This window comes from Elaeis guineensis, chromosome 1 (assembly GCF_000442705.2).
Source record: "Elaeis guineensis isolate ETL-2024a chromosome 1, EG11, whole genome shotgun sequence".
NCBI classification, from domain to species: domain Eukaryota; kingdom Viridiplantae; phylum Streptophyta; class Magnoliopsida; order Arecales; family Arecaceae; genus Elaeis; species Elaeis guineensis.
The window spans coordinates 95,942,269-95,997,116 of record NC_025993.2 but is presented as its reverse complement, the minus strand read 5'-3'; the positions used below and the strand labels follow the sequence as shown (position 1 = coordinate 95,997,116).

The window sequence follows — 54,848 nt, the reverse complement described above, 5'->3', positions numbered from 1 at the left end:
CTTTAATGATGTGATCAAATAGTTTGATTTCATCAAAAATGAAGAGGAACAGTGTGTGTATGAAAATGTTAGTGAGAGCACTATCACATTCTTCATACTGTACGTGGATGATATCCTCCTGATTGGGAATGACATTCTCATGCTGACATCGATCAAGGTATGTTTGTCAAAAGAATTTCCATGAAAGATCTTGAGAAAGCATCCTATATTATTAGAATAAAGGTCTATAGAGATAGATCTAAAAGAATATTAGGCCTCTCATAAAATATATGTAGAAAAGGTACTGAAAGAGGTTCAGCATGAAAAACTTCAAGAGGAGACTTTTACCCTTAGGCATGAGATTTATCTCTCTAAGAAGATGTGCTTTGATACACCTGAGAAGATCCAACACATGAGCAAGATCCCTTATACTTTGACTATAGGGAGCCTCATATATGCCATGCTATGTACTCAATCCGATATAGCCCTTGCTGTGAGTGTCATACATAAATATCAGTCGAATCTAGATGAAGAGCACTGGATAGCTGTGAAGAACATTCTTAAGTACTTTAGAAAGATTAAAGATTTACTCTTGAACTTTGGAGGAGGATCGGAGTTGAAAGTGAAAGGATACACTGATTCAGACTTCATATTTAATGTCGATGATAGAAGATCTACATCGGGTGTGTATTCCTATATAATGGAGGTTTGGTCAGTTAGAAGAGTTTCAAGTAACCGATCATCGCAGATTCAAACATGGAAGCCGAGTACCTCGCCACTTTTGAAGATGCTAAGGAAGCATTCTGGTTCAAAAAATTTATTATGGAGCTGGATGTCATGCCATCGGATACCATTACATTGTACTATGATAACAATAGTGTTATAGCCCTCGCTAAAGAGCCAAGATCTCATCAAAAATTCAAACATATAGAGCGGCGATTCCACATCATATGCGAATATCTGGAGAAGAAGTTCATCGAGGTGCAGAGAGTTGACTCCACATGGAATGTGGTGAACTCGATGATGAAGCCTCTTAGCCAATAGAAGATCGAAGCTCACCTTGAGAAGATGGGATTTAAGATTATGGCTAGTTGGCTTTAGTGCATGTGGGAGTTTGTTAGATGTGTGCCTTAGAAGCTAATTATTGGCAGACACATATTATAATTTCATGACATAAATTTATACTTATAAATTTTATTTGTTAATAAAATAGATAATTTTTATCTTAATAATATTTTTGCATCCATAATTCGTCGAAAGAATTAAAATATGATTATACATATTTTTAAAATATTGAGAATTTAGGATATGAATTATTGATGGTTAATTCCTAAAAATTTCTTATCTAGAGATCATCATGAAGGATGGTGATCGATTCAGTTAGATTGGTGCATGGATTGCTTTTCTTTCGGACAAATAAGTCTCGAGTTTAAAGTATGGAGACACTGAGGCAAGAGTGCAGGTGATTGTTAGAGAATAACTTGCACTGAGTGTGACCAATATGTGAAACCACTTGGATGTCTACTCACTCAATAGTAGTTTGCTCGATGCTGTAGTGGTATGAATGATCTTTTGATCCATGGTGCCTCGACTATTTGTAGTGAGGCTACTATAGTTTGATTGCACATACACTTAATCTTCTAGCTATTCAGATCCTTGCACTGTATATTGGCTACAGTAGGTTCATATTCACTATTAGGAGTAGGATGTATCTAGACATTAATCTATCGATTCTTGGTATAAAAGAGTAGTTCTATGCAATTCGTAAGATTGAGTTCAAGAAGTCTTCAGCTGAAGTAAATGTGAATACTGAAAAAGAGTTTCTACAAAATTAATGAATGAACTTGAGTTGAGCCAATCTTGTATATGACCGACGTTGGAGTTTGATGAATTTTTTATGACCTCGATCAAGTCGAAACTCATGATAGAATAATTGAATCATACGGTAACTGCACCCAGAAATTTAATACTTTCATTCTACTAGGTTGTCACTACATACTGCTAGGTATCACTGATGAATTGTGAGACTCATCGAGCATTATCTTGATAATCGATGATCTTTGATGGACATAATTGAAAATATTCTAATCTATCAAAAGAAGTTTTGATAATACTGTAATAGAGATCATGGAATATCTTACTCTCAGACAGAATAGAATCTATAAGATCACACACAATAAAGATACTTGACTGATCAGATGGTTGAGTAGTGATTATGAATCACTGTTGGATCTAATCATCAATATAATTGATAATTGATCCAATATAAAAATTGCAATAAAGTAATTCACTAAGAGTTAGTGAGTTGTAGGAAGGTTAATTATTATTGGATTGCTAATTGGCTGAATCTGATTGAGCAATGAGGTTTAGATTAAGTCTAATTAAATTGGATTTAATTTGACTTGGTTTGGGTTCGATTAGATCAAGCCTAATTGAGTTATGAGATAACCAATTATAAGGGAGATTAATTTCTGATTTGATCAAGATTTGAGTTTAACTAACTTCCTAATGAGATTAGGTTCTTGTTAGGGAGATTGGATTCCTAATTGGATTAGATTTTCTCCACTCCTTGGGTGTCCAAATCAGATTTGGTTGGGATTTTAATGAAGCACCTTGAGAGTCCCATTGGACTGGGACTCTCTCTCCCTAGCACCCGCACCATAAGCCATGCCACAAACTACTTCATGCTAATTTTTCTCATGGTGTTTTTGTAGGAGAGAAGCCACACAAATCCCTTTTTGATGCCCCCTTTCTCAATGCCCAAAAGGATTAGATAAGGTCTCATTTAAATTTGAATCCTTATCTAAATTAGGTATGACCTAATCCCTATTGCATGAAAATAAAAAGGGATTTCTTTTGGGCATGGGTTAGAGAAAAAATTATTTTTTATCATGAGAAAAGAAGAGAGGAAGGGGTTGGGAGTGAGGCATCTTAGGCGTGAATCCTTTCTTGGCATGGGGTTTTGGGAAGAGAGAAAAAGAAACGTGAGAAGGGTTTCTCCCATCTTCATCTTTCTTTTCCTCTTCCTCCAAATCTTTTTTCTGAGAGGGTCTGAGAGAAGTGAAGAAGATCTCCAATCAACAATCAGAAAGTGATTTTTGCAAGGGAGCTAGTACTCCAATGAGATTAAGGAGCCTCTAATTAGATCAAGATCTCATGTGGATACTTGTAAAAGTTGGACACGTGTACGACTCAGAAAACCAAGACATCCACGATCATCGACTATGGTGTAGATTGACCCATGCAAAGATATAGAGATCGGATCTTCTCTTGATAGATTAAATGTTAGATCAGATTTCAGATGCACAGTTATATTTATATTGTAGGTCCATTTTAGATAGTTTGTAGATAAGATCTAATGCATGTTTAGATTAAAATATTTAATCTAAATTTACTTCCACTATTTAATTAAAAGATAATTTAAAATTACATGCATGAAACCACCTAATCCAACAAAAGGAGCATCCCATATTTGGTAATCCTGCCATTTGAATTCAAATTCAAATGGGATTACACATGGCATGTTTTAGATTTACCTAAAATAGGAAAGGATGCATAAACACCGATCGAATGGCATGCGCACGGGGTGAAGGAGTCACATTTTCTTGGAAGAATCCTTCTATTTGAAGGCTCTCTTTCTCTGATATGCAACAACTCATGGGGTGTGAGGAAGAGTCATGACTCTTCCCCACACACCCCTTTCTCACCTATAAAAGGCCCTGGGCATTCAGATCATTCTAAATTCCATCCAAATTACTCTCCCTTCCCTCCTACAGCCCTTCTAGTTTTAGGACAAGACTTTTGTATTTAACACAAAGCCTAATTCTAGTCTAGACAAGGATAAAAGAAGGTTCTGAAGGAGAGGTTTGAAAAGTCCAGTAGAGTCTTCGAAAGGGTGAAGTGAAGTTCTTGAAGAAACTTGACCAATGTGAGGCTATTCAAGTTTTAGGGGATAGAACTCTTGAAGGATCAAGAAGGAGCATTATCCTTGATACAGTTTCTGCGTGGATCACCATTGAAGGGCATATACTTATGTGTCTGTGGAAATCATTAGTGAATATAGGTATTTTTCATATCCTAATTATTTATTTATGCTTTGATTGCTATAGTCAAATGATTCTGGGTATTAGGGTTTCGGTGTACTTGGGTGTTTGAATGAAAAATTTTAAACACTAGTCCTTCACTGCACCATCCGAAACCCTACAAGAAAGTGATGGAGTTATTAGATGTAAATGGGAAGATAGGAAGGGGCAATCTTGACCTTTAACGTAAAGTAAATGGTTTTATTAATGCTGTTAGTTTAGCTAGGGGTAAATGTAGGTTTTTCAAACTATTGGATGTACATATAATAAACATAAACTTTAAGAGATTTTTGTAATTTACTCATATAAATAAATTAAATATGTGATAGTGTAATGATATATATAAAGTTTCTTATATCAAAGGATAACTCAAGTTAGAATAGTTATAAAATTCATGTTAAGTCAAAGAACAGCAAGGTTCTTTATCAAATCCTTCAGCATAGTTTGTACCCAATTTGGTCAACCTACATCTTATCCATATTCATGCAATGAAATTGATAGATGGGTATCATTAAGATCAGAATCTTAAGCCAAAATGACTGCAAAGTCTTAAGGCAATATAGCAATTGGTCCTTAGCCAATAATGTGAAAGAATAATGCTCTACAAGCCAATCGCATATGGGATGCGATGGAATATTTTTTCATAATTTATCTTTCAAACTCATCTATTTGATATTGTTAATAAATAAAATAAACTTTTTGATTCATTATATGCTGTATCTTATTATTATTTTAAGATTATAATAAACTCTATAGGTCTGGACAATGATTTTAGGGTCGTGATGAGATCACATCAGTGAGATCTAAATCTTTGATAGTCCTAATTTAAAATATTCTCAGTTATTGGTTCATTGAGTTAGAGATCAATGATACCAATAAGACTGGCACATCCTATGTATGCTCAGTGGTGAGGATGGTTGATCTTACAACTACTTGTGTGGCGACATTAATACAAGAATGTGGATGCTCATTAGAGAATGAGTTTACTGAATAGACCTATGAAATAATATCTGATGAAGTCTTATTTATATGTCAGTTGATTGTTCTCTAGTAGGAGTTGTGCAAGTGATCCTTTGACCTAAGATCATCATGGTACCTTATGTACATGAATCCATATTTTGATTCACTTTCTAACTTGATTCTCTGATCCTTATGTGGGGTATTCTGAATATAGTGAAGTATGCATGAAGATTGTGAGTAGTCAATAAAAGATCAATCACTCATAATAAGGGGAGCAAACGTCCTATGTGATCTCATAGATTGATGATTCTGGAAGTCTTTGGCCAAAATAGGATGATAATTAGAAAGAAGTTTTTAATATATCATCAACTGAATTATCACCTTCTGATCGAGATACATTTAGATAAATAATTGAGTTTGATATAATTTCATGTCCACAGCTCATTTGGGATGTTGTTTGACTGAAGGATTGAATTACACGGTAACTTACCACTGAAGGATATTTTGATAATTTTATCAAATTTTATCTCTTATAGATAGTCATGACATGTTGCTAGATATTAATCTTGACTTGTGGACTTATTAGATTTAAAAAAATTTAATTTAAAAATTAATTAGAAAGAGTCCTAATTAATTGGGACTCTTGAGCTGACCTAATATGATCGGATTAGGATTAGATCAAGAGTCTGTGTCCACTGCTCATTAGATTTAAAACCCAATAGGTCACACACTTTGAAATTTGATTTTGATCTGATTTAATTAGGATTTAATATAAATCTTAAAGATTAATTTGATTTGCTAACATATTGTGTTAACTCAAGTTTCTAATTAGGTTAAGTTCAAAGTGTTTGAGCTAAACTGAACCTATTGTCTTTGACATGATTGGATTAGGTCTATTTTAATTAGACTCTTACCCAACTTGGAAGAGTTTCAAGTGTGGAAGGACTCCTCTACGCTACTCTTGTTTCATACCAAAAATAAATGCCGCCATCCTCTTTTGTGCATTGAGAAGAAGAAGAGTCATTATTCCTTAAGACTCTTAACTATCTCATCGGTTTCCACTGTTTCCTTAATTATCACATGCCAGAAATAAATAAGAAAATTATGGGGCACAGAAGAGAAAGAGTCTTTCTATGTGAAGCCTCTTCTGTGCCACTTAATTCATCAGAGAATTAATTCTCTACATGAGGAAATGGAGCATCAAGAGTTGGCACTTCTTGGGTCTCCTTGCCATCCCTTCTTCACCTATTCAAATGGGGTGCCTCTTATGGGATAAGAGCTGGATTTTGATGAAAAATTAGAGACCTAGGTGTGTGATAAGAGAAAAAAAATCTAAAAAAATCAGAGGAAAAGACAAGAAAAAATAGAGTGAAAAAAATAGAAAAAAAGGGAGGTGAGAAAAATAGCAAGTAAGATGTGCTTGTCCTAAAGCATGATTTTTCCATGTGTTGGAGTACAAAATCAGATCCTTAGTTGTGAGGCTTCTAGAGAGAATTCTCTTGGCATGATCTTAGTGAAGAAATCAAAGGCAATAGAGCATTGGTGCGATCGTTCTTCGAGTATGAAGCTGACAGTGTTCTTGTGAAGAAAAGATTGCAGCAGTACACTGGTTGGGAAAGACCTTGACCATCTTTCATGTGGATCACCATTGGAAGACTTCTACTTTGAAGTCTCATAAAGATCACCTTCTTACCATACTACTCATTTGAGGAAGTATAAGTTTCTATTTCTTTGCATGCTTGGATTTTGTTTTGTTCGATATCTACAAGGTAATTCTAGGGTTTGAATTTTGGTTCGACAGTTTTAATTATTAAAGCTTTCAATTTATATATTAAAAATTTTTAAAATTTATATTTTACTGCATGACTAAAACCCAACAGTGGTGTCAGAGCCATCCTTATTAGATTTGATCAAACAAGTGCTAAAGTTGTAATATAGATTTGATCTAATTCATATTTTGCCAAAATGTTGCATCAATTTCTAGCATCAGTCTTAAAATTACAAATTATTTTTGACTTTATTTGAACAATGAATTTAAATTTTAGTTATTAAATTTTAAATTTGTGATAATATGAAATTTAATGGTTCATGGATGTTTGGTGCTTAAATCGATTTGATTAACGGTGTATTGTCTTGCATGCCTAATTTGATTAGGATTTATTTTATATTGACTGAACTTGTTATATGTCAAGTCATTTGCACACCCTTATATGATTATTGTAATCATTTTTGGCATGATAATATAAATGATATTATGACTTGAAAAGCATGTTGAATAGCATAATTTGTATGTTACATTTTATGTAGTAGTTAGGATATGCCGAGACCAGTTCAAGACCCTCTATAAAAATCATATTAAGTTGTAGTGTTGGGATTCACTTACAAATCAAATATCGAATTTATTTGATCAATTAGTGTTTAGGTAAGTGTTAAAGATAGTTTTCTAATTAGGTCCATATGTTGGCCTGGCCAATTTTGTTGGTGTCTAAGAAAAGCTACCAAAAGCCTCCCACCTACTGACCTGACTAATTTGATCTTATTGAGTTTTGAACTTAGATTGATTAGTAATGTAGTCACTGCAAAAGACTTTCCTTCATGCTTAGTCAATAGAGTATGTGAAGACCTTAGTGAGCTTGTTGTGCTATCCATAAGGCTTACTATAGAAATTGATATGACGTTGACTAAGTGCATACTGATGCTTATAGCATATTTGAATAGTATTGCCTTGTTGTGCTATCCATAAGGACAACATTGTTTAAGTATGACCATGTGAAAATGAAGGGTTAACTTAACTAAAATACTATAGTTTGTTGTGCTATCCATAAGACTATGACTAATTTAGAGGTAAGAAAAAAATATTGAGAATTGTATGAAGTACAATTGGTAAAGAGTTATCTACTCTTAAACTCATGAATGCTTGTTGTGCTATCCATAAGTGTTTGTGAGGAATAAGGGTCTCAACCCCACTTAGAAACATAATGATGTTTCTTATTTTTCATACTTGAGGACTATGAAATTCATCAAAATAGTGAAAAAATACAATTAGACAAAAGTTCTAATCTAGTTGTGTATGTCATCATGAGTTGTCCGCTTATACTGTATTCTTATTATTGTAGATTAACTACATAAATGGCATCCTCACTGTCACTTCGAGGCATACTAGATGCAAATAAATTGATCGGACTAAATTATATGGATTGGTTGAGAAATTTAAAAATAATTCTCACACAAGAGAAAGTCTCCTATATATTGGATTCACCTACACTCGATACGATTGGAGAAGATGCATCTGAGGAGGAAAGGATCACATATAAAATATGAAAGGATGACAGTATGACTGTCAAGTGTATCATACTTTTCTCAATGAACAATGAGCTTCAAAGACAGCATGAAGACATAGATATTCCTTCTATGCTCCTTAATCTAAAAGAGTTATATGGAGAACAAAGCCAAACTACTAGATATGAGATATCTAAGCAGTTGTTTCATACCTGGATGACTGACGGCACGTCTGTGCAAACTCATGTCCTTAAGATGATTGATTTGATCACTCATCTGGGTAACTGAAATTTGCTATGGATGGTGAGCTTAGTCAGAATCTGATCCCACAATCATTTTCTAATTTCTTCTTTCAATTTGTCATTAACTGCCACATGAACGAACTGAATATTAGCCTATCTGAACTGTTGAATATGCTTAAAATAGTAGAGAGCTATTTTAAAGGTGAAAAGGCTCCAATTCTTCTTGTAGATAAGATCAACAAGAAGAAAGACAAGAAAGGTTTTAAGAAAAAATTGAACCTTAAGACTAGCATCTCCAAAAAGAAGACAAAGAAGGTCTCCACCAAAAGTACTTGCTATCACTGCGGCAAGGACGGATACTAGAAGAGAAATTATAAGGAATACTTAGCAACTGTGAAATATAAAAAAATAAATATTGCTAAAGGTTTGTATATGATACAAACAAACTTATCATTAAGTACTTTAATTTTAGATTCTTGGGTATTGAATACCACCTGTGGCTCTCATCTTTGCAAATCATTGCAGGATCTGCAGAAAATAAAGAGTCTAAGTAAAAGTGACTTCGTGCTGTTCGACGCTAGTGGAGAATCCATCTAAGTTGAAACCGTAAGAACCAAGATATTAAAGTTGCCTTCGGGCAAAGTTTTAAAATTGAAGACCTGTTATTATATTTTAAAAATTGTTAGAAATATTATTTTTGTACCCTTATTATTAGAACAAGATTTTGAAATAAAAACTAAGAACAATGGTTGTTATATTTATTTTTTTAATAAATTTTATGAAAATATTTTTATTGATAATAATTTTTTATTTCTATCACTTAGTGATAATGTACTTCATATTGGTAATATGAAGAAAAAAAAGAGAGAGGATGTGAATGTCATATGTCTCTGGTACTGCCGACTTGATCATATAAATGAGTCAAGAATTAACAAGCTATACAAAGATAAATTTTTTGATCTTATAATTTTGAATCATATGAAACTTGTGAATCTTATTTTATGAGTAAAATAATCAAGACTCTATTTATCAAACATGGAGAAAAGACAAGTGACATTTTAGACTTTGTACATACTGATGTTTGTGATCCAATGTTGACTCAAGTTAGAGATAGATACTCCTACTTCATCACATTTATTGATGATAAATCTAGATTTGGATATGTGTATTTAATGAAATATAAATCTGAATCCTTTGATAAGTTTAAAAAGTATCAAATAATGGTTGAAAAATAAATTGATAAAAGTATTAAAGCTCTTCGATCTGATCGAGGAGGAGAATACTTAACTAGTGAGTTTCTTGATCATTTAAAATAAAATAGTACTCTCTCTCAGTGGACACCTCCTTACACTCTATTGCTCCTTGAATTGATTTTGATGATTATAAAGCATTTGAGGGGGTTACTAATGATTTTGGCTTGAAAAAAGATTGATTGTATTTCAGGGACAAAATCATAATTTTATCAAGTTCTAATTTGGAACCTCAAGAGCAAGAACACAAGATTTATAATCTATTGGAGGCAATTTTAATATTTTTGAATATGTATTTTGAAAGAAAATCATGTTTATATAGAGTTGACCCCATGAGTCAACTCATGGCAAAAGGGGCTGAACGACATGCTGAATTTTTTGGCGGGCACACTCTGTGAGTCGACCCCTGAGCATGAGTCGATCTTTGAGTTGACCTCTGTTGCTGTATAGACCAAAATTACAGACAGTCATTTTCTGTTCTGTGCCACAGAAGTCGACCCCATGAGTCGACTCATGAGCATGAGTCGACCCTATGAGTCGACCCCTGTGACAGAAAAATTCTACAACAGCTAGTGTTCAGCTCGTTTTGGCTGCATTTAATGTCTATTTAATATGCTCCAACGACTTTATTTCAGCCCAGATTACTCTCCATCATTATTTGAAGTTATAAAAGGTACTTAAAGGAGGGAATCAATAAAGTTTTAAAAATATTCTTCAAGCATTTATTTCAACCCTAAGCAAGAGCCCTCTTAAAAGTTCAAGAAGCTTTTATTTCAAGTTCACCAACCCCTCAAGAGCTCATTCAAGTCTTCAACCACCTTGAGAAAAATCAGAAGAGCTTCATTCTTATTGTGTAAAGTATATTTAAAGCTTTATTTGCTCATTAAAGGAGCTACATCTATATTTCTGTGTGATTAACTGCTATACTCTATTTTGAGTTGATATTTTATTTTGAAAGGATTTCAAAATATAGAAAGGTTGATCCGAACCTTGAATCAGATTGTATTGGGTTGGCTTGTATCCAAAAAATAAGTGTTCTAGCTTGGAATAGCTAGAGTCGGAGGTTTCGATGTTGTATTCAGGTTGAATATGGTTTAGTGGATTTGAATTCCCAAGTAGGACCTTGGGGAGTGGACGTAGGTGTAAGGTTGGCACCGAACCACTATAAATCTTCTTGTTTATATTGTGCTTACTTGCTCTTCTTTTAAATTTTCTTATCTTCTTGTATTCTTGCATTCAGCTTCTACACCTTGCATAAATTTCACTCTTCATATTTATCCTGCTTATTGTTATAAAAACTTCATAGTTGTAAATTAACTTTAAATTTTTAGAAACCCAATTCACCCCCCTCTTGGGTTGCATAGCTGGGCAATAAGTAGTATCAAAGCTCGGTGCTCTAGCCCTACTTTGATTTAACCATCAAAAAGCTAAAGATCGATGGCAACTCAAGTTGGCACTTTACTAGTCAAGGGGCAGTCCACAAATTGACCTTTACTTTTCAATAGGTCAAATTATACCTATTGAAAAGCTCAGATGAAAATATTTATTCAAGTACTTAACTATGATATATGGAGTATCATAGTAAATAGACCATACACATCCACTAAAATAATTGATGGTGTGGAATCAACCAAACTTGAAAAAGAATGGGATGAGGTTGATAAGAAAATGGCTCAACTAAATGCTAAAGCCATGAATGTTTTGTATTGTGTTTTAGATGCTAATAAATTTAATCATATTTTAACATGCATATCAGCTAAAGAAATATGGGATAGATTAGAAGTAACTCATGAAGGAACTAATCAAGTGAAGGAATCAAAAATCAACATGCTTGTGCATAAATATGAACTTTTTAAAATGGAGCATGATGAATCAATAACTGAGATATTTACTCATTTTACTGATATTATTAATGGTCTAAAAAGTCTTGATAAGTCTTATTCTAACAGTGTTCTCGTAAGAAAGATTCTTAGGTCTTTACCAAGGACTTGAGAGGCCAAATTGACCACAATCCAAGAAGCCAAAGATTTGAATATCTTACCCTTGGAGGAGATTCTAGGATCACTGATGACTTACGAGCTAAGCATGAAACAACACCAAGAAGAAGATGTCAAAAAGAAGAAGATAATCACCCTCAAATCCACTGCTCAACCTGATGAAGAATCCGATGATACAAAAAATGAAGAGCATGATGAAGAAATGACCCTCATTACTAGAAAGTTTAAGAAGTTTTTGAAAAAAAGAAGATAAGGAATGAGAAAGAGGCCACCTACAAAAGAAGAACATAGCAAATAGAAGGATAAGGAGCAATCTTTTATTTATTATGAATGCAAAAAATCGGAACACTTTAAGTCTGAATGCCCACAACTGAAGAAGAGTCCCAAGAAGTACAAGAAGAAGGCCATGATGGCTACATGAAGTGGAAGTAATGAGTCAAGTTTTGAAGAAGAAGACTCAAATGAACAAGCCAACTTGTGCCTTATGGTATATGAAAATGAGGTAAATACTGAAACTCCTATTGACTTTACCTTTGAAGAACTTTATGAAGCTTTTTATGACCTAATTGATGAACTAAAGAAGCTAGGGATAAAGAACAAAGAATTAAAATCAAAGAATCAATCTTTACTAAAAGAAAATGAGAGTATTTCAAATGAAAAATCAATCCTATCTCAAGAAAATCTAAACTTAAAAAATGAGATTGTCAAGTTAAAATCAATGGTTGAAAAGTTCACTTTAAGTTCAAATAAACTTCACATGATACTTGACAATCAAAAGATCATTTATGATAAAGCCGGTCTTGGATATAACCCTTTAAAGAAATAAAAATTTTTAAAAAATATCTTTGTAAACTCATCATACAACAAATTTTCAAATATAACTTGCTTTAAATATGGTAGAATATGATACAAATCCTATTCATATTTTTCTAACAAATATGAAAATTTCAATGTAAAAAAAATATGGATTCCAAAAGGAACCATTATGACTAACCAAAAAGGACTCAAAAAAATTTGGGTACCTAAAGTCAAAACTTGATTCTTGTGTATAGGTATGTCTTGCATCCCAAGGAGCAAATCAGAGATGGTATCTTAATAGCGGGTGCTCAAGACACGTGACTGATGATGAATCCCAATTCATTACACTTGATGCTAAAAATGGAGGTTGGTCACCTTTGGAGACAATGGCAAAGGAAAGATCATCGGTATAGGTAACATTGGTATCACTCCCTCCAAATATATTGAAAATATTTTATTAGTAGATAGTTTAAAATATAATTTATTTAGCATCAGTTAATTTTGTGATAAAGGATACAAAGTCATTTTTGAATCTTCAGTTTGCATTGTAACTAGTCCTATTAATGAAGGCATTAAATTTGTTGGGCATAGACATGGTAATGTTTATATAGTAGATTTGAATGATCTTTTCAAAATAAACATGCAATGCCTAGTAACCTTGAATGTCAAGATTAATGAAACTAGTTGGCTTTGGCATCGTAGGCTTGCATATATTAGCATGCATTCACTCTCAAAACTTATTAAAAAAAAATTGATTATCGGCTTACCCAAATTGAATTTGAAAAGGATAAAATTTGTGATGCATGCCAAATGGATAAACAAACACAAGTCTCATTCAAATCTAAAAATATTGTTTCAACTTTTAGGCCATTAGAACTATTGCACATGGATTTATTTGGACCTACTAGAACTACTAGTCTAGGTGGAAAACGATATGATTTTATGATTATTGATGATTTCTCTCGTTTTACGTGGATCTTCTTCTTAACACATAAGGATAAAATTTTTCATATTTTCTGAAAATTTTATCGAAAAGTCACAAATGAAAAAGATTTTTCAATTCAAAATATTCGAAGTGATCATAGAACCGAATTTAAAAATCAAGATTTTGAAATATTTTATGATGAAAAAGATATTGACCACAACTTTTCAGCACCTAGGACACCCCAATAAGATGGGATAGTAGAAAGAAAAAATAGAACTCTTGAAAAAATGGCTCGTACCATATTATGTGAAAGCTACCTTCCAAGATATTTTTGGGTGGAAGCAATTAACACAGCATGTTATATATTAAACTGTGCTGTAATTACATCAATTTTAAAGAAAACTCCTTATGAGCTTTGGAAAGAAAGAAAACCAAACACTGCATATTTTTATGTTTTTGGTTGTCGATGTTTTATTTTGAACAATGGTAAAGAAAGACTAAGAAAATTTGATGCAAAATCCGATGAAGTGATTTTTCTTGTTTACTCATCTTCTAGCAAAGCTTTTAGAGTTTTCAACAAAAGAACTTTAATAGTAGAGGAGTCAATACATGTTATTTTTGATGAAACTAACGATCTTCCTTCAAGGAAGAATGAAGGTATTGATGATGCAGATCTTCTTATAGAAGGGATGAAGGAGATTACTTTAAAAGACTCAACCATTCAAGATGATGAAGAACATGAAGACAAACAGGATGAGGAAGGTGAAGAACAACAAGAATAATCTTTAGGTACAAATGATCTACCCAAAGAATGGAGGTATGATCACAATCATCCCAAAAAACTAATCATTGGTGATCCTACATATGGTGTAAGAACTCGCTCTTCACTTAGAGATGCATTCAATCATTTTACTTTTGTCTCTCATCTTGAACTTAAAATCATAGATGAAGCTGAAAAAGATTATAATTGGATAAATACAATGCAAGAAGAACTTAATCAATTTGAAAGAAATAATGTGTGGACTTTAGTTTCAAGACCTAAAAAATATTCAATAATTGGCACAAAATGGGTATATAGGAATAAATTAAATGAACATGAAAATGTGATAAGAACTAAAGTGAGATTAGTTGTAAAAGGTTATAATCAAGAAGAAGGAATTGATTTTGATGAGATATTTGCACCTGTTGCTAGATTAGAAGCAATTAGACTTTTACTTGCATATGCTTGCTTTATGAATTTTAAGTTATTCCAAATGGATGTTAAAAATACTTTTCTAAATGGATATATTGTTGAAGAAGCTTATGTAGAACAACCATCAAATTTTAAAAATCATACTTTTTCTAATCATATTTTTAAATTAAATAAAATATTATATGGTTTGAAACAAGCACCTAGGGCTTGGTATGAAAGGCTAAGCAAATTTTTGCTTAATAATGATTTTTTAAGAGAAAATATAGACACAACCCTTTTCATTAAAAGAAATCAAAATGATATATTAGTTATACAAATATATGTTGATGACATTATTTTTGGATCTACTAATGAAACTCTTTGTCAAGATTTTGCTTAGATCATGCAGGGGGAGTTCGAGATGAGCATGATGGGAGAACTTACATTCTTCCTCGGACTCCAAATTAAACAAACAAAGGAAGAAATCTTCATCATCCAAAGCAAGTATACAAGAGAACTACTCAAAAGATTTGGAATGGAGAACTCCAAAGCAATTGGTACACCCATGAGCCCATCATGTAAGCTTGACAAGGATGAAGGAGGTAAAAATATAGACTTAAAATTTTATAGAGGCATGATTGATTCTCTATTGTATTTAACTACTAGTAGACCAGATATTATATTTAGTGTTTATCTTTGTGCTCGCTTTTAATCAAATCCAAAAGAATCTCACTTGAATGCAGTTAAAAGAATCCTTAGATATTTAAATGGTACACAAACTCTAGGACTATGATATTCTAAGGACTCATCAATTGACTTGATAGGATATTCAGATGCCGATTTTGCTGGATGTAGATTAGATAGAAAAAGTACTAGTGGAACTTGTCAATTTCTTAGAGTTAACTTAATCTCTTGATTTAGTAAGAAGCAAAACTCGGTAGCACTGTCTACGGCCGAGGTCGAATACATTGCAGTCAGAAGTTGTTGTGCTCAAATCTTATGGATTAAGCAACAACTTGAAGACTTTGGCATCAAACTCAATGAAACTCCCATAAGATATGATAACACCAGTGCTATAAATCTAACTAAAAGTCCAATTCAGCATTCTAGATCAAAACATATTAAAATTAGGCATCATTTCATAAGAGAACATGTCAAAAATAAAGATATAATTCTTGATTATGTTTGTACTGAAAAATAATTGGCTGACATCTTTACTAAGGCCTTAAGTGAAGATAGATTTTGTAAAATTAAGAGAGAACTAGGAATCCTTGATCCATCGGCTTAAGTATCTCTCTGATTCCAAATTCTTAATGCCAAAAATTCATTGAACCAAATCTATTGAGCTCAATTCTCATTTTTCTTAAGAGCTCAAAAGCTCAAAACTATCATTCACATGATCAATATTTGGGTAAATAACTTTTTCTCAGAGTTTCAATTTTTTTTGAAATTATCCCATCATTTTTTTGAATTTTTCTGTGCCATGAGTCGACTCCCAGGGTCGATCCTAGGGTAATCTTGTAATTTTATCAAAATTCTTCGGGCACTCTCTTCTTATTGAGAATTTTTCCTTGAGCCGACTCAGCCCTTCGTCTTCTTCCTCCCACTGAACCAAAAGCTCTCTATCTCTTCTCCCTCAAGTCAAAGATTTCTCTCAAATATCTCCTCCCATCGATTTTCACTCTTCAAATCATCCGTTAAGGAACCAACTTCCTCTTCTCTCCCTTTTTCATTTGGGGTGGTTCGAGCTTGCCCTAGAATCATCCCCTCTTCTCCAAATCAGTGATTTAACTCCTCAAATCCTTGCCTTTTTCCTTCCAAAATCCTTTCTCCTCTGCCTCACACTTAGTCTCCTAAGCTCCTTTTAAGTCTCTCTTGACCTAATGGCTCCCAAAACGAAGCTACCGTAAAGAAGAAAATCCGTTCACGGGTTGGAAGACAGTGTGCGCAGAAAGAGATTAGCAACCGAGCCCTCTCCTACTTCAATCCCTGCTTCAGGTCCTGCTTCAGCTTCCACTCAGTCTCCAATCAGCCCAAGCAAGGTACCTCTCTCTGACCGAAAAGTGGAACCCAGAAAAAATATTGATTTCAAGTTTTTTGAAAAAGAAGGGTTCACTATTGGATCGAAGATTAAGTATCAAGGATGAGAATTTTACTACTCTTTAAAGGAAAATACTTGTGTCAATCTAGTTGGAAAATTTTACTTAAATTTGAGCTATAGCAATGGAACAGTGAAATCTACAGTAAAAGGTATTGATGTTATTCTTGATCCAGTATATTTGGGACAGATACTGCATTTGCCTTGTGAAGGCTATACCAATATGGAGCTCCCTATTAAAGAAGAAGGAATTAATGTTATCTTAGGGAGAACCTATATTGGAAGTCTAAATAAATTGGAAGCAAAAATTCTTTCTGTTGAGATGAGACTGTTATATTACATGGTAACCAAACTGTTTATCCTTAGGAGTGGTAGACACGACCTTCTATCTGGTAGGGATATTGGCATTATGTACCATGTGATCACCCAAACCCCCTTGAACCTTCCAGCATTGATGTTTGAGGCCATGAGGGAAACCCTGAACAGGTCCAAGGCTCACTTGTCTTTTGGTATGGCACTCACCTTAGTTTTTAGGAGGTTCGGAGTCAGTTTTGAAGGAAAGGCAGTTGCTAGACTATCCCATTCCGACACCATCAACTGCCACACACTGCATCGCATGGGTTTCTCTAAGACTGATGGTGGTTGGACCAAGGGTGTTGAGAAGAGAGTGGAGGATAGAGCAGAGGAGGAGGGACCATCTTCACCTCTTCGTGATTACAGAGCATCCCCAAATATTCAGTTCATATCTGATCACGAGGCTGGTCCTTCAGAGTCTGTGAGAAGGCATGCTTCAGTTCCACAGTCAGAGAGCAGGGCACATCCTTCAGAGTTCAGGCTAGCAGATGATCAGATTGAGATGATGTCCCAGCGTGTTGCCTCCATTCTATCTCAGCAGTTTGCCACTTCAGTCTTTGCTCAAAGATCGACATCCCAAGATGACTCAAATCAGACTCTAATCCCTCACATTTCTTCTATTTTTCAGATGCTTACTGATCAGTCGGTATGCATTGAGCAGCTTGAGGGATGTATTTTGAGATTGACAGGCAGAGTATTAGACTTACAGGGGCAAGTATTAGCTTTAACCCATCCCTAGCCGCATGAGGATATCACAGAGGTCTCAGACCTAACTGCAGAGGCGGCTAGACTTCGAAGAGTCTTAGAGAGTGGTTTTGACTTCTTGAAGAGAGAGATCAAGGGCTCCAGTGAGAATGCTTCTACTCAGTTCAGTGTCCTGATGCAGTCTGTATCGAGAGCCTTAGATCTTTTGGACACCATCAGATTTTCTCTTATAGCACAATCTGTAGCTTCTCAGGCTCTAGGATCTTCTCACCCCTCTACTTGTGCTGGTACCTCTACCCGTGGCCGAGGCAGACACGGTCGAGGTCGTGTCCGTGGACTTGATCCTACATCTCCTCATCCTATCTCTGATTCTTCAAATTTTGATCCCTCTAGCCATAACATCTATTAGATCTAGATTAGTTTCTCCTATGTCTAGGATCTATCTTATGGGCCTTGTATTTGTTGGCTAATTAACTCTTGGATAGTTTCTATCCATGACTTTTGTATTTTTAGTTGACTCATGTGTATTGGGATACCTTTTGTATTTAGTCACTTTTGAATATATATATATATATATATATATATATATATATATATATATATGTGCTTTGAATTTCAATGAATGTCTATGAATGTGATCAAATTGAATTATTTTAATTATGAGATATGAAAAATAACTCATATTAGTACTGAAAAATACTATGAATTGTAATATCTTCTAGATGAGCAAGTTGATACATCCTTTATGTTTGCTATGTTGAGGGGGAGTAGAGAAATAAGCAATCAAAGAAGGGAGCTAAAGAAGTAAAATATGGTATCAAAAAGGGGGAGTAAAGAAAATATGTTTTTTTTGTCATCTTTCTTTTCTTTTCTCTATCTTTAAAATCCCTTAAGATCTTAATTGATGCTATCAAAAATGGGGAGTAAAAAAAATTTATCCTTTCAAGATCCCTTAAAAGGAGGAGTAGAGAATCTTAATTGATGCTATCAAAAAAGGGGAGTAGAGAATCAAAATCGAATTTGAGCAATAAGCAATAAAGAAATGAGCAATAAGTAATAAAAAAATTAGTAATAAGCAAAATTATTAAGCAAATGTGTCAAAGAACCAAAATCGTCAGCTCTTTTTTTATCTAATTTTCAAAGCAAATGAACATATAAGCAAATTTCAAATTGATCTTCAAACTGCTTATGATGCATTTCGTTCAAATACTTGGCTATGATATTGAAGTGATGTATCTTCATAAATTTGAAATTCATGTTCAATGCTTTATATATGCTTTTGCTCAAATATTTTATCATCATCAAAAAGGGAGAGATTGTTGCTCCTTGAATTGATTTTGATGATTACAAAGCATTTGAGGGGGTTACTAATGATTTTGGTTTGAAAAAAGATTTATTGTATTTCAGGAGCAAAATCATAATTTTACCAAGTTCTGATTCGAAAGCCTCAAGAGCAAGAACACAAGATTTGTAATCTATTGGAGGTAATTTTAATATTTTTGAATATGTATTTTGAAAAAAAAATTATGTTTATATATTTGAGTCGACCCCATGAGTCGACTCATGGCAAAAGGGGTTGAACGGCACGCTGAATTCTTTGGCTGGCACACTCTATGAGTCGATCCCTGAGCATAAGTCGATCCTATGAGTCGACCTTTGCTGCTGTGTAGGCCAAAATTACAGAACAATCATTTTCTGTTCTGTGCCATAGAAGTCGACCCCATGAGTCGACTCATGAGCATGAGTCGACCCTATGAGTCGACTCCTGTGACGAAAAAATTCCATAACGGTTAGTTTTTAGCTCATTTTGGCTGCATTTAATACCCATTTAATGTGCACCAATGGCTCTATTTCAGTCTAGATTACTCTCCACCATTATTTGAAGTTATAAAAGATACTTAAAGGAGAGAATCAACAAGATTTTGAAAAGATTCTTGAAGCATTCATTTCAACCCTGAGCAAGAGCCCTCTTAAAAGTTCAAGAAGCTTTTATTTCAAGTTCACCAACCCCTCAAGAGTTCATTCAAGTCTTCAACTACCTTAAAAAAAATTAGAAGAGCTTCATTCTTATTGTGTAAAGTATATTTAAAGCTTTATTTGCTCATTAAAGGAGCTACATCAGTATTTCTGTATGATTAATTGCTATACTCTATTTTGAGTTGATATTTTATTTTGGAAGGATTCTAAAATGTGGACAGATTGATCCGAACATTAAATCGAATTGTATTGGATTAGTTTGTACCCAAAAAATAAGTGTTCTAGCTTGAAATAGCTAGAGTCAGAGGTTCCGACGTTGTATTCAGGTTGAATTCAGTTTAGTGAATTTGAATTCCTAAGTAGGACCTTGGGGAGTGGACGTAGGTGCAAGGTTGGCACCGAACCACTATAAATTTTTTTGTTTGTGTTGTACTTACTTGCTCTCCTTTTAAATTTCTTTATCTTTTTGCATTCTTGCATCCAGCTTCTACACCTTGCATAAATTTTACTCTCCACATTTATCTTGCTTATTGTTATAAAATTTTCATAGTTGTAAATTAACTTTAAATTTTTAGAAACTCAATTCACCCTTCCTCTTGGGTTGCATAGCTGGGCAACACACTCCACAATTAAATCATATAACGAAAAGAAAGAATCGTACCTTATTAGATATGGTGCGGTCTATGATGTGTTTTATGGATCTTTCGATCTCCTTTTGAAGATTTGCTCTCGAGGCTACGGCATATGTTTTAAACAAAATATTATCAAAATCTATCTCTAACACTCTATATGAGATATGAAAAGGAAAGAGATCCAATTTTAAACACCTTAAGATTTAGAGTTGTCTTGCTTATGTGAAAAATATTAATAGACATAAGTTTAGTGCTAGATTAGAAAAATACAGATTTGTAGGTTATCTCAAAGAGAGTATAAGATATTACTTCTATCACCCTACTCAATAAAAAGTGTTTGTTGGTAGGCATACTTTTTTTTGGAGAAAGAATTTATCCAAAAAGGGGGCAGTGGAAGATCAATTGAATTTAAGAAAGTTCAAGACTTATAATCTATCCAGAATTCACAAGCTGACTCTCAAATAGATATTTTTATTATTGAGGCACAACCACTACACACATCTCCTCATCGAAGGTCAAGTAGAGTGCGTAATGTACCACTCAGATATTGGTTTATCATTGAGAATGACAACACATCTCACATTATTGAGAATGATGATCCTATGATCTATTCGGAAGCTGTCATGAGTGATGCCTCTGACAAATGGCATAAAGTCTTGAAATCCAAAATAGACTTCATGTATACCAATCAAGTTTGGACTTTGGTTGATATGCCTGAGGATGTAACCCCAATAGACTGTAAATGGATCTTCAAAAAGAAGATTGGAGCAGATGGCCAGGTAGAGACCTATAAGGCCAGGTTGGTGGCAAAAAGTTTCAGATAAAATTAAGGTGTTGATTATGAAGAAATCTTTTTGTCTGCAGCCATGCTCAAGTCTATTCAGATCATGCTCGCTATTGTTGTATACCATGACTATGAGATCTGGTAGATGGATGTCAAAATTGCCTTTCTCAATAAAAATCTTGAGGAGGAAGTCTATATAACTCAGTCAGAGAAATTTGTCTTTAGTGAGAGAGCAAATCAAATATGCAAGCTAAATAAATCTATTTATGGATTAAAGTAAGCATCGAGGAGCTGGAACATCTATTTTGATGAGACTGTCAAATCATTTGATTTTATCAAAAATATGGATGAATGTTGTGTGTATAAGAAGACTAATGGGAGTACTGTTGTCTTCTTGATCTTGCATGTGGATAACATACTGTTTATTGAGAATGACATCTTTATGTTGCAATCGATCAAGATATGGCTATCACAAAAATTTTTCATGAAAGAATTAGGTGAAATATCCTATATACTTGGTATAAAGATTTATAGAAATAGATCGAAGAGGATGCTTGGCTTGTCCCAGTCAAGAGATATAGACCTTGTGTTGAAGAGGTTCAACATAGAGGAAAGAAAAAGAGGTTACTTGCCCATGGATCGTGGCATACAACTCTCTAAGAAGATATCTCCTAAGACATCTAAAGAGAGAAATAGAATGAGTTCTATTCTTTATGCTTCAGTTGTATGTTCAATAATATATGCTATGCTGTGTACCAGGCATGATGTGGCTTATGTCTTGAGCATTGTAAGCAGATTTCATGCTGATCCCAGGAAAGATCATTGAAAAGCTGTAAAAAATATACTCAAGTACTTGAGAAGGACTCGAGATATTTTTCTTATATATGGTAGATCTGATTTGAAACTGAAAGATTATACTAACTCTAATTTTCAATCTGATTTGGATGATAGCAAATTCATATCTGGGTATGTGTTTATCCTATATGATGAAGCAGTAAGTTAGAAGAGTTTCAAACAGCAAACTGTTATTGACTCAGTCATTGAGGCTGAGTACATTGCTGCTAGTGAGGCTGCTAAAGAAGCCGTCTGGATGAAAAAATTCATCTCAGAATTGAGTGTGGTTTCAAAAATTGAACAATCGGTGTCCCTATATTACGACAATACTTAGATAGTTACTCAAGCCAAGGAACCGAGATCTCATCATAAATCCAAGCACATCTTAAAACGATTCCACCTTATTCAGAAGATAGTCGAAAGATACGATGTGATCGTGGAGCGAGTTGATACCAAGACAATATAATGGACCTGTTCACTAAGATCTTGTCATTGCAGCAGTTTGACCGCCACCTAGATTGCATGGGCATTAAATATAGGAACGATTGGCTTTAGTGCAAGTGGAAGATTGAAAGAATAATATCCTACAAGTCAATCGCATATGGGATGCGATGGAGTATTTTTCTATAATTTATCTTTCAAACTCATGTATTTGACATTGTTAATAAATAAAATAGGCTTTTCGATTCATTATATGCTGCATCTTATTATTATTTTTAAGATTATAATAAACCCCATAGGTCTGGACAATGATTTTAGGACCGTGATAAGATCACACTAGTGAGACCTAAATCTTTGATAATCCTGATCTAAAATATTCTCAGTCATTGGTTCATTGAGTCAAAGATCAATGATATCGATAAGACTGACACATCCTATATATGCTCAGTGGTGAAGGTGGTTGATCTCACAATCTCTTATATGGTGATACTAATATAAGGATGTGGATGCTTATTAGAGAATGAATTTATTGAATAGACCTACAAAAAAATATTTGATAGAGTCTTATTTACATGTCAGTTGATTATTCTTTAGTGGGAGTTGTGCAAGTGATCCTTTGATCTGAGATCACCATGGTACTTTGTGTACGTGAATCCATTATTTGGTTCATTTCCTAACTTGATTCTTTGATCCTTATGTAGGATATTTTGGATGTAATGAAGTATGCATGGAGGTTGTGAGTAGTCAATAAAAGATCAGTCACTCTTAATAAAGGGAGCGAACATCCTATGTGATCTTATAGGTTGATGATTCTGAAACTCTTTGACCAAAACAAGATGATAATTAGAAAGAAGTTTTTAATTATCATCAACTGAATCATCACCTTCTGATTGAGATACATTTAGATAAGCAATTAAGTTTGATATGATTCTATGCCCACAGATTATCTGGGATGTTGTTTGATTGCAGGATTGAATTGCACGGTACCTTACCACTGAAGGGTATTTTGATAATTTTTATCAAATTCTATCTCTTTCAGATAGTCATGACATATTACTAGATGTCAATCTTGACTTGTGGACTCATTAGAATTGAAAGAGTTTAATTTAAAAATTAATTAGAAAGAGTCTTAGTTAATTGGGACTCTTGAGCTGACATAATCTGATCGGATTAGGATTAGATCAAGAGTCTGTATCCACTGCTGGCTAGATTTAGAATCTAATGGGTCACACGATTTGAAATTTGATCTTCATCTAATTTAATTAAGATTTAATATAAATTTTAAGGCTTAAATTTGATTTGCTAGCATATTGTGTTAATCCAAATTTTTAATTAGGTTAAGTTCAAAGTGTTTGAGCTAAACTGAACCTGTTGCCTTTGACCAGATTGGATTAGATTTATTTTAATTAGACTCCTATCTAGCTTGGAAGAGTTTTAAGTGTGGAAAGACTCCTCCATGCCACTCTGGTTTCACGTCAAAAATAATGCCACCACCCTCTTTTGTGCATTGAGAAGAGGAAGAATCCTTCCTTAAGACTTTTAACTATCTTACTGATTTCCACTGTTTCCTTAATTATCACACATCAGAAATAAATAAGAGAATTATAAGGCACAGAAGAGGAAGAGTCCTTCTATGTGAAATCTCTTCTACGCCACTTAATTCATCGAAGAATTAATTCTCTGCATGAGGAAGTGGAGCGCCAAGAGTTGGTGCCCCTTGGGTCTCCTTGCCATCCCCTCTTCACCTATTTAAATGGGGTGCCTCATATGAGATAAGAACTGGATTTTGATGAAAAATCAAAAGCTTTGGCGTGTGATAAGAAAGAAAAAAATCTAAAAAAAATCAAGAAAAATGATAAGAAAAAATAGAGTGAAAAACATAGAAAGAAGGGAGGTGAGAAAAATAGCAAGTAAGGTGTGCTTGTCCTAGAGTTTGATTTTTCTCAGTGTTGGAGTACAAAATCAAATCCTAGGTTGTGAAACTTCTGGAGAGAATTCTCTTGATATGATTCTAGTAAAAAAATTGAACGCAATAGAGTATTGGTGCGATCATTCTTCGAGTACGAAGCCGGCAGTGTTCTTACGAAGAAAAAGTTATGGTGGTGCACTGGTTGGGAAGGACTTTGACCATCTTCCCTGTGGATTACCATTGGAGGACTTTTAGTTTGGAGTCTGGTGGAGACCACTTTCTTACCATACTGTTCGTTTGAAGAAGTATAAGTTTCTATCTCTTTGCATGTTTGGATTTTGTTTTGTTCGATATCTACAAGGTGATTCTAGGATTTGAGTTTTGATTTGACAGTTTTAATTGTTAAAATTTTTTATTAGCATGTTAAAAAATTTTAAAATTCATATTTTACTACGTGACCGGAATTCAACATAATGATCCCTCTGCATATGGTTATAGACATACAATGCTACATATGGTTATAGACATACAGTGCTAGCACAATCAGGTAGTTGTCAATGGTTATGAACAATTTGGTTTACTTTCTGGTGATTGTTTTTCCTTCTCCAATAGAAGAATGCCAAGCTACAGAAGACTAAAAGAAATTGGAGCCTACAGAGCAGATCCTGTTCAAGTAATTCATTTTGATGGAGGGGTTTTTAAAATATAGAAGGTTAGATGCAAAAGACAAAATAGAAATAGCCAGAAGGATCTAACAAAATAAGCAAGGGAGGAGAACATCAGTCAAGACAGAAAAATTCAATCAACATGCCAAATAATAGGACAATGTGGATTACGTTGTAATGGCGGCAACACAAAACAAGAAACAACTCACAAGGTTAAAATCACAAGATAATCCAACTAAAAGCCGAAATAAGTATAGAATTAGATTAAATAATACCAACCACTAAACGGCATAGAGAAATCTTTACCACTAAAAGTAGAAATGTATGTGAATATAACATGACACAAAAGGCTGTGCTGTATGTGGAAACATAGAAAGTTTTTTTTTTCATTCATCTTCGAAAAATAAAAAACCATTACCGAAAAGGTGAGCACTGGAATCACAAAATTGTTAAGGATTGATAGGAGAACTAAGTACAGTCCTCCATGGGCCATCGGCCCACCATGATATTAAACTGTTGACAGATTTACCAAAACTTTAATGCATGAAGTGTTTCTCAAATTAGTCATCAAAATTTCACAATGAAACATGAAAAGTCATTAGCAATTAAATGGATGCAGATTATGCATTACATGAGTAAAAATTTAAGTAATCACTCATCCAAGAATTCATGACAAAATGAATAATTCAAAACTTTTCCAATGTTTCAACAATAAGCATTATGCGGAAAGATAAGGTCTGTGCAAGTAAAGTTCCAAATGTAAGGATGAATGTGAAAAAGTAAATGGTACATCTCACATTGTGGACTTTAAATATCAATTAGCACCCATGCATTCTCATTTTGAGATATCACGCATCCTCCAAAATATTGGATAGGATCAAAATAACCAATTCAGCATATTAAGACCCTATCAAATCTAATATATATAATATAAAATGGAAGTCTCTCAATGGAGGAGTCTCCATATGACACGTGGATTGTTAAAAAAAAATATATGGAGTTTGTCTCCTCCTTCGTGTTCGATCAAGAGAGTAAAAGTATTTTTGCGGGATGAGATCTCCTCTGTGTTCGATCAGGAGAGCAGGAGAGGCAAGATCTCAGATTGGAGGGTTAAATTTTAAAGATTAAAAGAGGAGGAAGACTCCCGTTGGAAGTCTTTCTTTCCGGCTGGAAAAATAGTTCTAGGATTCGGGTCTATAAAAGGTTATTTAACCCTCCTCGCCACTCTGCTCTGCTCCAAAATCCGTCCATTGAGGTGACGTAACCCTCCTCGCCAGTCTGTTCTGCTCCAAAACCCCGTTCATCGCGGCGATGTTCCTTCGATTGTTTTGGACACCGAACTTGAGGTAATAGACTCTTCCTTCTCTTCTTTCTCTGTTTTTTATTTTATTTTTTTTCTTTTTTTTCTATTCTTCCGAGAGATGTAGAGGTGTCCCGGTAGAAGGCAAGGCGGGGGGGCCTCCATTGGCGAGATTTAGGGCTGAGAGAGAGAACGATGGAGTTGGGGACTGAAGGAAGTACATACCCAATGAATCTTAGACGCTCTTCGTCGTCGGAGATGGAATCAGCCGAAGATCACGGATGCCTCGCCAAAATCTTAGCCGGAGAACGGACAACCGTTGGGTGGGGCTCGGGTTTAAAAGATCTAGGAAGGTGAGGGCGCCACATTGGAGAATGAGATATGTGGCCAGATCGGGTGGGGCTAAGATCGAGAGCGAGAAGGGGGTAATTAAGCTGGAGGGCGTGGTTGCAGGCTGTAGTCGGGAATCCTTATCTCCGTCAACCCGAACCTCCGCGGCTTCTACGGCCTATCCTCATCCTCGCTGAAGCTCTTCCATCCATAGTAATATCTGTATGCCGCCATCTCCCTCCTCCCTGCTCTCTCTCTCTCTCTCTCTCTTGCTCGCATTATCCTCTTCTTCTTTATTCTTCTGTTGCTCTTTCTCCGTGTCTCCATGATGTTTCAGCTGGTGATAGGAGAGAAGCTTTGAACGGGTTCTAGAATCTTCTCACTATTCCAGCAGACCTTTCCAGAGCATTCCATGCTCCAAGCATGCCCATAGATATTTTATATGCCGCTCAGAGATATCATGATGACCATGAGCATGATACGAGATCCATATTATGAGATTTGCATCAGATTGTTTCATCTTTTTGATTATATATATATATATATATATATATATATTTATGCTGCACAGAGATTTTTTGGACGAAGATCGAAAATTTTTTCTGAGAATAATTGGCTTCCTCCTTCTATTATGTTATTTTTTATTATTATATTATTTAAATATTTTAAATTTATATTTTTATTTAAAATATTTGATATCATCTATGATATTTTTTATATTATATTAAATTTTTAATTTATAAAAATATTATTTGAAGAAATAAATATATGCCATGCATCACACGGGGTTCAAAGCTAGTGATATGAAAATATCATGTTGAATGCTTTAATGTAAATTATATACTTAGGTGATATGGGAATGCTGAAATATGTTCATACTCTCAAATATGTGGATCTTGTAAGAAAAGACATCTAACGGGCACATGCAATTTTAGTATCACCATCCAGACATTCAAGTGCATGAACAAAGTTACATCAAATATGTTGAAATTTTCAAGCAATGAATATCTAGCACTATGTTATCTTAATCACAATTCAGGAATTATGCCTTAGATTGTTGGAACAGAGCTTTAACAATTCTTGATATAATTTAGAACTAAACAAAATTATGTCATAAAAAAAATAAATGACTTACAGAATATCAAGACATAAAATTGATTAAACCCGAAAGTGTGTTGGATACTACTTTAAGACGTATTTCCATTCCTCATGCAAAAAATTTCAGAAAAACTATCCTAAGATAGGACCGAGATCCTTATCCTGTGAGCACAATCATAAAAGAAATTGATGAAGATTCTTTCAATATCCAGACAAATAATCACAAAGATAAAAGATCTGAAGAGAAAAAGTCAAAAATAAAAGAAGAAGACGATTAGATGAGATGTATCAAATCAGATCTCAAAAGGACCCTTGTATAGCCATCTAATGTGATCGTTTATAACCATTTGTGACCGTTTGGGTTTTTATTGACCATCTAAAATCTTTGAACAAGAAGCCTTGCAGTTAGAACCTTTAATATATGGTCCAACGGTCATTAAAAAAAAAAAAAAGAGATTAAATACATATAACCATTGGTAATAAGAGCCCAATGGTTAGAAATTAAAATCATGATAATAAATTGATTAAAATATTTAAACGATAAAATTAAAAAATAAGATTAAAATGCTTGGATCAAAATTTTGAAAAAATTTTGAGTTTTTCTTTTTGAATTTTCTCCAACAATTCTTGGCACCTAGTCTGGGAGACCTGGGCCTTTGATGCCTAATTGCAAAAATAAAGGCAAGATTAAAGGAGCAAAGAACCAAACTAATGGAGGCAAGAATACAAGACCCAAAGAAGGTAGAATTGTTAAAGGCAAGGGCAATCATGGAAAGAAAGATATATTCAAATTGAAATGCTATAAGTATGGGAAGAAGGGTCATTTCGCTCGTGATTGTATTGATCCGTAACTCTTTTTGGTTATTTGTTTGCTCACATGCATTAGTTGCTCATATTCTCTCTAAATAGGTTGTAGACTTAGGAGCAACCAAACATATAGTCAGAGATAGAGTTAGGTTTGTAGATTATCATCGGGTTCCAGTAGGATCATAGTTGAAGAAGTTCTTAGGGTTGGTTTCGTATCAGCTCAAGATGCGTGGTGAGTGCACACTACTTTTACACGACATACTGTATGCACCTAAAATTTGATGTAATCTATGTTTAGTTTTATCTTTATTAGGATTTGGTTTTTCTTTTCATTTTAGCTAGACTCAGTTAGATATTTTTCTTGATAGAAAATTATTTGTATATGGATATTTGGTAGATGGATTTTTAGATTAGACTTGGATTGTTATTATTCTTCATATTCTTTAACTACTATTTATATTGATGATTTTAATGCAATGATCTAGTATGCAAGACTTGGCCATATAGATCAAGAAAGGATGACTAGATTAGCTAGAGAAGGCCTATTGGGGTCTCTCACTAAAGTTAGTCTTTCGATTTGTGAACCTTGTTTGATTGGGAAGGCTAGCAGAAAGCCTTTTGGTTAGACAGCAAGGGCTACTCTTCCCTTAAGTACCTCCAAACTATAAGCTAGAATATGCCCGCCCTCCATATAGAGGCTTTTGTGAAAGGATGACCTCAAGTGATACTACTATAATGAGGGTCTATGGCAGCGCTTACTACTGCAACAGTTTGAAAACTGCTGCCATAGCATATATAGCAACGGTTATAAGAAACCGCTACCATAGATAGGACCTATAATAACGATTATTTATAACCGCTGCCATAGGTCGAATATAGCAGTGGTTATACATAACCGCTATCATAAGCTAGAGATATAGTAGAGGTTATATATAACCACTATCATAGGTTCGACTTATGACATCGATTATATATAACCACTGCTATAGGCTTGAAATATAGCAGCGATTAATTAACCGCTGCCATATGTTGGACCTATGACAGCGGTTACTCATAACCGCGGCCATAGGTTATACCTATGGCAATGATGACATATAATTGCTGCCATAGATTTGACCTATAGCAGCAGTTACATATAATCATAATCATATCTCAAATCTATGGCATCGATTACTTATAACCACCGCTATAATAGACCTATAGCAGCGATTATTAAGCAATCGCTGCTATAGGGCCTAAATATGATTTTTTCATATTTTTCTCAGAATATAGTATAATTTTAGAATTTAAAATCTATCTTCACCGTTTATTATCTAAATAATTATCGTTAGAGATTTATTACAAAAAATCACCTCAATCCAATAGCCTTGCTATGTCGATCAATAAAATTTAATTTCGACGGTCACAAATGACTGTATGATGATCTGATAGATAAAGATCACTAATAGATTCAAATACTTGCAATGATGATTTTGATGATATTTATAATATATTATCAAAATTTTATTTCAGTCGGACAACGTTATCATGGTCAATTTAGCATGAAATGATTTCAATCATTAAATAAAAAATGAGTGATCAAAAGGCCAAGTGACATCTGATTATAAAATAATTTTTTAAATTAATAATCTTTGTTAATACTTTAATTATTTGTATGATGGTGATCGTAAAATTCAAACCATACTTATATGAATAATTCACGTTAAGCAAATCTTACAAAAACATAAGTATAATTACTTAAGAACTTTAAAAATGAGTATTAAGAGATATATAGTTTTGGATCATTTATATATGCACGATTTAAATTTTACAATCACCACCGTATATATGATTAAAGTAGTAGCAAAGATCATTTATGTAAAAAAATTATCTGATAATCGGATGCCGTTTGGCCTTTTGATCATTCATTTTTATTTAACGGTCAAAATTATTCTGTACTAAATCGACCATGATAATGATGTTTGATTAAAGTAAAATTTTAATAATACATTATAAATATCATCGAGATCATTATTATAAATTTTTGGATCCATCAGTGGTCTCTATCTATAAGATCATCACATAGTCATTCGTAATCATCGATATCGAATTTATTGATCGATATAGCTAAGGCTATCAGATCGAGACGATCTTTTATCATAATACTCTAACAATAATTATTTAGATAATAAATGATAAAGATAGATTTTAAAATTTAAAATTATATCATATTCAGAGAAAAATATAAAAAAATTTATATTAGGCCTTGTAGCTGTGATTGCTTTGTAACCACTGCGATAATCTATTGTAGCAGTTTTTAAAACTACTGCCATAGGTCACTAAATATCTATTGCAGCGGTTGATAACTACTGTTATAGATCTATTGCAGTGGTTTTCAAAAATCGCTGTCATAGGTTTGTGAATTTCTTTAGAATCATACCTTCTCTTTTTCATTTCACGCGCCGGCCTCTCTCTTTCTCTCCTCTCTATTTGAAATCCTACCCACCCCCATCGTCGGCCCAACCTACCGCCACCCCCTCTCTCTAGCACCGTCATTGGCCCCCTTTGGCCCCACCTCCCTCTGCCTTGCCTCCCTCGGCCCCACCTCTCTCGGCCCCGGTCCTCTTTGGTTGCTGCCCTCCCTCTAATGCTGCCCCCCTCCCTCGGCCCCAGCCCCCTCTAGTGCTGCCCCCCTCCCTCGACCCCAGCCCCCTTTGGCCTCGTGCCTCGCCTCCCGCGGTCCCGGCCCCCTTTGGTCGCCACCCTCCCTCTAGCACCTCCCCCCTTCCTTGGCCCCGGCCCCGGCCCCCTTTGGCCCCACTCCCCACCCCGTCGCCGCTCCCCTTCCTCTAGCACTACTGCCGGCGACCCTCATAGTTCTGTGCAACCTCTCTCCTCGCAGCCGCAAGTATGATTTTTTTTTTTTATTTTTTTATTTTATTTTATAATAATATTTATAATCATTTATAATATTTATAATAATATTTATAATTATTTCATAATAATATTTAAAGACAACCCCTGTCGGTGGATTTTGGGCCGTGTCGGTGGCTGTCGGCTGTGCCGTCGGATTCTGGACTGTGCCGATGGGTTCTAGACTGTTAGGTTCTGCACCGTGCTGACAGATTCTGGATCATGCCCACAAGTTTTGGACCATACTGTTGGATTTTGGATTGTACTGGTGGGTTCTACGCCGTGCCGATGGGTTCTATGCTGTGCCGGTGGGAAGATGCCAGACAGCATTGCAAACATGGGGCCTGGGCATGCCCTTCATGCCCAGGCCTCGGGTCACAGCTAGCATCCAAGGCAGCTAGCCCTTGCACATCCAGTGCGCTCAGACCGATGGAAGGTGCCGGACAACATTAACTATATGTTAATTTTAATAAAATTTATATTGTATGGAGCGATAGACGCATTAGTTGATTGATGTATATATTCTAATATATCTATATATTTATTTATTTTTGTACAGATAAAAAAATTATGTATATTGATCAATCGATTGTCCACTATAGATAGTTTGAAAAATACAAGTAATTCTATAGGTCATTACAGTAATTAAAAGATATGTTAAGGATTCGAAAAAAATTTTGGACGGCATTCTCTTTTTGTTCTCCTTACTTGGGAGAACTAAAGAGAAATACTGTCAAAATTTTTTTTGACTTCTATTGCGTATCGTTTAATTACTGTAATGGATCTATAGAATTAATATATTTTCTGAATGGGATAGGACCTATCTTTACCTATTAGTTGATGATATGATGCATTTATTATATATCTGAAAATAATATTTAATATATTTTTGTTCCTTCAAATATTTGTTTATAATGCATGCAATATTTGGTTAGTCCTTCTCAACTTGTCATGATTGAAATAATATATTTTGTTTTGCCTATGTAATGATGTAATGACATATGCGTGCACAAATTATGAGTAATTACTATCAAATTATCTTGATGTTATTATGTTGTGTCTTATTTTCATACATGATTTAATTACAGTATCATCATTTTTTTAATAGATAAGGGGTGGATGAAGTTGAGTAGGCTCTCACTAGAATATGAGACTGGACTTCAAAAATTTTTTGATCTTGCTATAGAGAAATTCGAGGACCATGGATTTATCCAATATCTTTATAAAAAGTGTATGGGTGGGCTTTAGCTATCTCGTCAAGATATAAATGATCACCTCACTATTTATGGCTTTAAACCCAACTATAAAATTTGTTCGGATCAACATGGTGAGTGTAGGCTGTAAGAAGGCGATCAACATAATGGGAGAGTGAAACAAATTGTTCATAATATCTTTCTGTTTGTTAGCCATAATGACAGTGCATTTACATCCATATCTGATCCCGTGATTGATGGAATGACAAATAATGAGGATGTGGAGAAGGTCCGTAAGTTGATGGAGGACGCTAATGTTCTGTTGTATCCCGAATGTGAAAAGATGAAGCTTGAGTTCTTAATCTGATTGTATCATGCGAAATGCTCCAATGGGTTCAGTAATAATGGAGTGAACTATATACTAGAGCTTTTGGAGGACAATCTTTCAGACAATGCATAAATCTTGAAGAATATTTATAAGATATTGAAGATTATTGAACAGTTGGCTTTACTTACAATAAGATACATGCATGCCCTAATGATTGCATGCTCTATTGGGAGGGGGATGCCAACTGAAATAAGTACACGAGGTGTAGTGTATCAAGATAGAAACAGAACAAAGATGGCACAACGATTAATGTTCTTTAAAAGTTGATGTGGCACTTTTTTTTGATATCAAGACTACAAAAGTTGTTTATGTCAGCAAGAATATTGAAGAACATGAGAAAGCATGAAGAAGAGCGAACAAAAGATGATGCATTGAGGCATCCAGTCGATAGAGAGGCATGACAAAAATTTAATGAAATATATTCTAACTTCGCATAAGAGATACGCAATGTGAGGTTGGACTTGCCATGTGATGGTTTTAATCTCTTCAAGTATATGAATATCAACCATAGTGTATGGCCAGTATTTACTCATATTTACAACCTCCCACCATAGATTTGTATGAAAAAATCCTTCACTTTCATGACAGTGCTCATCCCTAGACTGATGGAGGTAGGAAATGACATTGATATCTATTTGCAACCTCTTATTGTCGAGCTGAAACAATCGTGGAGCATTCAAGGTGTTCCAACTTTTGATGCTTTAATGAATGAGCCATTTTTCATGTGCACGGCACTTATGTGGACAATAAACGACTTTTCAGCTTATGTCTTAATGTTAGGTTGGAGCACGAAAGGTGAGCTAACATGTCTGATTTGTGAAAAACAAATCTGATCTAAAAAGTTGACCCATCGGGTGTGTTTAGCTTTATGGGGCATCGATGCTTCTTCTGTCGAAACCATCCATATAGAAGGGATGCACACTCCTTCGATGGCACTGTTGAAGAAGGTGAGGCACCTAACCAGATGTATGGAAGTGAGGTGTTGAGAGAGTTGCATGGTCTCAGTGTTGAATTTGAAAAAGATAATCTGATTAGTGGTAAGAAAAAGAAGCATCGATCAAAGACAGATTAAACACACTTTAATTAGAAGAAAAAAAGCATATTCTTTGACTTGCCATATTAGGAGATAAACTTATTGTGCCACTACTTAGATGTCATGCACATTGAAAAGAACATGTGCGAGCTCCTATTGGCAATAATCTTGAACATCAAGGATAAGATCAAGGATCATTTGAATTTTTTATTTGACTTTCAAGAATAGGGTATTAAAAAATCATCCGGAGTCGGTAGGAGGAGTACAGTGGAGTCTCCCTCATGTATGCTATGTTGTAAATACCTCCGAACAGTCCATATTTCTTCGTATGTTGGAGAACATAAAAATTTCAAATGGGTACTTAAGCAACATATCAAAGTATGTGAATAGTAAAGATGTGAGACTTGGTAGATTGAAGACTCATGATTACCATATGTGATGCAGGAGTTGATCCTAATAGTTATTCATCGTATGTTATCAAGAAATATGAGAATGACTGTAATTCATCTTTGTAACTTTTATAGAGATATTTGTGCGAAGAGGTTACTTAAGAAATACGTGAAGAAAATGAAGGCAAGGATGGTAACTACGTTATGTGATCTAGAGAAGATATTTCTACCATCATTTTTCACAGTTATGATGCATCTCATCATGCATCTTACGAAAAAAATTATACTTAGAGGCCCAATATTCTGCTGATGGATGTACCCCACCGAGAGGAATATTCAAATGTTGAAATCTTACGTAAGAAATATGAATTACCTAGAGAGATCCATAGCAGAAGATTATTTGGATCAAGAGTATATGGATTTTTGTACTATGTATTTAAATAAGCTTGAGATATATCGTAATCGGTCAATAAGGAATCAAGATGATCAGTATGAGCCAATTGAGCCTGTATTTAAGTCTATTCCACAGCTAGGTAGACTTTTCACTTCATACCACCTCACTGATTTGACCCTTGAGGAAAGAGACAAGGTGCACCGCTATATATTATTTAATTGTGATGTCATTGAGCTATACATAAAATGAGTCACTCAGTCTTATTTATTTCTCATTACTTAGAAGAAAATATCCTATTACACTTAAATTTATTCCTTATGTAGCAAACACAAAGAGATTATAAGAGTAAAATATAATGCTCTAAATATATGAGAAAAAGAGAAAATGCATAGCAAAGAGTTCTCTGAGTGGTTCAAAGATCATGTAAGCAAGTACATATTCCTGCCTTATACATTCTATTTGAACATGTTTACTAATTTGGTGTCATCTTCTTAGGTATGGAGATTACCGTCCGATGATGTGAGCCATGAAGTGCGTGCTCTTTCAATGGGATCTAATCGCACTGTGCGTGAGTACAAAATGCTCGTCATTAATGGCTACAGGTTCAATATTCATAATCAAGTCGTAAATATGGCAACACAAAATAGTGGCGTAATGTTGAGTGCCACCACTGGGTGTTATGCTAGCTTGAGAGATTCACAGCTTCACATGGAGGATCTGAACTATTATGGGGTTGTGAAGAAGATAGTCATCTTGGACTACCATTCTAAAGGGAGAGTTGCATTGATGAAATATGATTGGTTTGACACCTTATCTCAGTCAGGGATGAAGATTAATGAGTGCGATTTTACTCTCGTCAACATGCAACGCCATCTCTACACTGAAGAGCTGTATATACTTGCCTCCCAAGCTAATCAGGTCTTCTACGTTAGTGATCCCTTGAAGTCTCAATAGGGTGTTGTTGTGAGGATGGTGCCTAGGTATATCTTTGATGATACCGAGGTTGATGACAATATTGGACCATGCATATAAAGTATTCTTTTAGGACATAACTTATCTGATGTTGTCGAGATCTCAGATATATTTGTTAGGAGTGATGGTGATGTCCATATTGTAGATGCTAGTAGATGATGAGTTTAACATCCTAGTATAAATGTTAGTGTTTATTTATTGATACTCTACTAATGTTATTGTTCAACAACATGTTATATTTGTTAATATTTATTAATGTTGTAGGTCACAATGGCACTGAAATGCCATCTAGCTTTCACCTCTGCCCCTCGGTGGGCTATGCGGAGCTCGACATCTGAGCTATTGCCGATGCATAGTCCATCCATCTCCACATCGGCTTTAGCTTCAGCTTCGCAGGGACATACTCCTCCCACTGACACATTTGAGCCTCCACCGGTAGCCATGTCACCAGCCTATGCATCTCTGGCACATACTCCACCCATCGATGAAGCTCCATCGACATCCACATCGCACGATTCCTGTGAAAGTAGATTTTTATTGTGTTAAATATTTATTTATTTATTTATTATATAGTTATTGCTCATTTTTATATATTCGTAATGTATTTTCATTGTAGGTGCATTATTCAGTAGGATATTTTGCGGTCTCACATGCATGCCGCATGTGTGGAACCGTCAGTATTAGGTCATGGTGAAGTATGATCAGGAGGGGAGGCCAGTAGAAAAGACTGCATGGGAGATGCATTTCTTTTTTGGTGTGCTTGTGAGGTGGTCCGACATCATTCCCGTACTGCCCGTAGACTGACGATTGATGGATGCTAATATCAAAGATCGAATGTGGGAAAAGATTTGGATATATTTTAAATATATATATGCATGTGATATATTTACACTATCTTTGATTAGAATAATTTTGTAATTGATTTCTGATAATTTTGTATAGAGGTACAACTTTTCAGATCATGAGAAGGCTCAAGATGCCTAACGGTAGAAGATTGGAGAGTTGTACCAAAACTATAAGGTCAAGCTCCACAAAGGGTGGCTAGAGCACCGTAGGGACATAGAAGAGGAGCTTGTTTCTTGAATCTAGGACGATCCCCCAAGTCAGTAGAAGGGGATGGTCAGGCATTAGAGGAGCTAGGAGCTTCAGGTTTAATTTGTAACTTATGAATTTTTTATTATACTGACAATTATATTTGATTTTAACTTATGTGATTTAAATACTTTTTAGACTGCATCTCATCAGAATCGAAAGAATCGTACTGCTTAGGAGTACACGTACACTCTTGCCATAAGTCTATAGCCAGTTGTATGCATAGAGAGGTAATGAATTTTGACCCTTTAGTTTATAAGTTATTAAATTATTATTTTTGCATGTTTCTAACAAGCTGATTGATTGTTATAGCTGACAAAAGAGGAGATGATGCCCAACCATAGCATCATCTTCCGATCAAGTTGTATGGACAAGAAAGGCAGGCTGATGAACGTTGCGATAAGAAAGATTTTTATAAGTAATAACTGGAGTATGATTAGTATTATAGCATTTCTTATGAGATTTTATTTATCTAAATAGAAGATAAGTCGACCCAGTCACAGTCTAGGTCGACTATGTCTCAGAGAATAGAAAGTAGGGTTTCGAAAAACTGTAGATGGCATGTAGGTGAGTCGACTCAGTGCCAGTCTGAGTCGACTCAGTCTCAGGTAAGTTGACTCAGTCCTAGTCTGAGTAGACTCAAGTACGAATTGACAGAAAGATGGGTTTTCTATTTGGATCTAGGGTTGGATTTGATCCTAAGGATCTTAAGGCTAGATTTGAGAGGTCTTAAGGGGACTAACTCAGAATTTGGACTAGAATTAAGTCCATGGGATGTATTGGTTAGTTTAGAAAGTTTTTTGGACTCGAATTGTTGAACTTATAGTAATTGGTATATACACAGATCATTGTAATACCAAGGAATGGAATGAAATAGAATTTTTTCTCCTAAAACTCTAGCTGCCTCTCTCTCTCACATTTCTTAGTCTCCACCTAGGGTTGCATGCCAAGGATCATCCGCGATCCAATCAAGGCTTCCACGTTCTCCTTTCTCTCTTCTCTAGTTTTCTGGATTAACATCCAGATTTCATGCAGGACATTGGTTCGTGGCTGGTATCGTAGCGGTACTAGGTCTTAACATTATGCTGACTCGACCTCGCCTTCATCCTCCTTGCCCTAGGGAGCTGCTCCCTTATCTTCATTAGCACTTGAGTTCGGAGAGTGTTCAGTGGAGTATAGTTCGTGAATCTCTTTGGTGGAGAAGGACATCAGCCCCCTCCGAAGGGGCTTTTCTACCGATGGTTCCATGGAGGGGTTCAGGACCTCCGATGTATAGGTGGAGACCGAGAGTGCTATCAATTCTTTTTGTGGCCCTCCTTCGGCAAGAATTTCTTGATCTCCTCTTTTTTCCTTTCTTCAGCACCCATACCCATCGGGGGCTCATTTTCAAAAGCTTCATCCACCCATGCATATTTCTCTACCTGGGCCAATATCTCGACAAAGTCGCAGGGATAGGTCTTCTCCAAAGAGTATTGAAGACCATTCTTTAGGAGTCCATCTTTTAAGGTGGACATGGTGATCAACTGATTTAGATCATGAACTTCCAGCATGACCGCGTTGAAACAATCGAGATAGGATCGGAGCAATTCTCCTTCCTTCTGCTTGATATTGATCAGTGAATTTGATCCTTTACGCTATCTCTTGCTATTGATGAAATGAGTCACAAACAAGCAACTCATCTGGTCAAATGAGTGGATGGTCCTAGGCTTTAGACTCGAGTATCAATAACGAGCTATACCTTTTAGAGTGGATGGGAAAGCTCGACACAGGCAGCATCGATGGCCCCATGGAGAAGCATCATAGCTTTGAAGCTTTTCAAGTGATCTACGGGAACAGTGATCCTATCATAGCTCTCCAACTGCGGCTTCTTGAAGTGATTGAGGAGTGGTTCCTACATGATTTGGGTGCTAAACGGTAGCTCAATGTTATAGCTATCGTCTCACGCCAGAGCTTGATTATGAAGGGCTTCGATCTGCTGACTCATGTCCCAAAGTTTGTGATCAATATTTGCATCTTGAGTGATATAGATTTCTGAATGCGGTGAGTGGGATCGGTCGGGGTGGAGTCATGTCTAGAGCAAGGACTCGGGGGATCACCGCATCCTCTCCGCTCTAGCTTCCGGGAGCGGCTTTGTCAAGTCTGTCCTCCCAACTCAAGGCCTTGTGGAGGGATCTGAAGTTATCCTAGTGGTGGAGTAGCCTGAAAAATAGAATTGTTCTGCTATATTGTTTGGATAGTAGCGATCAAATCCTAAACTTGCTGGATCAGTAAGTTGAACTGCTCCTCATTGACCACCACTCTTGGTGGGGTTAGAGCCTCCGAAGGTGGCACCTGAGCTTGCTGATTACAATATTCTCCATTGGCTAGGGGTTGGCGGCATTGGAATGATAGGAGGATGCTCGTTTGCATAGCGCCATGGTATGGACCTCTCGCTCCTCAAAAATGGGCCTTTGCACCCTTTTCTTTAGTGCTAATCTATTTCGATAGATTTCAGGCTTTGATTGGAGTAGCTAGAGTTAGTCGAGAATCGTGGGTACAGTGAGACCTGCAAAATAATTTCTGACCAAAGTTGGCTTTGATGAAGACCCTCCATCGGCCAAGTTAGGAAGCTAGAATATATGAAAATGAGAGAGGGCATGAGTGTGCGTACCTGGAGGGTCTCTTTTTTATCTCTATTTATAGAGAGATGAGAATTATAAGGAAAAAAGTAGTGGAAGGCCATTCCGACCTCTCCAACCATACTTTCCATGATGTCTAGTCTGTGTTTTGGCAGTGGACATCACCTTATCCAGCACGTAGTCAGTTGCTCTCAGAGATTGTATGATGTGATATGCCCTCATTCGATGCACAGCCAACTGTTGGAGTAGCATGGTCCAATGTGGAGTGATGTGACTTGATGGGACCATACGGGGGTTAATCTTTTCAAATATGGTAGTCAACAATGGTCAAAGGGAATGCAGCCTATGGTTAGAGGTGAGGATCGATAAGAGATCTTTTGGTTGAAGACAATGCTGGGGTCAAGATCTTTCATGGATTAGCATCAGCTATTTAGGTGTCACCCTAATGTCCATGGCCAAGGATCCACGATCGAAGCTAAAATCGATAGCTAAAGCCTAGATTAGCGATCGAAGTTAGGATTGATAGCCAAAGCTAGGGTTGGCGGCCGAAGTTAAGATTGACAACTAGAATGACAGTCGGTGGTCGAAGTTAGGATTAGCGGCAAAGCTGGATCGATAAGATTTTCTACTAGAAAGCTTCATCCGAAAGGTTAGTTGGAGAGTGAGGATCGGTGAGGTCCAAAATGAGATCTTCCACTGTTTCATTATGTACTGAATGACTCGCTTTGGCATATCTCATAGTTCTGGGATGATATATCTACGACTGGGATTGTACTCATTTATCTCCAATCAATGCTGTGGTGATGACCTTGCATACTTCGTCACGAGTCCCTCCCCTTTGGTTCATGTCTTCGGCATGGATGACACATCACCCCCCAACAAATATCTTCTACAAAGAAGGGAACACTTTAAGAAGGATTATGCTAAGTATCAAAAATAGCTTGAAAAGAAAGGTAATCTCATATTTGTATGTTATGAATCTTGTTATATTGAAGTTCTTGATAATATCGCTTGATGGATTGAGTCAACTACTACAATTCACATTGTTAATAATATATAGGATTTTTTTAAACATGAGAAAATTAGTAGAAAGTGAATAAGGCATCTATTCAAAAAATCGGATGTGTTCACATATGGAAGCAATGGGAGCTTATAGATTAATTTTAAAATTTGGTATTCATTTAGATCTTTTAAACACCTTTTATGTTCTATCATTTTTTAGAAATTTGATTTCTATTTCCTAATTAATTTGTATTGGATTTGAATTTAATTTTTTTTCATGGTTCAATTGTGGATCTTTTGAAAGATAGGAGAATTATTAATTCTAAAATTTTGGTTGATAATTTATTTAAATTTATATTAGACCCCACTTATGAGTGTAGTCTTTGAACCATGTATGATAATAAAGTTGGTGTTAAATATGATATTATTAAAGAATGCTCATCTAGACTCTGGCATGGAAATTGGGACATATCTCCATAGAAAGAATTAAAAGTTAGTAGACAATAGAATCTTAAATACTCTTGACTTTATGGACTTTGGTACTTGTATAGACTACTCAAAGAGAAAGCAAACTTACAAGACAACTAAGAGTACTAAAAGAAGCATCGAGCTTCTAGAGATTACACACAGATATCTGTGGACCATTTTTCATTCTATATGTAAATGGTCAAAAATATTTTATTTAATTTATTGATGACCATTCAAGATACATATATTTCTATCTCTCATTTGATAAAGTAAAAGTACTTGATGCCTTTCAGATTTTCAAAATAGAGATAAAAAATAAAAAAAAAATTGTAAGATCAGACAGGGATGGAGAATATTATAGAAGCTAGAAAAGAGATAAATATCAGGTCTATTTATAAAATTTCTTGAAGAAGAGGGTATTATTGTCCAATACTCAAAGCCAGATATATCACAACAAAATGAAATGGCTAAAAGAAGGAACCATACACTTATACATATGGCTTGGAGCATGATAAGCAATTCAAGTTTGCCTTTATCCTAATGGAGTAAAGCCTTAAAAATTGCTATATATATCTTAAATAAGGTTCCATCTAAGGTTGTTCCTAAAATACTTTTTGAAATATGAAATGGATGGAAACCAAGTTTAAGATATTTATAGATATGGGGTTGTCCAGTTGAAGTCAGGGTTTATAATCTGCACCTAAGAAACTGGATGCAAGAACAATAAGTGGTTTTTGCATTGACTATATAGTCACCTATAAAGGACTTAGGTCTTATTGTCTCTTACATACTCTAAGAATTGTTGAGGCTAGAAATACAAAATTTCTTGAGCATCATGAATTTAATGGGAGTGAGTTTTCTCATAGGATGGAATTTGAGGAAATAAGAAAATCACCTTTGGTATCTGTAAATATACGAGTTATTAGCTTTTTGAAGTAATCCTCTAGATTTTATGAAACAGCAACCAATTCAACTACAACCACATCATGAGAAGCTATTGCACGAAAGAACTGATAATATAGAAACCACTATTCAAGATACACATAAAATAGTAAAAATAAAGAGATTTTCATGAATTAAAAGATAAATAATTTTTAGTGATTATATGGTATACCTTCAAGAGTCTAACTATGATATTAGACTTAAAGATGATCCAAATTTATTTTCACAAGCTATGAGTGGAGAAAATTCCATACTTTGGTATGATGCTATGAATGAAGAGATGAAATCCATGGTTAAAAACAAAATCTGGGATCTTGTTGGATTACCAGAAGGAGCCTTAGTCATTGGATATAAATAGATCTACAGGATCAAAAAAGACTCATTTGGTAATATTGAATGATATAAGACTAAACTTGTAGCTAAGCGTTCCACTCAAAAAGAAGATATTGATTACTCTAAAACCTTCTCTCTAGTTTTAAAGAATGATTCATTTAGAATAATCATAGCACCAGTAGCTCATTTTGATTTAGAGCTATGTAAATGGATGTGAAAACCATATTTTTAAATAAGCACCTTGAAGAAGAGGTATACATGTATCAACCTGAAGGTTTTTATAGTATAAAGAATGATCACTTGGTTTGCAAGCTAAAAACATCTATATATGGACTAAAATAGGCTTTCTGTCAATGGTATATAAAAAATATTATTGATCAATATATTTATTTTAAGATCAATAGGAGCAAATACATTTTCTTAGTTTTATATGTAGATGATATTTTACTTACAAGCAGTGACCTGTGCTTGTTGCATGAGATCAAATAATTTTCTATCTAGAACTTTATGAACAATATGGGTGAAGCCTTTTATATCATTGGTATAGAGATTTCCATATATAGAACTAAAAGAATTTTGGGACTATCTTAAAAGGCCTACATTTAAAAGATTTTGAAAAGATTTAGGATAAATGATTGTTCACCTATTTCGGCACCTATTGACAAAGGGGATCAATTATATTTGAATCAATATGTCTAGAATATATTGGAATGAGAACAGGTGAAAAACATCTTTTGTACTTTTGTAGTAAAGAGTCTTATGTATGCACAGGTTTGTATTAGACTTGATATTGGATATGTAGTAGGAATGTTGGGTAGATACCAAAGTAAGTCAGGTATAGAGTATTGAAAAACTACCGAAAGGGTTATAAGGCACTTATAAGGAACCAAGGATTTTAAGCTTACAAACAGATGTTTTGACCGTTTGGAAGTGGTTGGATATTGAGATTCGAATTTTGCTAAATGCACGGATACAAGAAAATCTACTTCTGAATACATCTTCCTTCTTGTTGGAGGTATTAAATCTTGAAGAAGCATAAAACAAACTATTATTGTATCATTTACTATGGAGGTAAAATTCATCGAATGATATGAAGCCACATCACAGGCATTATGGTTGAAGAATTTTATATCTAGCCTAAAAGTTAGCGATTCTATGACGAGGATATTGACGATCTTTTGTGATAATTTGGCTGTTGTTTTCTTCTCTAAGAATAATAAAACTGGAAGCCAAAGTAAATGCATCGATATAAAGTATTTGATTGTTAAAAAGAAAAATTTAAAAGATAACAAGGGACTGTTCAGCATATAAGGATTAAGACAATGATAGCTGATCCTATGGCTAAATGTTTGCCAACTAAGTTGTTCAAGGACTATGTAAGCCAAATGGGATTTGGTGGCTCATTTCGAGTTATTATTTTAATTCTCTGATTATTTTGTGTGTTTATAAACATATTTGGTTATTTAATGATATGATGCCTATTATACACATTAAGTAATTTGTCATATACAAGACCATATCCATTTGGATCAATAAAGTTAGATTCTAAATGACTTATAAGAAGATCATTCATAAAGTATCATGAGATACTTAATTAAAAAGGATCATCTATTATAATATATAGAAAGTAGTGCTCGCTTAGAGAGTGCGATCATCATAACTTATGTATAAAAAATTTCTATTTGGATAACAGTCGCATAACTAGCTAAATTGAGCAATAATAAAATGATTATGACCTCTTACAAAAAAAAATGATTACAGCCATACGATTGTGTTAACTGTCACGTATAAAGATTATCTGACATCATCATGTAGGCCAAGTGAGAGAATAGCGAACATATCATTTATGTGGCCCACATATATGAATTAGTTGTTGGTGAACTCTGGGTGCTACATACCTAACCATTATCGTTAGTTATAATTAATGGAAGGAAACAGTTGATGTTTTGATTATCTAATAAGGGTACCTAGTCTAGCCCATTAAAACATATGAGATCTATTGGTAAATGACTTTTATGAAAGCATAGGTTAGGAGAATCATTCTCCTTCAAGTTTCTTCGTAGATAAAGTCTAATCAAATACTCGAACAATTATGAATGAAGGTACACATCACTAATATTTTCAATATATAAAATTATTTTATTTGAGATATTTACTCACATATATATACTCCTGTCCTGTTGCTTTTGACCACAAGCTTGTAACAAGAATTTTTGCTTTTCCGATATACAATTTCTTAGTTGAAATGTGTAAGCATTCAGAGTAACTCTCCACGGCCGAGCCATGGTTCCAAAACAAACTCCATGCCATAACACATGATAATGGAGATTTTTGTTTGGCTGTAATTTTGGCCTCCAGCATCTTTCAAGAAGGACATATAACTATTGGAAATTAGATGCTGTTTTTTATGGCCGGAGTTTGTAACCAGATGCTCGGTGGCGGAGCATAAGAGAGACAAGAAGAGTGCATTATTTTTTTCAAAAATTTTAAAATATTTATTATCTATATACTTATATATACATGATCTTCTTAATATTTTAATTTTATACACATTACGAATTCATTAATTTAAAAAAATCATATAATTTATTTATTTATTAATTTTTTATTTAAAATACTAATTTTTTTTAAAAAATAATTAGTTATTTATTCTTTAATCTTTTATTTATTTTCAATCTTTAATATGAAATAAATTATTAAAATTTTTACGCAATCAAAATCATTTTATAAATGACATAAGAGAATATTTTTTACTTGTATTTATTTATATATAAAATTAAATATTTATTAATATTTTTATAATATTTTTGAATATATATATCTTTATTTTATTATTTATTATAAAATATTTTATTTTAAAAATTATTAATAAATTATTATTTTATCCTTCCATCACTCGATGTCAGGCTCCGCCATTGCAGATGCTGGAGGGATTCCGTCCAAACATCTTCCTATCTGGTAATACAAAGGATTGGTTAACTAAATCACGTGGTACCTTGGGCTAACCCTGGCTCAAACCCATCCCGACCCACTCATCGAGCAGGTTCTACCTTCGTCTTCCGTGCTAGTTAGACCGGAGAAATATCTATTTAGAATGATAAACAGAATTTTAATTAAAAATATTCTTAAAAATCATCACTTTAAATAGATATTTTTTCAACCTATGCTGTGCCCATATTATGAGTTTGTATTTGATGCTATAATTACTCAGATCTATGCGTATGCAAGTTAGTTAATGATACATGCAGTATTTAACAAATTATGAAAATATCATCACTCTACTTCCTATTTATAATTAATAAAAGGCCATCCTTTGGCAACTCAATCACAACTTATCAATCAATACTCTGTACACTCTGAAGGTGAAGCTACAGGCCAAAAACGGATGGCAAACTCTTAATGTGAAGTACAAGCTAGACGCCAAAAAGGGAAAGGTCCAAATACGTGCAGAATTTTGAGGGTGGGGACCACATGTTCCATGGATAACAAGCAAGCGGGCCTAATTGGCCACTATTGGGACGAGGCATGATCACAAAAATATTATCGACTCCCCAGTTACTTGCGTACAGCGGCTGCAGCCTTAGAAAATTATTCGGGGTGATAGAATTGCATGAAGAAACACCACTGAAAATTTACATATTTATATTATTTCGCAAATTTATGTGGTCTTGGTAGAGCGTAGCAGCGATCTGGTTAAATTTAAACACTACAACTTTGATGTCACCACTAGGTCTCTTTTTCTGATCTAAAGTCAATCCGAAAGTAACCACTCCAATCGGAAGCTCAGTAAGTTGGACTTAAAAATGTCTGACTGTTCAATTATTGTGGATCCTACGACACCCGATTGATCCAACATCAAACTATTACAATAGCTTTTTGTCTAGACTCATCCTGAACCTTTTCAGATTTCAGAAGCTAAAACGCTTCCAGCTGTGGCAATCTTCTGCGGTCATGTGGTCAATGATGAGTTACTTCTACGCCCTCCCATTTCCTTACCATATACAATTGTTGTTTGCTATCGTGATATGAAAAGATAACTCTGCATCAGATAGTAAAAGATTACTCGGTAGCTCGAGCATTCTGGATTAATATTATGAGAATCCATGAATGATTTATCTTTTCAATTTTTAAATATTTTATTTTTTAATTTTTAGAAATATATTTACTCACATTTCATCTAATGTAATATATCTGTTTTATTTAAAAAAAAAAAAAGGAAAGAAAGATTACTTGGTAGCTTTAGCTTTTTGACCACATTAAGTTCTAACATGTAGGTTGTTCTTTAGCTTTAGCTCTCTGTCTTCCTGGCAAGTAGCATCAAAAATAATTGTGATGATCTTAGACACCCCTTTCGAAGTGGCAAAGTGCATCAATATGGATAGTCTTAGAATGGCAACATGCAGATTGGTAAAGCCAAGTTATGGTAGCCATGGCATGTCGAGCCCACGAGGCAAGTGAACTTGATGAGGCAAGGCGCTTAGTTAGGGCTCCGTCTTGAATCTAGGCATGGTTTTAGGAATAGCTAGGTCATGATGTAATGACTTACTTCGAGTGCATTGGAAGCATGTTGGAGTACATAATAGTATACTCGGAAGGGTACATGAAAAGTTAGGTCGAGTATGGTGTGCTTGAATGAAATCACCTTGCGAATAGTGGTTCATGAGAAGGGAGAGTTGATAAGGATGTAGGCAGTGTTCATATGTGAGGAGTAGATTATGTTGAAATTTTGACATCTTGAATTTGATCCACAAGAAAAAAGTCTAGATGCAGAGAAGTCCAGCTCGAAGAGCACGTTGCGAGGAGCTCAAAGACGTGATTTTTTGATAGGGCCCACAACGTGCAGCCAAGCAGAGCCTGTAGGCTAGCCCACGGGCGAGTAGGCCTACGGGACACTCGGCCCAGGTGCGAGATGCGCTGCCCAGGTGCGCCTGGCCCAGCATGGGCCCGACCCAGGCGCAGGTGCACCGCCCAAGCGGGCGTGCGGCCCAACACGTGCACGCACCCATGCGGTGCACCTTGCGTGCAGTAGTTGGCACGGTCTGTGATGGACCGTGTGGGATATCGCGGTCCACGCGCAAGGCATGGACTGCAGTGGTGCACGGGTAGAAAATCACGGCTCACAGATGTTTTTTGCATGATCCAATGGCCTACAGCGTGCACAGGCATGATCTGATGGTTCTGGATTGCATTCAGGTGTGATTGGACGGCTTGGAGTATTGTTTTGCATGATCGTGTGGCAGAAGATGCGAGTGGAGAAGATCCAATGGCGAGGGATGTTCCTAAGTCCTAATAGAGGTTGTATTCCGATGTTGAGTGGTTTTTGGATCTATAAAAAGGCCCTGATGGCTTGAGAGAATAGTGTGGCAGCGGCAAAGTTCTTAGGTGGTGGTTGAGATCATCAAGAAGCATCCAAGGGTTATAGGGATCCTGATTCGGTAGGCCTGAGTCTCCCTAAGGATTTTTATGAGAGCTTTTGTAAGGGATAAGAGGTGAGAGCTTTTTGTTGAAAGAAAGAGATTTGTGAGAGTTGAGAGTATGTGATATCCTCTTGTAATTATTTTCTTTCATAATAAAGCTTTACATGTCTCTAAGAGATAGACCTTAGTCTAATCTACGTATTTGATTGTATCCTATTTTTATTTTTTCTTTCTTTCTGCCACAATAATTGGTACCAAATCCTCAATAATGGTATCAGAGTAAGTGATATCGCAATAAGTGGTAGCAGAGCCAGGTTGTAGTCAGGTGGTACCAGGACGTGTAGTTGTCTAGGTTGCAGTGGTGTTGATCAAGATAGAAAAAGATGAAAAAATCAGGCTCAATCAAGATGGAGATCAATTGGTATGATGAAAAGAGCAATTTCTCCTTGTGGCAAGCGAGAGTGAAGGATGTGCTCATTCAACAGACGTTGATTAATGCTCTCTTATGGAAGGAGAAGCCGGCTACCATGGAGGTGACGGATTGGAGGCGACTCTAAAGATGCAGATGGTGAGTACGATTTGCTTGTACTTAGTAGATGATAAGCAAGAGATAGAGCATGTAGGAGCATCTCAGTAACTTTCAAAAGATCCTCACCAATCTTTTCAGCGTTGGTGAGAAGGTTGAGGAGAAGATTAGGGTGTTGGTCTTGCTTTTATCGCTTCTCCCTTTTTTTGAATCCTTGGTGACTGCTCTTCAAATGGAGAAGAGTATCATCAAGATGGAGAAGGTTACTTTTGTACTATTCCAGAATGAGATTCTCAGATGGGAGAATCAGGCTTCGAATTCAGATGACGACTCAGCTTTGGTGATGACTGGAGGTGGTGATGGCAGAAGATAAAGCAACAAAGAATCGCAAAGTGGGTGGTCCAAGTCTAAACTGAGGAATTCAAGTAAGATCAGATGCTACCGATGTGATGAGTTGGAACATCAAATCAGAGATTACCCACAACTCAAGAGATCAGATGAAGGCTATTATGGTGATGGCAGATAGCGATACAGAAGACAGTGATAATGTTCTTATGGTGACTAACGATGTATCTACTTCTTCCCTCCAGTAGATTTTAGATTCTGTTTATTCGCATCATGTGTGTTGTAGAGAAGAGTTGTTCGACACCTTAGAGAGTAGTGAGGGCATTGTTCATCTACCGGATGGATCGAGCTATGAGATCAAGGGCAGTGGGATGGTCAGCTTACATAGTCATGATAGAACAGTGAAGAAGTTGGGTGAGATCCAATACATACCCAGCTTTAGGAGAAATCTAATTTTATTGAGCAGACTGGATTCAAACAGCTACAGGTGGAGAGCTGATGATGAAATCTTGAAGGTTATGCATAGTAGTAGAGTTGTGATGAAGGAAAGAAAGTATGGAGGACACTACTTCTTAGGAGAAAGCTCAGCACGAGGTAGAGTTTCAGGAGTCAGTGGGAGCCCAATGTGAGGTAGATCTCTAGGAGCAGATGGAGTGGGCATGAGATGGGAGATTTGGAAGGACGATAGGTGATATCACAAGGTGAAGTTTATATTACCGCAGGAGACTATCTCGAGCAAGTCTTAAGTCAGATAGATCATAGCACACGATAAAGATAGGATTGAGCGGTCTGACTCGACTCCCATATTTGTCCATCCATGAGTCGTAGATGTATGTCCTAGGGCATGGGGGCGAGATCATCCAGAAGTTCTCAGAGTTAGATGGAGGCCGAATGTCGAGTCGAGATGGAGATTGTTGGGATTTTAGCATCTCGAATTTGATCCACATGAGAAAAATTTAGATGTGGAGAAGTCTAGCTCGATACCTCGTGGGGAGTCTAGAGACATGATTTTTTGGTGGGACCCATAGCATGTGGTCAAGCAGAGCTCGTAGGCTGGCCCACGGGCACATAGGCTAGTGGGATGCATGGCCCTGGCATGAGACGTGCTACCCAAGTGTGTGCTGGCCCAGTGCGGGCATGGCCCAGGTGCAAGCGTGCGGTCCAGTGCCGGCACGCACAGCCTAGCATGCGCACGCGCCCATGCAGCGCGCCCTGCGTGTAGTAGTTGGCGCGATTCATGGTGGACCATGTGGGATGGCATGGTCCATGCACAAGACATGGACTGGAGAGGTGCATGGGCAGAAAATCATGGCTCACGAACATTTTCTTCATGATCCAATGGCCTGCAGCATGTGCAGGCGTGATCTAACGGTTTTGGATCATGTTCGAGCATGATTGGGCGGCCAGGAGCATGGTTTTGCACGATCATGCAACAGAGGATGCGAGCAGGGAAGATCCAATAGTTAGGGATGTTTCTAAGTCCTAACAGAGGTTGTATTCCAATCTTGAGTGGTTTTTGGATCTATAAAAAGGCCTTGACGGCCTGAGAGAATAGTGTGGCAGTGGCAGAATTCTTAGGTGGTGGTTGAGTTCAATAGGAAGTGTCCCGGGGTTTCAGGGATTCTGGTTCGACAAGCCTGAATCTCCTTAAGGATTTTTGTGAAAGCTTTTGTAAGGGGTAAGAGGTGAGAGTTTCTTGTTGAAAGAGAGAGGTTTATGAGAGTTGAGAGTATGTGATCTCCTTTTATAATCGTTTTCTTTCATAATAAAATTTTGAATGCCTTGTGGAGGTAGACCTTGATCTAATCTATGTATTTGATTGTATTCTATTTTTATTTTTTCTTTCTTTCTGCCGTATCAATTGATACCAGATCTCCAACAGTGGTATCAGAGCAAGTGGTACCGCAACAGATTATTAGGATTTTGATGAGGATGCGAGTTGTGCTCACACATGATAGGAAGGATGATTGTCTTGGCCCAAGTACGGTGAGAGTGTGTTGGAGAACACACAAGGTTGCGTGGTAAGTGAACTCGAAAGTGGTGCACGTAAATGGAATGAGCTTGAGGGTAGTGGTTTGTTCACACATGAGAAACAGACTAGGGTGGAGTTGATGAGGATGTGGGAGGGGTTCATATGCGAGGGAAAGATTATTAAGAATTTATGTGTGAAAAGATAGTTCACTGGATAGCAAAAGAAACGTGAAAAGATTGGTATACTAGTTAGGTTCAAAACTTAATGGCTCAAGCTTTTAGTTAAGGGAAGACAGTTTGATATACTAGTTGGGCTCAAAATTAGATGGCTTAAGCTTTTGGTTCAAATTGGGCTATGATGTGTCCATCAAGTCTAACAAGTCGATTTTTTATGTATGCTTCTTGTAACAGAGGGTGAGTATCTTTAATCTGACATCAATTGGACAAACCAATGAAATAGATCTGAGCTAATTTAACATGAATTGGAGTGGATAGGCCATGAATTGATAAAATACATATCAGATCTGATCATCTGATCCAATCTAAATATAACTGGATCAGTCTTGGATTATTTTTTATTTAGATAGCGATAAGGCTTAGTGCCAAAGCCTGATCTTACTAGGCCATTAGCAGTCCTATTACCACTTGAATATATACTTTAGCACTGGCACACTACTAACATGGTCTCCACTCCATCCCACCCAATAAATTTTTAGGTACTATGTAGGTCGGATGCATAAAGTGCATGATATGCTCAAGATCTTAAGATCAATCATTCACCACCCTCCAATCCTCTGAATGGTCAATCATCCTTTCACTGCTATTATCACTATTTGGTTGGGATGAGAATGAATGACTCCTATTCCAATTATTTAGTTGGAGAGAGTTTCATTTCTATTCCAATTTTAAAGAAGAATAGAAATATTTTGATCTCTCAAAATCTGATCCCTACTCTTCCCTATTATTAAAACTCCATTTCGATTTTGATCATGAACTAAACATGTCGATAGATATGACCATTTTGATTCTCATTTCAATCCATTCTAGTTCTTATTTTGACTCTAATTTCGATTTCGATCACGAACAAAACACCTTAATTTTGTGATGCTTATGTTCTAGTCACGTTTCCGTCATGCTCTAATATCTTTTCCTAAAGGGAGCTGTAGCTTGATCAAATAAACTTATTAGATGAAACTGGCCACCTGAAGAAATAGAAAGGTCACACTTCTATGTCTTCTTGTCTCAGGGTCACTGATTATTACGCCTTGCATGATGTGATGCATACAAAAGGTGCTAAAAAAGGTGGTCCCATAATATGAGATTTTCAATTTTGAGAGGTGCATTTGCATGTTTTCTTCAAATAATTATGATGATCTTAGACACCCCTTTGGAAGTGGCAAAGTGCATCAATTTGGGTAGTTCTTAGAATGGTAACATGCTGATTGGTAAAGCCGAGCTATGGTAGCCATGGCATGTTGAGCCCACGAGGCAAGCGAACTTGATGAAGCAAGGTGCTTAAGTCAGGGCTCAGGCTCGAATGTAGGCATGGTTTCAGGAATAGCAAGGTCATGATGTAATGAGTTATTTTGAGTGCAATGAAAGCATGCTGGAGCACATAATAGTGTACTCAAAAGGGCACATAGTAGGTTAGGTCGAGTATGGTGTACTTCAATAAAATCACCTTGAGAATAGTGGTTCATGACAAGGGAGAGCTGACGAGGATCGAGGCGGTGTTCATATGTGAGGAGTAGATTATTAGGGTTTTGATGAGGATGTGTGGAACATTACGCTAACACATGGGGGAAACGTCGATGGTCTTGGCCCAAGCATGGTGAAAGTGTGCAGGAGAACATAGATGGGTGAACAGTAAGTGAACTTGAGTGTGATGCACTTGAATGGAATCGGCTTGAGAATAGTTGTTCGTTCACACATGAGAAATAGATTAGGGTGGAGTTGATGAGGATGTGGGAGGTGTTCACATGCGAGGGGAAGATTATTGAGAATTTATGTGTGAAAAGATAGTTCACACTGGATAGCAAAAGAAAAGTGAAAAGATTGATATACTAGTTAGGTTCAAAACTTAATGGTTTAAGCTTTCAGTTAAGGGAAGACAATTTGACCTACTAGTTGGGCTCAAAATTGGATGGCTTAAGCTTTTGGGTCAAATTGGGTTATGATGTGTCCCTCAAGTCTAACAAGTCGATTTCTTATGCATGCTTCTTGTAATAGAGGGTGATCAGTATCTTTAATCTAACATGAATTGGACAAACCAATGAAATAGATCTGACCTGATTCAACATGAATTGGAGTGGATCAGGTCATGAATTGATAAAATATATATCAGATCTAATCTGATCCAACCCGAATATAGCTGGAACAGTTTTGGATTATTTTTTATTCAGATAGCGATCAAGCTTAGTGCTAAAGCCTGGTCTTATCAGGCCGTTAGCAATCCTATTGCCACTTGAATGTATCCAACAGTACTAGTGCACTACTAACATGGTCTCCACTCCATCCTAGCCAATAAATTTTTAGGTACCATGTAGGTCAGATGCATAAAGTGATATGCCTAAGATCTTAAGATCAATCATTCACCACCCTCCAATCCTCTGAATGGTCAATCATTCTTTCATTGCTATTGTCACTACTTGGTTGGAATGGGAACGAATGACTTCTATTTTAACTATTTGGTTGGAGGGAGTTTCATTCCTATTTCAATTTCAGAGAGGAACAAAAATATCCCAATCTCTCAAAATTCAATCCTTACTTTTTTCTATTATTAAAACTCTATTTCAATTCTAGTCATGAACCAAACAGGTCAGTAGATATGGCTATTTCAATTTTTATTTCAATCCATTTCAATTCTAATTTTTACTCTAATTTCTATTCCGATCGTGATCGAAACACCTCTTAATTTCATTGTAATTTTGTTCTAGTGACGTTCCTATCATGCTCTAATATCTTTTCCTAGAAAGAGCTGTAGCTTGATCAAATAAACTTGCTAGATGAGACTGGCCGTCCGAAGAAATGGAAAGATCATACTTCTGTCTTCTTATTTCTGGGTCGCTGATTATTACGCCTAGCATGATGTGATGCGCACAAAAGGCACTAAAAAGGGTGGTCCCATAATATGAGATTTTCAATTTTGAGAGGTGCATTTGCGTGTGTTCTTCAAATAATTGGTAAACATGGGAAAAACCTTAAATTGGAGATATAGATGGTTTTAGCAATGCAAAGATGGATGGCCAAGAAGTAGCCTCGCATAAAATTTACGTTTAATATTAGAATAAGAATTAAATTAACCATGAAGTACTAAACTCTCGTTGTGAGCTCACAATTCATAGCTGAATATCCAAGGAAAGGTCCAGTTAAAGGCCGAGCGGGGTTCTCATGGGTTCATCGATTAAAAAGAACCAATTTTACAATCATGGCTATCTTGTACGGTATGGCAACGGTGCTAGCAACGGTGTAGGCATGCTTTCGTGCGCCATGTGAAGTCCGTTATAATTATGGCTAAGATGCAACATAAGATGGTCGAGGCCTGAATTTAAAAGAATCTAAATCCGGATGAATAATTGAACTACGTAGTGATCTGATGTGATGCTGTATTTTTTTTTTGGTGGTAAAAGTAATGCTGTATTTACTGTTGAGCAGGGGAGGAGTTAGTCTATCTCTGGTGCCGGATAAATGATTGAACTATTTAGTTGATCCATTTTTATTTGTTAATGATGGAATTATTTTATATTGAATTAATAAGATATTCATCATTTATAAATTTCAAAATCTATTTGGATGTTTGGATCTAAAATTTTATAAGATTAATAAATTCGACCAATACAATCAATAAAATCATAGGATTACATGCTTGGATGACACATGTTCATAAATATCTCAAGCACCTTTGAATTGAGCTAGCCTGAATCCCATAGGGAGAAAAAAAGATCTCAACTATCTTTTTTTTCTTTATAGGATTCAGGTTGACCTACTCCAAAGATGCTTTTAGATATTCATGAACATAGACTTAGCTCAACATGTGATCCAATATTTTACTCATTGTATTGGCCCAACCCATCAATTTCATAAGATTTTATGCCCAATTATCCAAACAAACTCTCAATATTGTTGATGTTCAATCTAGAGATCTCAATATTGTTGATGTTCCATCTAGAGATCTGGGGTTATGTAGCCATGTAATGTGATCGATCCAAGATATGGGTTTAGTGCGTGACATATCAAGAGAAAGTAAAAAATACAAA

At 35.6% G+C, this 54,848-nt stretch overlaps 1 long non-coding RNA gene across 1 annotated transcript; it reads left to right on the top strand.

Annotated features, from left to right (window-relative positions):
- Positions 1–26,084: 26,084 nt before the first annotated feature.
- Positions 26,085–37,033, top strand: LOC140857598 (uncharacterized). Its single transcript, XR_012141082.1, has 3 exons — positions 26,085–26,428; positions 36,143–36,404; positions 36,495–37,033. It is a non-coding gene; the product is annotated as an uncharacterized lncRNA (long non-coding RNA).
- Positions 37,034–54,848: the final 17,815 nt, after the last annotated feature.